Source organism: Eubalaena glacialis, chromosome 8, assembly GCF_028564815.1.
Source record: "Eubalaena glacialis isolate mEubGla1 chromosome 8, mEubGla1.1.hap2.+ XY, whole genome shotgun sequence".
NCBI classification, from domain to species: domain Eukaryota; kingdom Metazoa; phylum Chordata; class Mammalia; order Artiodactyla; family Balaenidae; genus Eubalaena; species Eubalaena glacialis.
This window is the reverse complement of record NC_083723.1, coordinates 12,278,220-12,350,308: the sequence shown is the minus strand read 5'-3', so window position 1 is coordinate 12,350,308 and position 72,089 is coordinate 12,278,220. Positions and strand designations below refer to the sequence as shown.

At 41.3% G+C, this 72,089-nt stretch overlaps 1 protein-coding gene across 1 annotated transcript; it reads right to left on the bottom strand.

Moving 5' to 3' along the window:
- Positions 1 to 42,765: 42,765 nt before the first annotated feature.
- On the bottom strand, positions 42,766 to 54,344 carry INHBA (inhibin subunit beta A). Its single transcript, XM_061197567.1, has 2 exons — positions 53,693 to 54,344; positions 42,766 to 44,479 (listed from the first exon to the last, which is right to left on the bottom strand). Exons 1-2 carry the CDS (start codon positions 54,078 to 54,080, stop codon positions 43,590 to 43,592), a joined length of 1,278 nt encoding a protein of 425 aa, XP_061053550.1. The 5' UTR covers positions 54,081 to 54,344; the 3' UTR covers positions 42,766 to 43,589.
- Between the last annotated feature and the right edge of the window lie 17,745 nt (positions 54,345 to 72,089).

Genomic DNA, 72,089 nt, shown 5'->3' with positions numbered 1-72,089 from the left:
ATTGAGCCAGCTCTTAGCTAACAACTTTCTTTACATTGCTGGTATATGATTGCAATAGGCTGAATGTTTGTGTCCCCCTTGCAAATTCATATGTTAAATCCTAAGCCCTAATGCTGTGGTGGAGATGGAGAATTTGGGAGGTGATCAAGTCATGAGGGTGGAGCCCACATGAATGAGATTAGTGCCCTCATGAATGAGATCCCAGAGAGCTCCCTCTCCATCTTCTGCTCTACAAGGACATAGCTAGAAGACAGCAGTGTATGAACCAGGAAGCGAGCCCTCACCAGACACAGAATCTGCTGGTGACTTGGTCTTGGACTTCCCAACCCAGAACTGTGAGAAATAAATTTCTGTTGTTTGTAAGCCAAGTCCATGGTATTTTTGTTATAGCTGCCTGAATGGACTAAGACAGTGATCCCCACAACATAGCTGAGAACTTATTATTCTATACCCATTGTACAAAGAACAAACCTGTGGCTTAAAGAGTATAAACAACTTTAGCAAGCTCACAGCTGGCTGGTGGCAGAGCCAGTTCTGAAAACAGCAGGCCTGCCTGGCACCAAGGACTCTATCCTAAATCAGTAAGTCACATGGACAGTCTCCCAGTGACCATATTCCAGCATTGTGCTGAGAGCTCACTGTACTTTATCTCATTTAATCCTAATTTTAAAGAATGAGGCAGTTCTTTCGTCACCTTTTACAGATCAGGAAACTAAAGCTGTGAAAGATTAAGTGACTGAGCCATGAAGAACACAGCTGTAAGGGGTGGAGCAATGATTTGGATTTTTCATTTTTTTCTCAAGTACAGAGATTTGGGTTCATCTTACTGCTCAGTTTGTGGTACACTAAATATCAGTTTAGCAAGAGGTCTCTTGTGCTTTACTAGTATTTTCTCAAGATTTACCCATCCCTCCTGTCATTAATTTCTCTCATAAAGTCACCATTTTAATGTATTTCATTGATATAGCTCCTTGGATATATATGTTTCCTAAAAAAAATAGTTTTCTGATGTATGTATTTAATTTGTCTAAGTGCTATTATATGATAGATATAATTTTATTTTGTTCTTTTTCTAAATTTACTTTTTTTAACCCTACACTGTTTCCATGATCTATCCATGAAGCTGTAGTTTATTGCTTCTGTTTGCTGCATAGTATTCCATCATATGTGTCAACTACTTTTTACCAGATTTTCCTAGGTTTCTCCAAATCATTGCTATCACCACAATGGAACAAACAACCCCAAACATCAAATATTATGAACCACAGTTTTTTAAAGCTCTATTTTCAGGAAGAGATTTCTGAATCAGAAGATACACTACTATCAATGTTATTAAGTGCTACCAGAGAGTTTTCCTGAATGGATATAAAAGTATGGACTATCACAAGTCCATACATAAGGATTAACATTGTTGGCATTTCTCAGCAACACTGGATATTGTACAACTGTCTATTTTTTTGCTACTGTATTAGATTTAATCATTGTTTTAACTTGTATTTTGCTAATTATTACAGATGTTGAGCATATCTTCATCTACCTGCTAGCCATTTGGATTTCTCTTTCTTTGCCTTGCCCGTATTTAAATTGCATCCATTTCTCTGTGGAATTTTCTTTTTCTTGTTGACTTCCAAGTGTTACTTTCACTTTTATATGTGATGAGATCTATTTTTCCCCATAGAGTGAGCCAGTTCCCTAAGACTTTCCACTAAGCAGTCCATTCTTTATTCATGGACTTGTATTGTCAATTTTATACCCGTTCTCATATACACCAGATCCTCTGTTTTACTGGATGGGTTCTGTTTACTCTTGCACATTACTTTTTAATCATTTTGATTTTGCAATATTTCTTAATAACTTGTAGAACAATTATACTGCCCACCCCATCACCAAACTCTGGGACTATTTTGCTTTTCTTTTTCAAAATTTGGCACATTTATTTTTACATATCAATTTTGAAATCACTTTTACAAATTCCTGTAAAAAATCTGCTTGAATTTTGCCCAGAATTGCATGGAATATATAGATTAATTTGGGAAGAATTGATATCAAAACATGTTAACTTGTACCATCGAGGGACATGGTCTGCAGTTCTTTATTTATTCAGGCCTTCTTTTAGGTTTTTAAATAGGAGTTTACTTGTTTCTCCATTAAAATTATTTTCTCCTGTGCTTTTTTTAATAGGTTAATTTCTGGGTATTTTATAAGTGCTATTGTTTTTGTGGAGCAAGTCTTCTTTTCTGTTAAGTTTTCTACCCAATTATTTTTAGTATGAAAAGGAGCTATTGATTTTCATGTGTTGATCTTATATTTGGCAACTTGATTTACACTCATAATATCCAATAAATGTGTTAATTTTGCCAAGGTTTCTCTATGAATAATTTTAGTATCTGAAATTAATAAAATACTTATGTCCCTTCTCAATCTTTAATCTTTTTATTTATTTATCATGTCTTGTTGCTTAGGCCAGGACTTTTGGGGTCTATAGTAAGGGTAGGTGTGAGAGCAGACATATTTGTCTTGCTCCCTATGTAAAAAGAACATATCTAATATTTATTAATTAAAATTGGTATTTATTATAGCTTTTTAAATAAATAGATTTCATCAGGTTTGGAAAATATCCTTCTAATCCTTTTTTGGAGAATCTTATCATAGCCATTGAACTTGAACAATTTCTTTTCTATAACTATTGAAATAATAATGTGATTTTTTTTCCCCATTGGCCCATTTTTCTGCCTTTGATAAGGTGAGTTAAACTGATAGATTTTCTGACATTAAACTGTTTCAAATTATTGTGATAAACCCTTCTTTTTAAATTAATAAGTTTTATTTTTTTATAGCAGCTTTAGGTTCACAGAAAAATTGAGTAGGAAGTACAAGTTCCCACAAATTCTCATCTCTACACCCCAAAACCTCCTCCATCATGGACATCCTGCACCACAGTGGTACGTTTGTTGCAATCAATGAACCTACACTGGCACATCATTATCACCCAAAGTCCATAGTTTACATTAGGGTCCACACTTGATGTATATTCTATGGGTTTTGACAAAAGAGTATGTATTCCCCATTGCAGTATCATACAGAGTAATCTCACCATAGGGGTGTAGTTCAAGTGGGAAACTTATAGCATTTCCAACCTGGCCCCATCCTCTCCCCATTTCCCTAATCCCCAAGGAACCTCCCTTTACATTTTCCTGAGAAAGATCAGCCTTTCCCTGTAACAGGAACCTTCTCCAGGGTGCAAGGGGTGGCACCCAGAGACTGACCTCATTATTTTCTGCTCACCCCAGCACCCAGAGCTGCTGTTCTGCACCCCTTAGAAGTAGAGTTCCTGCTCATTTTCCTCCCCTCGGGTACTTGGTCCACTTCTGCTCCTGCCTGCTGTTTCTTTTCCCTTCCATATTTGTCTCTCCAAGAGTTTTTCACAGTTCTTAAGATCTGAGAGCAGTCAACTCCTGTCTTGTTTTTGTTTCATCTCCAGAGTTGGTTTTGGCATCAAGAGCCAGCATCTTATATTAGTTGTTTTCTTGTCAGCCAAAGTAGAGATTTAAACCTGAGTTTGTTTGACTCTAAAACCCATGCTCTATAATGTCATAAATAGAGAGAGGACTTGGGGCATTAGAACAACTAGAATTCCAGATGCTATCTTGAAGTGAGAAGCAAATAAGCTTCTGAGCAAATGACTCTTCTAGAGAAATTCAAGGGCACATATTTTTATTCTCTGACCCAGATGTAATAAAACTTCATTGCAGAAAATTTTGAAAACATGATCTTATAAACTACAGATAACCATGATTTTATGGTATATTTCCTTCCAGTTTATTTGTATCAAACTTTTAAGGCAGAAGGAAAATCAGTTTACATTTTTTTCTCTTAAAAAAAGAGAACATCATAAAGAGAAAAGAAAAATCTGAGGACAGTTCAAAGGGAATCTCACTTCAACCTCAAATACAGAGTGATATCCCACTTAGATCTTGGCAAGAATAGCATCCAGCTCCTCCGAAAAGTCCTTCCTCATGCCAGTGATTAAAATAGTCATTCAAAATCCATGTCCTATGACAGTCTAAAATAAGTTTAAAAGAACCCCAAAAGTTTGTATACTGTTAGGATGGCCTTCTAATTTTCCCCCCAGGTACTTAGACCACGCCAATTTTATATCTATATATCTATAGTCTGTTGCCTCATGTTTTGGAATGGATCTCCTCCATCAGAACCTAATTTCTTAGTACAGATGCACCTCTCATCATTATACTTAGTTGCTTAATAGATAAATCCTACCTTAAAAAAAAAAAAAAACTAAACAGTGATTTGAGAAACTTTTTCTACTTTAGAAGAATCCTGATTCAATATGTAATTAAAATATAGAAAAAGCCGCTAATGCTTGTTGGCCTTAACTTGTCTGGCAGTCACTCACTGAACAAAACCCAAAGGGAAATTCAAGCCTCGGTTGTATGCTAGAAGATTCACTGACAACTAAGGCTGTTGAACATCTTCTGAAAGTGTAGATGATTGTACCTTGTGCGTACCTTTACACATTTTAAAATTATGTGACTCCACCTTAATCTCCCCTGTGGCTATGATATAAGCACATAATGAGGGAGAGACATGCAAGACACACAAGGCCAATGATTTTATGTTAGGCTGACCTGGTTTTTTTCGCAGCTAAAATGACATGCAATAAACTGAGTTGAATGACGTAAAATTTGATTAACTCTATTCTCATTTTTCTATAGGAAAATGAGTTTCCAGGGAACCCAAGGCAGAGGAAACCAACTCCTGCTACTTTTTCCACATGCTTCAACCAATGGACTCTGTGTCATTAATGAATCTCCCAGAGTTGCTCCCTTTTCTCTTTTTTTTTTTTAAATATAATAGCCTTATTGAGATTCACATACCATACAATTCACCCACTCAAAATGTTGAATTCAATGGTTTTTAGTGTATTCACAGTGTTGTGCAAGCTATCATCATGGTCAATTTGGGGACATTTTCATGACCTCCAAAAGAAACCGTGTATCCTTTATTAGTCACCCCATTTCCCCCCAGCCTCCTCACCCCAAGCCCAGACAAGCTTTCTATCCTTACAGATTTGTCTATTCTGGACATTTAATATAAAAGGAACTGTACGATATGGCCTTTTGTGTCTGTCTTCTATCACTTAGCATAGTGTTGTCAAGATTCATCCATATCCAAGCACATGTCAATACTTCATTACTTTTTATTGCCTAGTAATATTCCATCATATCATAGCATATGATTTATGTATCCATTCATCAGTTGATGTGCATCTGAATTATTTCCACTTTTTGGCTATTATGAATAACACTGCTATGAACATTTGGGTATAAGATTTTGTGTGGATAAATGCTTTCATTTCTCTTGGGTACATGCCTAGTTGTGGAATTGCTGTGTCACACAGTAATCTGTTTAAACTTTGGAGGAGCTGCCAGAGTTCCTACTTTTTTCATCTAGTTAATTCCTCATCCTTCAAAAGACACTCAGATATGTCCCTGCCCCCCCCCATTTACTTTAGTTCTCCTGTACTTTAGTTCTACCTTGACACAGCACACAATACTTCATAGCCATTGTGAAATTTGTGATTCTATAGTTACTTGGACGCGAGCTCCATAAGGGCAGGGATAATATCTGTTTAGTTCACCACTGGCTACCCAGCCTGTGACTCAGTGCTCACAGGTATTTATTGATAGGCACTCAATACATATCTATTTAATGAATGAATGAATGAAATGAGAGTTACTATTTTCTCTAAGCTTAAGGAGCTGATACACCAAGACATTTTATTTCTTAACACATCTGATTTTTTTAGCCTGAAATTTCCCAATAATGACATTTTCTAATTAAACTTGCCCAATAATTTTGAGGCACATCATCCAGGAATCATCAGCTATACTGCCTTAGAAAATCAGGATGTGTAAGGATATCACAGAACTGAAGAGTGGACCTCATGGAAGATAGAAGGATCAGCCCCAGCCCACACCAGCATTTAAAAAAAAAAAAAAACTCTAAAAAAAAATTTACTGAAGTATACTTGATTTTGCATTTACAACCTTTGACCCCACCATGCTATGTGCCTACTTCAAGGACACAAGAGAATACAGAAAACCCTATGCCATTAAGTTCTAAAGTGGTAAATCAAGATAACTAGACACATTGCCTTTTATGTTGCATTTGCACGTGGTAGACAGTAATTAAATATTATTTAGTCTAAGTATAATTTATTCACGTAACTATTTCTCACATTTAAAAAATTGGAGCTTATTTGTTATTGTTTGTATAGATTGGTACAATACATAATCCTGGAGGGTGCTTTGACTAAATAGCTATTCTTAAATGTGCATGTCTTTTGATCTGACATATCCACTTCTAGGATTTGGTTTTGGGGAGGTAAACCAAGAGTTAAGTGTGTGTGTAAGTATGTATATATATAAAGATTTTTGTTGCAATATTATTTTAATAAGGGAAAATTAGAAATAAGCTCTCATTCCAATAACACATGAATAAAATAAGTACTAATTCACCTCTCTAATTGAATATCTGTAGCTTCTGTGACTGATGCTCTAGAAGTATGTGTATTGACATGGAAACAGTCACCATATTGGGTTTTTTTGTTGTTGTTTTTTTTAACATGTTTATTGGAGTATAATTGCTTTACATTGTTGTGTTAGTTGCTGCTGTATAACAAAGTGAAAGAGCTATACATATACATATATTCCCATATCTCCGCCCTCTTGCATCTACCTCCCACCCTCCCTATCCCAACCCTCTAGGTGGTCACAAAGCACCGAGCTGATCTCCCTGTGCTATGCGGCTGCTTCCCACTAGCTATCTATTTTACATTTGATAGTGTATATATGTCAATGCCACTCTCTCACTTTGTCCCAGCTCACCCTTCCCCCTCCCCTTGTCCTCAAGTCCATTCTCTACGTCTTTGTCTTTATTCCTGTCCTGCCCCTGGGTTCTTCAGAACCTTTCTTCTTTAGATTCCATATATATGTGTTAGCTTACGGTATTTGTTTTTCTCTTTCTGACTTACTTCACTCTGTATGACAGACTCTAGGTCCATCCACCTCACTACAAATAACTCAATTTCGTTTCTTTTTATGGCTGAGTAATATTCCATTGTATATATTGCCACATCTTCTTTATCCATTCATCTGTCGCTGGACACTTAGGTTGCTTCCATGTCCTGGCTATTGTAAATAGAGCTGCAATGAACATTGTGGTACATGACTCTTTTTGAATTATTGTTTTCTCAGGGTATATGCCCAGTAGTGGGATTGCTGGGTCATATGGTAGTTCTATTTTTACTTTTTTAGGGAACCTCCATACTGTTCTCCATAGTGGCTGTATCAATTTACATCCCCACCAACAGTGCAAGAGTGTTCCCTTTTCTCCAGCATTTATTGTTTGTGGATTTTTTGATGATGGCCATTCTGACCGGTTTCATTAGGTTCCATTTGTTTATTTTTGTTTTTATTTCCATTTCTCTAGGAGGTGGGTCAAAAAGGATCTTGCTGTTATTTATGTCATAGAGTGTTCTGCCTATGTTTTCCTCTAAGAGTTTGATAGTGTCCGGCCTTACATTTAGGTCTTTAATCCATTTTTAGTTTCTTTTTGTGTATGGTGTTAGGGAGTGTTCTAATTTCATTCTTTTACATGTTACTGTCCAGTTTTCCCAGCACCACTTATTGAAGAAGATTTCTTTTCTCCATTGTATATTCTTGCCTCCTTTATCAAAGATAAGGTGACCATATGCACGTGGGTTTATCTCTGGGCTTTCTATCCTGTTCCATTGATCTATATTTCTGTTTTTGGGCCAGTACCATACTGTCATGATTACTGTAGCTTTGTAGTATAGTCTGAAGTCCAGGAGCCTGATTCCTCCAGCTCTGTTTTTCTTTCTCAAGATTGCTTTGGCTCTTTGGGGCCTTTTGTGTTTCCACACAAATTGTGAAATTTTTTGTTCCAGTTCTGTGAAAAATGCCAGTGGTAGTTTGATAGGGATTGCATTGAATCTGTAGATAGCTTTGGGTAGTATAGTCATTTTCACAATGTTGATTCTTCCAATCCAAGAACATGGTATATCTCTCCATCTATTTGTATCATCTTTAATTTCTTTCATCAGTGTCTTATAGTTTTGTGTATACAGGTCTCTTATCTCCTTAGGTAGGGTTATTCCTAGGTATTTTATTCTTTTTGTTGCAATGGTAAATGGGAGTGTTTCCTTAATTTCTCTTTCAGGTTTTTCATCATTAGTGTATAGGAATGCAAGAGAGTTCTGTGAATTAATTTTGTATCCTGCTACTTTACCAAATTCATTGATTAGCTCTAGCAGTTTTCTGGTAGCATCTTTAGGATTCGCTGTATTAGTATCATGTCATCTGAAAACAGTGACAGTTTTACTTCTTTTCCAATTTGGATTCCTTTTATTTCTTTTTCTTCTCTGAGTGCCATGGCTAAAACTCCCAAAACTATGTTGAATAATAGTGGTGAGAGTGGGCAGCCTTGTCTTGTTCCTGATCTTAGTGGAAATGGTTTCAGTTTTTCACCATTGAGAACGATGTTGGCTGTGGGTTTGTCATGTATGGCCTTTATTATGTTGAGGTAAGTTCCCTCTATGCCTACTTTCTGGAGAGTTTTTATCATAAATGGGTGTTGAATTTTGTCAAAAGCTTTTCCTGCATCTATTGAGATTATCGTATGGTTTTTATCCTTCAGTTTGTTAATATGGTGTATCACATTGATTGATTTGTGTATATTGAAGAATCCTTGCACTCCTGGGATAAACCCCACTTGATCATGGTGTATGATCCTTTTAATGTGTTGCTGGATTCTGTTTGCCAGTATTTTGTTGAGGATTTTTGCATCTATGTTCATCCGTGATATTGGCCTGTAGTTTTCTTTTTTTTTTTAACATCTTGTCTGGTTATGGTATCAGGGTGATGGTGGCCTCGTAGAATGAGTCTGGGAGTGTTCCTCCCTCTGCTATGTTTTGGAAGAGCTCTTCTCTAAATGTTTGATAGAATTCACCTGAGTCACCATATTTTTAATTGAAAAACATAAGTTACAATGAAGTACACACACATTTATGTACATAGTCTATAACAATTTTAATTTTTAAAAATCCCATATGAATTTTACTATGAAAACTGACATCACAACATTCTTTTACTCCTATGACTTTTGGAATTTCATGGTTTTATTAGTAAAATGAATCATGTGAAAAAATGAGCATGAAACTTAAAATGCAACAGCATGCTGTTATATAGGCAGAATACAGCATTTGGTTCTCAAAGCATTGCTCCTTCCTGATTATATCAGCAAGGTTTTGGACGCTTCTGAAGACGCTTCCCTGGCTGCTTAGAAAATTATCTTTAATTCTGGTATTTTGCTTTCTGAAAAAAAAAAATGTGTTTTTATTGAAGACGTTTTACTATTAAGAGTAGAATAAGGAATTTGTGTACTTTGATGATTTTTAAGTCTTCGAATCTTGAAGGGGAAGAATCTAACAATGTTTTATTAAGAACTCAGTTGAGATTTTCTGGTTGGAGAGATAACTATGAGTTGTGATGATGGAACAGGGATCAAAGATCTTGTTATGGCTCCAACTGCCCCGCCACCCTAATTTCGCCCTTCAGGGAAGAGTGAGGACATGGCTGAGGCTGCCTACAAGGGATTCATGGCAATCTGACTCTCTGACTGTCCGGTTGGTTGGGCTGTAGGGAGCAACGGGAACACACATGCCCTCAAATTATCAGTTGAAACGAGGCAATGCACCTTAATATTATTTAAACGAACCGGAAAAATAGAGTATTTGCAGAATTAGGACCGGTCTGAGTCCTCACATAACCTGGAATCTACGGAGGCCATCTGAATGCCTCTGACGTAGATTCGGTTGGAAAATGGAAACATACACTTCAACAACAGCGAATAATATTTGGGGACTCGCTGATTTGAGATTAAGTTGCCACTTAGATGGACCCTTACCCCAAAGCTATCAGAATGGTGCAGCCAACAGATTTGTCTGTGAGAGGGAAGCAGAGGAAATGCATTGGGTCATTTGAAATTAAATCCCTTGCAGCTGACCCATGAGAGGTGCTGATGGTTTCCAGATGGAATTTTGTCCAGTTCCCATTGGCCAGATGTCTGGGTCTGTCCGGCAGGATTGTTTTGTATGTCGAGTTGGGGAACCATGGAAATAGCATCAAGATTGACCAAAGTTTTACCCTTGACATAAGAGCATTCCAGTCAGAGGTGTGGTCTATAGCTTGAAGCTTATTCAATGCACTGACTGGCTTCAAACTCTGGCTCTATCTCATCAGAGCTCTGTGCCTTTGGGCAAATTATTTACACTCTGAGGATTAGTTACCTCATCTGTAAGACGGAGGTAATGAGAACACTGCTTCACAGCAGCATTGTGAGGAGCACAGAGATGATCTATGTTACGAGCTGACTCAGTAGGACTTAAGAAATGCTAGCCACTTCTAATTATGAATATCATCATCATCTTTCTACAAACATTGATTGAGCACCTTTTTGTACCCATAACTGAGTTAGGTGTTAAACATACAAAAATGCGTAGAGCATCATTTTGACCTTCTGGTTTGTTAGTCAATTATGGAAGACAGGTGAATAAAAAAAGTAATTGCCCAAAGCAAGTGAGCGCTGATAGGAATCCAAACCCAGTGCTGCAGGAGAGGGGAGAGGAACGGGGCTTTTATGCACACCCACCATTGCCACTCCCTGGCATCATACTAGACAATGCCATCTTATTAGGTTTAATGCAGCCCCATAAGACAGCCAAGATTTCCCCCACTTAACAGGGAAGAAGCAGGCGAAAGTAATTTACCCACATTCACATAGCTGGTAAATGGCGAAGTTTTGTTTGTCTTACTTTGTCCCCTCTCTGCTCCACAAGGCTGCCTTCTGAGTACCAAGAATGCCCGGATGACAGGAAGTGACAAAGAAGGGTCAGAAAATGTTTCATAAGCGAAGTGAACATTTTTATTCTTGATGAATAAATGAGTTCTCTAAATGGGTAAAGGGCAGAAAAACACAAAGCAGTGGGAATAATATGTTTAAAAGTATGCAAGTATGAAATAACAACCTATCCAGAGAACTACAGTACCATTAGGTCTAGAAAACAAGCTTTGGTGTGAAGGTGGAGGTCTGTGAAGAGCCAGAAAAAAATGAGTGTGATACTGTGACTATCAGTGGGAAGTAGATCACAAAAGGATACTGTTGGGTGCTCAGAAAGTATGTGCTTCTTTGCTATGATTTGTGCCTTTCATCTAGTTATCGCCTGGGCTTAGCATAAGCCATGGGGCAGCCATTCAGTGAATCTACAGCAGAAGGGAGGGATGAGCTGGAGCTGGTGTGAATTATGCCAAGATCTTGACACCTCCAGTGGCCCCAGAGACAAAGAAAAGTGGGTTATGGATTTGAATGCAGTTCTTTTATAAATGCAATCAATTCCAAAGATAGTTATTGAGCGTTTACTACGTGGCATGCCTGGTTTTAAGTGCCAGAGGTGTATATGCATGACCAGAACTACTTTCTGTCTTCATGGACTGCACATCTTAGTCAAGAGAGACAGAGACTAAAAGCCCCAAACAAGTAACTCATGCAGGATGGTGACAAGTGCCATAGAAAAAATAGAGCAGAGTAAGTGGGGTACATAGGGCCAGATGGGGAGGCAGCTTTTGCAATTTTAAAGGGGGTGGGTGGGGGAGGCCTCATGGAGAAGGAGATACGGGAGCAAAATTTAAAGGATGCAAGAGAATGAGGTGTAACTGGGAAAAGGCAATTCTAGGCAGAGAGAATTCCTGAGCTGGGAATTCCTGAGGCAAGAACATGCCTGGTGTGTTTGAGGAACAGAAAGGAAGCGAGTGAGGGAATGTGAATATCAAGGGGTCGGAGGTGCCTCTGAGGTAAATGGGGAAGGCATTGGAGGGATCTGAGCAAATGAGTGATGGGGTCTGGTTTAGGTCTGGAACCGTCCCACTCTGACTGCTGTGGTGAGAATAAACGTAAATAACAATTTAAACCAGGAGTAGCTGGAGGTCTCAAAGTTCGTACTTGAATGTCTAAATCAATGACTCTCAAACTTTTTGACTGTGATCCATGGGAAGAAGTACATTCGATATGATGACCAGTATAAACGCACACACCTATGTAACTGACACAAAATTACATACTTAACACTGGTTTCTCATGCTATGTAAGTTGGAGTGTGATGTTTCCTCTCCTAGTTAAGTTTATTCTGATTCATCTTTGAATTTTCTGCTTGTCACTCAATAAATTGATTTTATGAGTGTATCTGTTACAACCTGTAGACTTAAAAAATACTTGAAGAAGAATCTTTGCACAAAATGTAACGTCATGTATCTCAAGGTGGTTAATAGTAATCAGTCTTGTTGCCTAACACCCTGGGTAAGGCTGGGTAATATTAACACATTAATTTTAATGTAATTGAAATAATATTAAAGTTAAGGGCAATATTCCTCTGGTGGAGGCAACTGATGACAATATTTATGTTAGGTAATTCACAAAGCCACAACCTATAGATTAAACTATCAGATTAGACAAATTGATGTTGCATATTAAGTGGAAAATGAAATAATACAATACTGCTGCTCATTAGAAATCATGTGTGAATACAGTGGGTTAAAAGTTGCAATAAAGAATTAAATTTTAGGACTTCCCTGGTGGCACAGTGGTTAAGAATCCTCCTGCCAATGCAGGGGACACGGGTTCGAGCCCTGGTCCGGGAAGATCTCACATGCCGCAGAGCAACTAAGCCCGTGCACCGCAACTACCGAGCTGGTGCTCTAGAGCCTGCGAGTCACAACTACTGAGGCCCGCGCGCCTAGAGCCCGTGCTCCGCAACAAGAAAAGCCACCGCAAAGAGAAGCCCGCGCACCGCAACGAAGAGCAGCCCCTGCTCACCGCAACTAGAGAAAGCCGGTGCCCAGCAACAAAGTCCCAACGCAGCCAACAATAAATAAATTAATTTTAAAAAAATTATTAAAAAACAATGAAATTTTAGCTTTTCCTATAACCATGCCTGGCTAGATATATATTTGTACTCAACCAAGTTACTGGATGCTGTTTTTCTTTTTCTTTTGTCATGGAAGGAACATTGTCAGTTACAACTGACATGTTTTGTAGCCTTGGAGTATCATGCCTATTGAACCAAACCGCACACCCAATGCCATGCTACTGGGGACAGCCAGGCAATAGGAAAAGTCAATGCTCACATGGCTGGACCCGTAATCAGTCACTTTTTAATTTATCCTAGGAGCACATTATTTATGTAATGTTGAGTGACCCTTTTTCAGGCTCTTAGCCACCCTTTGAACCTTTGCCCATGTATATTATCAACCTTCGGTTGATATGCTGAAATATTTGGATGCAGAGTTTATAGCAGAGACTAAAGCTGGGGGTGTCAAAACACGACAAGAAAGGCTTTTTCTTGTTTGATTTCTGGCAGGGATCAGAGTGGAAGTGATGGAAGGCTTGGGAAAGAGCCCAATCCTGTCAGTGATTCTAGCCAACTTGGCCGACTCCATAGGTTTAGAGGGTTCATATGAGCTTTGTGTCCATAAACCTTTGAATACTTGCAGAGGAACTAATCTTACTGTCTGAACTTTTCTGAGGTTCAACACATCTAATTGCTCTAGAGCCAAACTCCTAGCTCCAACCAGACTCTCTACCACCACCCTCACCCCCCTTCCCCCCACAAAGGCATTGAACTCTAATCAACTGAGCCAAACCTAAACTCACATAAAATGGCAAGGAAGTTGACAGAGTATAAGTCTGGACCTCACCTGCATTGAGATTGTTAATTACCTGCTCTGCTTTGCAGCATACATACCTTAAAAAATATCTGGAGGCATTGTTTGTCTGTTTTTGTTTTGTTTTCATGTTTTTACAGGTAGTAGAGCTAGGCAAACTAAAAATGGCCTCTATGCCACATATCCTTTAAATACAGAAATTTCTACATTTCCCCTAGAAGAGTTAGGCTGATTTTTATTATTATTTCTAGCAGATGAGGTTATCAATTCATATTTTATAAGTGAAGTACGTGGGTATAAAATTACTTGTGATCGACATACACCCTACATAGTAAAATAACTTGTGATCTACATATACTCCACATACTCAAAAATTTCATGATTCAATTTTTGATAACTGTATTATAATTCGTCCTAGGCAAACCCTTAGTAAAAACAAGATTTTCCAAAGAAACCATGCTATCTGGCAGCGTGTCATGCTGAGAAAAGAAGGAGACGGTGTCGGAAGGAAGATGAGCTTTTTTTTTCTAAATTTACTGTTTTACATTACGCAGATCTCAGATATTCATCTTAGGGCTTTGCAGAGGTCTGTGCAAGTCTCCACTTAGATCTAAGTTATCTCCAATGCACACATTTCCTTGAGAGCGTTCTTATTGAAACCACATTTCCACCTTTTACGTCCCTGGCATTACTGTGCCCACGAAGCTGGCTCAGGATCAGGAATATGTCTCACACATCCCTGCCACATTTCCTGAGTGAATTCAGGGTTCCAGTTGCAGCTGCAGTTTCTCTAAATTGTAGACACATTCAAGAAAGACCATGTCCGATGGTCGGAGAATAACCACCAATAATGTCCTCTTCTTCTGGCAGGGACTTCTTAAGCCATGTCTTATATGCCCAGTACTGCCAAAGAGTCCTCTGGATTTGTGTATCTTCCAGCTTTGGTCAGCAGGGTGGTTGGCCTTCATTTCCTAACACATCCCAAATGTAGAAGTAGGTCACCGGAAGTGGCCCCTCCTGGCTAAAAGCACAAAACATTTACTAGAGAAGAAAAGTACGCAGCGTAGACAGATGACTGGTGCTTCCTCATCTCCCGTATCCAGGATCTCTGGCCAATATTTCAAACACAGTATCAATAATGTGAAGAGTTTATTGGAACTTCCAGCAGATAGGTAATAAGCTTCAAATACTTAAGACAAACCGAGCCAAAGAATAAGCATAAGATAAACATTGTATTTATTTCTGCAAAGCTAGTTCGTTTTTTTTTAACCACTCTATCATTGATTCAACAAGAGGAATCCTCCGTTTTACTGCAATCATTTAGCATTAGTGTTTGTTTCCTTCTGTTCCTGCTCTGAGATAGCTTTCTAATGTGTTTATGGATTTTGACCATATATGGGACCACATCCATGGAGCTCACACACTTTAATTTTAATTTGAAATTAGATTTACCATATGAAACAAAATTGCCGATATAATTTTTTAAATCAGAAGAACTTCTGTACTTTTGAATGAATTTTAGTGTACTCCAGGCATAGGTAATTATTAGAAGGTATTTACAGCCTTTTCATAAAACTTTACATCTCTAGGGTTCCAAGAGTCACTTATAGTTACATAGTGTCTTGTGAACATTCTTATTATGGCCACTGTACAAATAAAAGAAATAAACACCCTGCCTTATAGAAGATAACATTTTAAAATTCATACTTAACTAGATAAACTCAGAATATTTACTAAAAAAAAAGTAAAAAAACACTGACTCATCCGTAACTTAGGAAACCTAAATTTCATTTCTATTGGTCTTTGCTTTCACTGAACTGACCAATCTCAAGAGAATCGACATATCTACATTCTATTGTGGGAAGAAGGTAATACAGAGTCTTTGCAGATTAAAGGCTTCTGGACCCAAAGGAATTAATTTCTAACAGTGCCATTTCTGAAACTGGGGCTGGCAGTTGGGCGGAGCTGCTGGCAGCTGGTACATCAGCCCAGTGGAAAGGTCAGCCATGTGTGTTCCTTGGCAGAGAGAACTATGGCTTTTCCCCTGCCCCAGCCCATTCCACGGAACCAGAGCCAGTTCCTAGGAGCATACCAGACAATTAATGAACAATTTCTCTCTTATTCTTTCAGGAGGGCACTAGCCACCAACCTAAGAAGTTTGGAGAGGAATTTTCCTTGGATATATTTTAGACCTTCCAGACTCAAATGTAGATAGACAAGAGGGTCCCAATTCATCTAGAGCATGTGTATCAAACCACAGAAGAGCATCAGTGTTGCATTCTTTCCTACAGGGGAATGCAGGTCGGGGAGAGAGTCATAGGGGCAGAGACCATCTTGCCTGAGGGAGGCCTGACTGCCCTCCCTACTACTGGTACTCACTCAGCAGATAACCAACTCAGGTTATGTGATGAAGAAAAAGAATCACTAGGGCGGTTTTAATCTATGGATTTGCCCAGGTGAAATGAAGACGATAAGGCTGTCCAGAAGGAAAACGATACTGAGGTCCTCTGCAAGTAGCACGGGTGTGTTTGCCCCATCTGTACAGACTATAACCCAGGGCTCAGCTTCCAGCCAGAGCCTGGTGGGGATCTGGCTCAACACACACGTTCATTCAATCAGACTGAACATTATGCACTTAGGCGTATATAGTAGAATATGCTAATGAAACCTTCCTACACTCCCTGCTCTCAAGAAACAAGTTTTCTGCGGAGACATCACGAGCAAACTTCTGTGATCTACCATTTGTAATTTCACTTCCTGTTGAAAGTAAATAGTGACTGAGAGCAAAAGAGGTCATGCAAGCTACCTGTTAATATTTTACATTTATTTGGGCTTAGATTTCTCAACCACTCCTCAGCTTATTTTATTTTGTAAGAATTTTGCTTTTGAAAGCATTAAGTAGTTAGTAATAACTAGTAGGTTCTGCATCAGATTCTACATCAACCATTGGAGAAAGAGAGAGAGAGAGATCTTTAGAAAACTCATAGGAAACAGAGAGCGATCTCCTCAATCAAAATTCTCTTCCCACAATGAATGTCCTCCCCACCACGATGTTACGGACAAGTCGGGGCGCACAGATGTGTGGACAATTCTTTTTTGGGCTCACCCCCTATGTGGACAATCTTGATGTCCACTTTATCAAAGGTCAGCTTTCATTTAGCCAGTCTGGTGGGCCAGGCAGGTGGTTTTGCCATTTCAGAGTGGAGGGGTGCATGAGGACTACCTTGCTTGAGAGAGAGAGGTCCCCTCCTTAGAAAAGGGGTCCAGGCGGCCAAGAGGAGGTTGAACCCAAGAGTCCGAGCAGGGAAACAAAGGGTTTTAATTCCAGTAAGACAGAGACGGAAGACGATCTTCCATGAATGAGCTAGGATGTCTTCATGGTCAAGACAACGGAAAATGGTTTTACAGTGGGAAAAAAATGAGATGAAGAGGTGATAATAGGATATGGAGCAAGCTCTCTGATGACGTAAATTGTGGGTGGGTACACAACAGAAACACGTAACTGTTTCTCCCAAGGGTGAGACTGAGCTAACCTTAATAGTAGAATCATTAAGATTATGTAATTTAGGGAAAAATGACACACCAAACCTGTAAAATTAAAGTGAAGAAAAAAAAAAAAAAGGAAAGAAAGAAGGGAAAGAAAAAGAAAGAGTGACAGCAGAAGAGAAGAAAAATATGATATGGAATCATTTCCTGGGCCTAAAGCAGCATTTCCCTGATCTTCATGGTAGATGAGTGATTTTTTTAAACAATGTTTCAAACAATTGTTTCATGTAGTCTTAAAATTCTGCCTCAGGGGACCCCAAGGGAGGTGGAGCTGGGGTGGAGGGTAAGAGGAATGAGTTTCCAGGTCCAGGGCTCAACTACCTCTCAAAAAACAGTTCCCACTGTAAATATAAATGGTTCCCATAAAACATTTGGCTTCTGGGGCATGAAATAGTTTGAAAACAAACTTCTAAATGGTCATAACTTATGGTGGCCATTTAACCTTATCCCTGAGATAACATCCATGATGGGGCTTCCTTGGCATTCCTTCAGGTCAAGTGAAAAAAAAATTGGAAGGCTTAATTCACCCATCAATTTCTCTCTCATCCCCCATAACTCCCAGTTACAAGAGTGTATTAACCCAGGCAACCAGCATGGTGTCAATTTCCTTGCCTCTCTTGGAGTGGCATAACTGTCAGTGGAAATTATTTTAGTTATTTTAGTAACTTTGCAGGGAAAAGTATAAGAACCAATGAATCCAAACCCCTGGAGTTCTACCCTTGCCTCAGTCTTCAACTTGCTTTATTAAGAGATGGTCTGTGGGTTGTTTTTATATGTCTGGTTCCTGAAAGAACCCCGCCACCATCACCAAATTCCCATCTTTGCATTCTCTTTAGAAGCTGTGCCCAGCCCCATAAAGCAACCACTTGTTGTCTAAATTCTAAACAAAAGGAAAAATGGTTGGCAGCTTTCTATTGCACTTACATGGGAAATTTCAGGCAATGCCACAAGGATTTAGTTACTAAGTGAGGTTTAAATGAAAACATTTTTCATTGTAACTCAGACCTAAATCAGTGCGACTGAACACAGTCAAAAATATTGGTCAGAATTAATTCACATGGATGGGAGGGGAGTACTCCAAATCTCATTTCTTGAACTAGATAGGTTTCTAGTCCCTTGTAGAACATCCCTAATCCACTATGTTTAAGTGTCATTGAGACATCTCAAAATCCTACCCATTCTGCCATTTCTAATTCTTAATAGATTTATAAGTTGTTTCTGCACTATAATTAGAGTATTATACTTCTAAATCAAAAACAGTCATCAATTTTCCATCCTTGTACCAGAATGTCTACCTATAATAGAATTGCTTAGAAACTCCTAGATCTTTGCTAATCACATTAGTGAATTCTTCCTTGGTACCCTATCTTATTATGGCAACAACATGTGCTTCAAATTTTGGCCACTCAAAAGTTATTTCTTACAGAAGAAGGAGTGCATTGCACATGGCTAAATGATGAGCATATGTTAGCACACAGACACACACATGAACATATTTTGAGTCAATGTCTGTTATTGGGACCATAACCCATCTGGCCAATGAAAGTTATAGATGTGCATTTGAGGGCTGCCTGTACTAATTCACATAATTAATAAAGCTTATTCAAAATGGCAATCTCATATTGTTATATTTACTTACAGTATCTCTATCTTAACTAATAGATTCATTTGCTGTTCCTCAATTCAAGCTGTGGCTTTCTGTTCCTTGGAAGTTTTCAGTCTGAATCAATTTCAGTTTATGGTCACCATGCCCTTGTATTCTATAGCCATCGTGTGCCCAGTTGCAATCCTTCTTTGAAGTATTGAAGACATCCAACCAGAAAATATTTACTTTCAAAGCAGTTTCACATTCCCTTGGACACCTGCTAAATCTGACCACCTGTTGTACAATGTTGAAATTTCAAGTGTTTTCTGCTCTTATAAAATAGGCAATGTAAAAAGGGGAGTCTACTCAGGAGTTGGTATCACTCTTAAGTGAACTATTTAGCACACTGTATGCCGATGGTCTCTAATTTTACAATGAAAGAATATTTGTGTTTGGCCTAAGATGGTTTAAATACTTAGTGAAGAATGGACTCATACCACAACTGCTCGTCCTGGAACCCAATGAAGTCTGTTTCTTGATGAAATTCACATTGGCAACATCACTTTTGATAACCAACAACCACTGTGGTAACAAAGACCTCTGAGTAGAGAACAGTCCCCCATGACCAAGTGTAGTGAGTTGAATTGTGGCCTTTGAAGAGATATGTCCATGTCCTAATCCCTGAAATGTATGAACGTGACCTTATTTGAAAAAAGGATCTTTGTAAATCTAATTAATGGCCTTGAGATGAGTTCATCCTGGATTATCAGGGTGGGTCCTAAGTCCAGTGACAAGTGCTCTTTTAAGAGAAGGGCAGAGGGAGATTTAAGATAGATGACACAGACACAGAGCAAAAGGCCCTGGGAAGATGGGCTCAAAGATTGGAATCATGCACCACAAACTAAGAAATGCCTGAAGCTGCCAGAGACTAGAAGGTTTCTACTCTTGAGTGTTCAGGGGGAGCTCAGCCCTGTTGACACCTTGATTTTGGACATCTGGTCTCCAGAACTGTGACAGAATACATTTCTCTTAAGTCACCAAGTTTGTGATAAATTGTTACAGCAGCCCTAGGAAACGAATATGCTGTGATCTGCTATCCCTCTGAAACAGCAGATAAAAATATAGGATCATTTAAGTGTCCATAAATGTTACCTTTCCTTTTAGGAGGGAAAAAGCAAAGCCTGGGTATAGGTGTGAGGCTGGAAAGAGGAGAATTTTGTTGAATGATATATAGAATTGATGGTATGATAAGCTGTCCCATTTCAAAATCAAAATGACATATTGACACCTGGAGAGGAAAGATAACTGATGTGGAAGGAAGTTTAACAGAATAAGTTAGACATATTCAATCATCAGGTCAGAATAATTTTGAATAGATTTTGGGTTGTGATTTAAAAAAAAAAAAAAACACTGCAAGGAGAAAAATCATAATAATCTCCAGATATAAGACTGAATAAATAGCACATCTCCAAGAAAGTATGAGAAGGAGCTGAGGGTCTCCCAGTGTGTCTTGATTTTGTCCTCAGACAGGGTTTCCTTAGATGGACATACACTTTCCCTGTCACCTGACCCCCTTTGCACCTCCTCACAGACTGCGCTCTGGGTCGTCTACCAAAGTTGGCACAAAACTCCAAAGCTCACCATGTATTTTATTGTTTGTATTGTTCCCGTTAATTTTTAGAAATATTGAGATTTTTAATTCAAGTCGTTTTATTTTGGGTTGCATACTGTTATTTCTCACTAGTTGTGAAATAGGTCAGGTGTCGTCTTGACTGTACTAGTCTGTGAGAACTCACCACTCGAGGTATAAAAGCACCAGCTTCCCTTCAAAAGGACCGTGGGATTTCCAGGCTCTACCCGGGGCTTCCCTCTCCAAGAACGAGCTGTGGTTCCATCTTGCTGCCATTTTCATCTTGAGGAGACATCTTGCTTCAAATCAATGGTCTGGTCTTCTCATGAGAAGGTCATGGCAGGGCACCTCTTGTTGCCTGGAGCCTGGATTCCTTCAAGATGGTGTTATTATTTTCTGTGTGGTTTGGTCTAGAGTTTGAGCACAGGCTCTGCCTCAATTTCCCAGAGTAATAGTGAAGACTGGGCTCCAACCTCTCAGACACTGCTGGAATTTGGGGAATAATTGAAAGGAAGAAAGACTCAGCAAACAACTTATGACTATGGCCAGGGGCTCCTGGACCAATAAGGGTGACATCACTGCCTCACTTGCAGGTTTCCATCATCTTGAATAGGCTTGTTGCCTCCCCCCAAGAATTTCTCTTGAACTCTGGTCTCAAAAACCAGGCTCCAAAGAATTAGGAATACCTCAATCAAGTCTTCCTAGTCCTCTCTGCCACAGCCTCTTGAGAAAGATGGCAAAAAATACGTTGAAAGAAAAACAAAATTTAGTTCAAGTTAATCTCATTCTGTGGCAACTCCTCCTTCTTTCCAGGTTATCAGGCCAGAAGTCTGGAGTCTTCTCTCAACTATTCCTTTCTCTCAGAACCCATATCCAATGCATTCATAAATCTTGTTAGTTCTACTTTCAGTATATATCCAGAATCTGGACTCTTCTCACAACCTCCACCATTCTCACTTGCTCCAAACACCCATTATCTTTTTCCTGGGTTAACGAAGGAGGCTCCTACCTCACCACCATTTTTATACCTTGCTTCTCCCATCCCTGACAGCATATTCTCCACTCAATAGTTTAAAGGGACTCTGTTACCATTTAGGTCCTATTATTTCACATCTCTGCTCAGAACCCTCCAAGCCTTTTCCAGTAACCAGTCTTAGAGCTTGTGCCCTGGTCCCCACATGTTCAAGCTCCCCTCCACCCACCAGTTCTGGTTGACAGCTATTTTCAAGGGCCCAAAAAAGGTAACCACACAGAGCCTCTCCTCTCCCCTCCCCTCCCCCACCCCCATAATCACTGCAATCTGAGTACCCTGAACAGGAATCCTCCGACCAAATAGCACCGGACTACTACTCTGTCTATCATCTCTAGGATAAAGTATGCAGGACCCACGCACACCTCTTAAGCTTGAGGGATGGCCAAGAGGTGGGGTCGAGGGTGTGACTGTGGACTTTCATTTGTCCTCTTTCCCTGGCCCCAGAACTGTGAGAGGTTGGCCTGCTCTTCTCATGTCACTCAGAGAAAAGCCAAAATCTTTTGAAGTCCTCCAAGGTTATACGACACCTGCCTCCCCCGCTACCTCTCCAAGTTCATCTGGTCCAGGCCCTTGAGTGGTTCCTGGGACACTTAGAGGGGTTTGCCTTTCTGGGCCTTTGCACTGGTGGTTCCCTGTGCCTGGAATTCTCCTCCCTCCATCTCTTTTCCTGGATTACTTTTCTTCATAGCACAGATCACCTTATCATATTCCACATTATATACTACCATAATATTTTATATAACTGTATATACAGATTATGCTAATGTATAATTTTTAAAAAGGTAAAATCATAATTCTCATACAAATATAAGATGAAAACAAATCAAAGATTTTATTTAGTTCTAGTGACTGAATCAGTAAGACTTTAAAACTGGTTCACTGAGAATTCATCTTGCAGATTTATATCCTTTACTTACCAAAATTCATTTGCATTGCCATGCACAGGAAGCATTTTCATTGCTATAGGTAGGAAACTTATAATTGTATCAGTTTCTACAACTTAAATTCTATCCCTACAGAGTTGTAAGATAGTCTAGTCTATCAGAGACAATCCAGGTGCACACCTTATAGATTCATATCATCCCCTGAGGATCTCTTAGACAAGATTTTCCACTGAAAGGACACTCAGTGATCTCTTTTGCACATTTTCAACTTGAAGATATTCAATCCTGCCAATAATTATATACTCATATTCTATATTAATATACTAACTAGTAAATACTATGTCTTCATATATGACTATTTTCCATGGTAGAGTATAATTTCCTTGAGGGCAAAGATTTTTAGACTTTCTTTCATGGCTGTATCTCTTGTGTCTAGAATAGTAGTGAATACATAGTAAGCATTTAATGAATTTTTTTGAGTGAGTGAATACACAACTCCACCAGGACATGTAATAACTACATAGGCATAGAGGAGTCTAAATCTACATAGAGAAAAATAATGGTTATCCCATAAAAGTAGTATTATTCTATGAGGATGTCATTCACATGACACTTGCTCTCAGTTTAAATTGTTAAGTAGAATGCTTAACTGCCGATCTTCAGCCTTCTTCAGGGCCACAGTCAATCCCCAAAATAAATATACCCTAGTGTTGTTTAAAAAAAAACCTATACACCCCAAAGGTAAACTGAAATTTTTACTGATTGGAAGCAAGAACTGCTGGCTTGTTTTCTTTCCCATCTTCAAAATTCTTGGGCTCTAGAAGGCTAGGGTGCCTTCTACATATGTGTTTTTTTATAAACTTCAGTGGATATTTAGGAACATGAAATATTTTCCATAAAAGTACTTTTTATTTTGATTTTCAGCTGTCCCCATCTTACTAAATTGTTGGCTATTCCAGAGATAGGACACATTATTTCCCCTCTAATAGAGCATGAAAAAATAACCATTGTAGTTCTCAACACATTTGATTTCTTACCAGAAGGCCTCTTTAGTTCGGCTCCTTGGATTTCAGGTCAGGCTTTCAGTGGATCTGTTTTTCCCATTCTTGGGTTGTCTCTAGGATAGCCTAGCTGTCTTTACAGATCTCATTAATAAGATTGTTTTAAAAAGAAAGCAACAAACTAACTAAGCCCTCTTCCAAAAGCTCGTCAATGCTCTAAAAACCTCAAAAATGTTAGACATTCTTATAAGGAATGGTCACAGCAAATTCTTCACTCAGCTAAGTGGCTTGTGCATTCATTGAATGCTAGACTCAAACAGGTCAGTCTAGTTAAAATCCTACTTCATAAGGAGGAAACCCATGCTTCCTAAGATTCCACCAAAACTGAGATTCGGTATATTGATTTCAGCCCAAGAAAGATGTACTGAAGACAATGTGTGGGAGGAAAGGAAATAAACAAACAATGTTTATTGAGTGTTTATTATGCCTCTGACAGTGGGCTAGCAATTTTCAAACACTATTTCCTTTAATTTTCTCAATATTACTAGGAAGTAGTTATCATCTCCTCAATCTATCACCATCTTTATATATTAGGAAATTGAGGCTCATGAGGTCGATAACCAGACCAAGGTCACAGAGCTGGGGAGTGACAAAGGCAGAATTCAGAACTACATGTCATGTGCTCCCAAGTCCCTTTTTTTTTTCACTATGGCAGGCAAGCTACAGCCCCAGTTATGTAACTCCTGCTTTAATCTGTGCATTTGTAAATTGGTAATGATGCTTAAAGTACAGCAGGAAGGAAAAAGGCAGTAAAAACAGATTTTAATCATATTCATACTTAATATCTACGTTTTCAAGGATTTTACGATGATCCACTGTAGATGTGCAGAAATGGTACCCAGTGAACTTCAGATGAGGGCTATGAAGGGTTCATGGGTTCCATAGTCAAAAGTTTCTTTCCTGGGAATTTCTTAATTCCTCTTGTTCAATTGAAAAGGGCTTTGCCAATAGAATTTGTGATTCTATAGAACTTAACCACTATATATACAGTATAAGGAAGGTTCTTGACTTGGCTATAAACAAAATAGCAGTATGGATTTGGGCATCTCTTTTCTGTATATATAATATTTTGCTTCAGTCACAGGGGACTGATCATAATACTTTTACCTGACCTCACCGGGCAGTTGAAAGGATACAGTGAGGTGGGAGATGAGAAAATTTTTTCAAAAACCTGATAATAACTTTATTGAATAACATCATAGTAGGAAGTGATAGAACACAAAAATCAGTGTTTCGAACTTGTCCTTCTCTTCAGTGGACTAGCTTGGTCAGTTAGTCCCCTGTTGCTCTTGCTGTTCCTACCTGCAATAACAACAGTCATCATAAGTGTGCAGAGAGCCTCCTCAATTAATCCTTACAAAACCAGGGAACCTGACATCATTCCCATGTTCTAGGTGAGAGAACTCAAGGCCAGAAATCTCAAATAAATGGTTCAAGATCACGTAGGTGAGACTCAATCTTGTATCACCTAGCTCTAAACTATATGCTTGTTTTCCACACCGTAACACTGGAGATTATAGTGGTTTATTCCACACATCGATGAGTAGAAATCCTCATTTAAGTGATAGGGTTTAGGCAGTGCCTCAGACTGGGAGATCACCCTCCACCACAGTCAGGCCTCAGCGTTGGAGACCTTGAAGGTCTCAGAAAAAGAATTCCTTTCATTTGGAACAGACAGCACATCATTAAACCTCTTAGCTACTTTAGCTATTCTTTAGCTGCTTCGTTTAAATGGTTTGTCTCATCAGTTGGTTACTTCCTACTGTCTCAAAGGAAAGAAAATGAGACATTTAGTTGTTAATCAGTAAAAAGTTCAAAAAGGCCAGAATTTTGAATAAGTTCTGAACTTCACCCAACCCCTTCTGTTAAACAAGAGCCTACGTTCGCTCCTAAAGCTTATTATTTCATGGTTGTGATAGATGAATTTATAGGAAGATCAGTGGAGAAAGAAGACTCTACGTTAGACACTTAGCTGGGAATCACTTAGCACAGCTTTGAAGAAAGTCTGAAAATTTGGTTTGGATGAAATCAGCCTCAAGTTCTTCTTTCCTTTATTTTAACAAATGAATCTCATGACTTGACAAGGCAAGAATGTCCTAGTCATAATGGATATGATGAAGTGTGATAAGACAAAAGAAAAGATACTATGAATTGAGAGAAAATGTTTTCCGTTCATAAAAATATAGTAAAAACAAAGGGAAATGAATGAAAAACAGTGCGGCCATTTGAAAATCTGGTTTTGTCTATAATGCCTGTGTGCGTAGATCCATATTTTAAAATAAACCTGAATATTTACCCAAGCCTAAATTTAGGTCCTCTATTATTTGTTCTGCCTGTCTTTATCATGATTCAAGCTTCATATTTCATTGTGTGAAAGAAGTATGTGGCAGGCTAATGGTCTAAATACCTAAGTCTCATTTTATAAATATTTATTGCCAACTGATGTGTTCCTATCTTTGAAGTCATATGCATGGCTCACTGTGAGCCTATACTTTCCTCCTCTTCTTGTGAAGAATAACTACACAGCACTCTTGTTTACATGAAGATCGCTTCAACACAGAGCTGATTTTTTTTATCCACATCTTCTCACATCACTCATCTTTGCTTTGTTATATTTTCTTCCCCCTTTCACCTCACATTTCATGTAGCAAAGGCCAGAAGTAATAAACCAAACAACATGATATGTGCTGCTGTTGAATTAAAGCAGTGGTACAGCTAAGCTGATCATTCATAACCTGCCTGGAGTTGCTGCAGGGGACTTACCAGGTCCACGGGAGAGAAATAAACAAAACCCAGAGAAGAAACTTAGAATAAAAGAAGTGAGCGTGGAGGATCCTGAACATCAAACCAAAACCCCTGGACATGATTCAATAGAGAGTCATTGGAGGTCTTGAAGCAAGAGGATCAAGTTAAGAAACAGAGCTTCAGGAAAATTAACCTACCTGAATTGTACCTGAAGGATTGCCATAGACTGCAGGAGACACCAGTTAGGAGGCAACTGCAATAATATAGATGAGATGGGATGTAGAACTGGACATAAACATAGTTCCACTAAAATTTAGGCATTGGATGATGACAGTGGAAATATATAGGAAGGTGCCAATGGGAGAGGTATCAGCACCATAGAATTGACAAAATTTGGAAATATTGGATACAGGGCAAACTTGAGTAGAAAATGCAGTAAAATTTTTAACTATAGGGAATAGGAAAGTGAGGGAGGCATTAATTAAAATTCAACAAGGAAGAGAAGCATGATTAGAACAGAAGATGATGTGAATTGATCATTTTTGGACATTATAAATTTTAAGTTTTACTGGAGCCTGAATAAAGAGACATCCACAGAAGTAATGGGTGAGAAAGGCAGGCGTGAGCTAAATATTTGGTTGGATAAGACATGGCAGATGAGGAAAAGAAAGGCATGTAGGAATGATTTCTGGTTTCTGGCTTGGATGGCCATATGGTGATAATAACCAGGATGAATTATTAAGAAGGAGAAGCGTTGAGCAACCACGGGGGAGCCCATATAGTCATGTTGAATTTAGGTATAGGGATATACAGGTGAAAACATTCAGAAAGGTCAACTCACCTGCCTGGAGCTCAGTGGATGGGTCTAGTTGAGCAATCTAGATTTGGGAATAGCAGCAAGAATTTAAAACACTGTTAAGGGGAGCAGAGTTCTACTTCTGGGAAGATGAAGTAGACATACCTTTCCTTATTCCTACACTAAGTAGAGCTAAAAACCCTGTACATTATTTATAAAACAAACTTAGGAAGATTCTTAGAGGTAGAAAGAAGAAGGCAGATCTATCAGGACGTTAGAATGAGAGGAGAAATACGTTGGGAAGTTTCCAGGGTTTCCTTTGTTCTCATATATCTCAGACTTGGGGCTGAAGAAGTTGGCCACCTGGAAACAACAATAGACACAGACAAAAGAGCCCAACAAACCCTGCTCTTTCCAATCAAAGGACCAGGAAAGGGGAAGCCTATCAAGTCAGAAAATTTTAGACAATGACTGGTCTACTGCATCTAGTAAAGTACCACAGAAAAAACTGTAGCCCCTCCCCAGCTCACGCTAGCTAAAGCCAAGTGGGAAGCCTAGACTTTTACTTTCATGAAGTTGTAACAAGGTGCCTCAATACCTTTGACAGGGTGGGATCAGAGAAGGCCAAGTAGGGAGCTAGGACTTTCATCCCCACCAACCAACAATGAGCTCCATCCAGTCCTGTTGTATCAGTGGACACCACATGGGGATCCTGGACATCCAACCCCACTGGGCAGTAAGGAGGCACGTCTCCCCTTCCCTGATATAGGGTGGTGTCATAGGAAGCCTAGTAGAGAGTGAGGACTGTCACTGTCACCCAACAGTAATAAGGCCACCAGGCAGTGGAGTCTCAGTGGAGACTACATGCAGAGATGGAGCTGTCACCCCACCTAGGAATAACAAGGAATTTCCACCTCGGGTATCAGGCTGACTGGAGAACCTGGACTCACACATCCACCTGGCAGTAACAAGGTAGCTCCCCTTCCTCTCCTGCAGAATGAGTGTCAGTGGAAGCCAGCAAAAGCAGAAGGTTTAATATCCAGAGTCTTATAAGACGATATAAAAATGTCCACATTTCAATTGAAACCACTCATCAAACCAAGAACCAGGAAAAGCTCAAACTCAATGAAAAAAAGGCAATCCACATATGCCAACATCAAGATGGCAGACATGTTAAAATTATCTGACAAAGATTTTAAAGAAGCTATGTCAGATAAGCATCTGACAAAATTCGATACTCATTCAGAAGGATATTTGCAGAAGGAAAGACACATAGACCAATGGAACATAACAGAGAACCCAGAATAGACCCACAAAAATATGCCCAACTGATTTTTGACAAAGATGCAAAAGTAATTCAATGGAAGATGGTTAACCTTTTCAATAAATGGTGCTGGGGCACGAACACAGGCACTACTCAACCTAAGTATTGTGTGTTATACAATAATTAATTTCAAATGGATAGTGAACTTAAGTATACAATGCAAAATTAGAAAATTTTTAGAAAAAAATATAAGAGGAAGTCTTCAGGATCTAGGGCTAAAGAATTCTTAGACTTGACGCTAAAACCATGATCCATAAAAGGAAAATTTGATATCTTGGGCTTTATCAAAATTAAAAGCTTTTGTTCTGTGAAAGAACCCATTAAGAGGATGGAAAGACAAGCTACAAAGTGGGAGAAAATATTTGCAAACCATGTATCTGGCAAAGGGCCCTCAAAACTCAGAAGTGAAAAAGCTAATAATACAATCAAAAGACATGAAGAGACATTTCATCAAAGCAGGTATATCCATGGTAAATAAGCACATTGAAAGATATTCAACATCATTAGCTATCAAGAAAAAGCAAATTAAAGCTACAATGAGATACCACTACCAATCTATCAGAATGGCTAAAATAAAAAAATGACAACACCAAATGCTAGCGGGGATGCAGGGAACCTGGATCACTCATATACTTCTGGTAGGAATGCAAAATGGTACAGTTTGGCATTTTCTTATAAAATTAAACAAGCAAATACTATATGACCCAGCAATTGCTCTCTTGGGCATTTATTTCAGGGGAATGAAGGTTTATCTTCCTACAAAATGAACATTTATTGCAACTTTATTCGTAATAGCCAAAAATCTAGCAACAGTTCAGATGTGCTTCACTGGGTGAATGACTAAACAAATTGTGGTACATTTATGCAATGAAATAGTCCTCAGCAATAAAAAAAAGGATGAACTATTGATACCCAGAAGAACCTGAATGAAACTTCAGAGAATAATGCTGAGGGAACAAAAGCCAACCTCAAAATGTTACATCCCGTGTGATTCCATTCATATAACATTCTTGAAATGAAAAAACTACAGAAATGGGGAATGGGCTAATGGTTGCCAGAGGTTAAGGAGGGACAGGAATGGAAGGGAAGTGGGTGGCACTATAAAAGAGCAACAGAAGGGACCTTTTTGTGAGAGAATTGTTCTGTATCTTGACTGTATCCATGTCCATATCCTGATTGTGCTATTGTCCAGAGTTGTGCATACCCTTGGGAGAACATGGGTAAAAGGTACATGAGATCTCTGTACGATTTCTTACAACAGCATGTGAATCTATGAATATCTCAAATTTAAAACTTTAATTTAAAAAATACTGTGCAGGTCAAGAAAAATGTTGTATTACCTGGATATGATCTACCTGGTGATGGTTTACAAGTCTCTGGTAAGGAGCATAAAACAGAAGGCAAACAAACATGGCCAACTGAGAAGAACCATTATTTATTTATTTATTTTTAAACATCTTTATTGAAGTATAATTGCTTTACAATGGTGTGTTAGTTTCTGCTTTATAACAAAGTGAATCAGTTATACATATACATATGTTCCCATATCTCTTCCCTCTTGCATCTCCCTCCCTCCCACCCTCCCTATCCCACCCCTCTAGGTGGTCACAAAGCACCGAGCTGATCTCCCTGTGCTATGAGGCTGCTTCCCACTAGCTATCTATTTTACATTTGGTAGTGTATATATGTCCACGACACTCTCTCACCCTGTCACATCTCACCCCTCCCCCTCCCCATATCCTCAAGTCCATTCTCTAGTAGGTCTGTGTCTTTATTCCCGTCTTGCCACTAGGTTGAGAAGAACCATTATTCAAGGGGCTATTGGAAGAGGAGGCTCTTATGTTCATAATATTAATAATTATAATAATAAGGTCATGTATGATCAAACCCAAAGATGACTGAGCAAGGACTTTTCTGTAACGCGTAGAGCCAAGAAGTAGCTAAAGAAAGAAAGAGACTCTTAGAAAGTAGAACTTAAGCTTATTTTGGAAGTAAAAAATGGATAATAGCTTACATTCAGCAATACCCCTTAAATGCCCCCAAATTGCCAACTTGTATAGATTTTAACGAACTTGAAGAGGGGCTAAGTTTCCAGTCTGGTCAATTCAGTGATGACTGAGGAAGCTAAGAAAAAAATGAGGTCAGACCATAAGAAAATAAGCAATCAATAATCCCCACCCCAAGCAGTAACCACAAAAACTACTTGAGGATGGACTTCAAGTCAATCTTGTTTTGATCACAAGAGTCAGGGGGGAAAAAAGAGAGTCAGGGAAGTCCAATTTGAAATTTGGGTTAAAATTTCGAACAGGCTGAAATCTTTCATTTAAAAAGCTATCTCTCATTTTCTGCTCCTCTCTTAGGGCTGTCTGGTGGCTTTCCTTCCCTTTACAGTTAAGCTCATTAAAACAATACTTTCACTGTATTCACTTCTTCATTTTCCGTTGCCTTCTTAAGTCAGAATAATCTGATTTCTGCTTCCGTTACTCCAATGAAATGGCTCTCGCCAAAGTTACAGATGACCTCCCTGTTGCTAAATCCAACAGATATTTTTCAGTCAGTATCTTCCTTGGTCTTTTTATTGTTGGGGCATTTGTCCCTTTTGAGCACTCCTTTCTTCTACACGTGATTTCTCCACCATTCTTTCCTAGCACTATTCCTGCTTCTACAGCCACACCCTTAGACCCTTCATGTCCTCTCCTTTTCTGCTCACTCCTTGAATTTTGATGCCCTGTAGGTTCCTGTCTCTCAGTCGGTCCTTGGAATTGTGTTCAAAGCCTTGATTTAATTACTCCCATGTCTACACTGAACCAAGATCTCTTTCTCTTGTGATCAGACATACGTATCCAACTCCATATTGGACAGATTCATAAAATGTGCTATTCGTTCATTCATTCATTCATTCAAGTATTTATTGGGCTTTTTGTGTCAGACACTCTTCGATGTTAGGGCCAGGTGGACAGAGTTCCTGTCATCAGGAAGCTCATACTCTGGAGTGGATACAGCATTTATTGCATGTCATTTCTGCTTCTCAGTTGGGCTTATGAAAATCTTTGCACTCTCTCTTCTTCTTCAATATCTCATCAAAGTGTCTCCCTGTTACCTATCCTGCCAGGTCCTCCCAGAGAGGACCATCCCCACCAGGTACAGCTGTCTTCCCCTGTGAGCTGTCTTCTAACCCTCAGGACACCAGAGTGAACTGTGGTTGCTGACCAAGTACAGGGGAGGAAAAAACTGGACCTCTCCCAGATTCTGTACCACTTTTTTTGAGTAGTTATTCTAAGGTGATAAGGGGAGAAAGAAACATGGTTATTGAAGTTAAATAACTTGCCCAGCGTCACAGTACCACTAAATAGCTGACCTAAAATTTCAGTTACCTAACCTAGAAGTTATTCTCTTCACCACTATGTTATATGTTTAATTGAATTCATTTCTTTAACTCAAAAGCTAAAAAAAGAAAGAAAAAAAAAAAACTTGGAAGCCAAGTATTACAGGGCATGCATAACTATAATTATTAGAAATAGCTTCCAACACTTTCCTTTACTGACAGTTAACTCAGCTTCCTTTGTACACTCTCAATGGGCCAAAGGGGTCCTTCTGCCTTTTCAAATAAAAGAGCTTTCTGTTGTGGGTTTCTGGAAAGTGGTACAATAAATGCGTTTCCAGTGACTTTACCTTGGAGTGAGATGGTAAATGTATAGCACATCAATCTAAAGAGCTTCTGAGACTGGTTCTACTATTTTATGGAGAAATAGCTTTTCAAGTTTAGAAAAAAACTACTATCAAAAATCCAGCTTGATGAAGGTTAGTCACTATCATTCTTTAAAAACTATATTCAAACAGATTGTGCTTTTTCATCCACTCATCTCACAGTGGTGTGCTAAGTGGTTTAGTTATGACATTAAGTTATTGAACGAAAAAAAATAAAGGTTAGAAAAAAATGGATGCCTTGGGAGATTGTATTTATTGACCAAAGAAAATGGAAAGAGCACTTTGACATAAGCTCACTCTTATAGCACCTCAGGAACATAAGCGGACTAGGTATCATCAGCTCCCACATACAGAAGAATCTAGAATCTAGAATCCGAACATCTGGTCACATCACCAAGTCCAAGGACAGCCTGGACCAAATACATTTAGTGTTCACTTCATGATCCACTGATCTTCCATTTCTCCATGCATACACAATTTCCAGCAAGGTGAATGCAGTGTGAAACCAGGTTGAATTTTTTCAGATATGAATTTATATGATTATTAAAATTGCCTTCATATTAAATCTAAAGGGAGAACAAGGAGGTAGGAATATATCACTAAGCCCTATATATACAGTTTAAAACCTTATCCATCTCTAATTAGATAACAACTACTAATAATCTTTTGAAGAAAGTGTCTACTTCCTCAGTCATTACACCATGGGCTCGCATTTCCTACCCATATTTCTGGAAAAGACTGTTGGAACAGAGAAAAAAACCCAGACAGGGCAGGTATAATTTTTAGCCACACCACCTACTACTTGCTTCCAGAGAGGAATTCAGGGTTACCAATACAGTATGGCAGGTCCCAACTTTTCTAATTTGGCTACCTCCATTCACTTGGAAAAACACCAAAACCAAAACCAAAACCAAACCAATCAAACTTCATCCTCACTGAGCCCTTCCCCTGTATTGACTTGCTGAATAATTTTAAAAGTGGAAAGCAGCAAGCTACTGCTCCAGAACTTTTATAAAATAGATTCCTGGGTCCTATTCTAGACCCACGGTCTCAAAAATCTTGGTGAGTGGAGCATGGAAATATGTATTTTTAAGAAGGTTTCCGGGTGATTGTGTACATTAAAGTTGGAGAATTTCTGGCCTTGGGCATGAAGCCCCATTTGAAACTTTCTCTGCCTCAATGTTTTACTCTTAATGACCTTACCTTGGCTTTCAGAAAAAGCCAGAAGAATACTCTAAAGAAATAAAGAATGATTGAAAATAAAAACACAGAAGCAAAAACTTACACTCTCTTTATAGTGAAAGAGAAAAGAGGTAGAAATCCAGTGATGTGCAGAGTGAAACACAGTCCAGAAATACATAAATGCATTCAAGAAACAGCCAGATAGGCTAAAAAGAACATTAAGTTGTACATAAATACATCTGCCGTGTAGCCAAACTTCATCTCTTTGCTTTGACCTCTTCTTTCAAAGCAACATGAGTAATTCTGAAGCAACTCTTCTAGCCAATTTGGTTGAGTGTTTTTGACAATTATTTTTTCCACAAGAAGTAATTAAGCCAAATGTTTCACTGTTGTTCCTGTTATAACAAAAGCACTGAATGGGACATCAAAAACAGAATGACAATCAATTTAAAAGTATATCTCATAATTAGGTAGGTCCTTGGGGGTAATATCTGTTACAAAGGGAGAAGCAGGTCCTTTGGCCAAAAGATATGTGTCTAACCCAGACCTGGACAGTTTGGACGTTAGAATCTTGAGGTCAAAATGCACTTGGGGAGATTCTAACTCAGTTCTTTTTATAGACAGGGACAATGAAACCCAAAGATGTAAATGGGACTGAACAAGACAGAGTTATTTCATGACAGAGGCTGTCTAAAGCTTGGATTTCCTGACTCATGCTCCAGCATTTTATTTCTCCTCACTAAAATGTCTCTGCTCCGCAGGTTACCAACGGAAGAAGTAGTTGGTTGTATCAGCTGTAAATACACAATCCACAGGCAGAAGTAGAGTAAGGCAGTTGTGTGTAATCAGCAGAATCATAGGGTAAGAGCAATCATGCTCTTGGTGGAAAGGCAATAAAGCATATGGCTGAGGGTGCAATGGTGAGTTCGAGGTTTCCCTGGGTTGAAACCCTACTTCTTGTCAGATGCTAGGTGTTTCACCTTGAATGGGTTATTTAACTATTCTGTGCCACAGTTTTCTCACCTGCAAAATGGTGCCTATGGTCCATCTTTGAAAAGGAAGTCCCACCTCCTAGAGTTCTTTTTTTTTTTTTTTTTAATTTATTTATTTTTATTTTATGGCTGTGTTGGGTCTTCGTTTCTGTGTGAGGGCTTTCTCCAGTTGCGGCAAGCGGGGGCCACCCTTCATCGCGGTGCGCGGGCCTCTCACTATCGCGGCCTCTCTTGCTGCGGAGCACAGGCTCCAGACGTGCAGGCTCAGTAATTGTGGCTCACGGACCCAGTTGCTCTACGGCACGTGGGATCTTCCCAGACCAGGGCTCGAACCCGTGTCCCCTGCATTGGCAGGCAGATTCTCAACCACTGCACCACCAGGGAAGGGAAGGGAAGGGAAGGGAAGCCCCCTAGAGTTCTTATAAGGAGCTGCTTTTAAAGACTTTCATTAATAAGACAAATACCTTTGTGATTTGCTTGAATTTGGGTTCAAAAATATTTCCTGAGGACCTACCACACTTTTCTGTGTCACCATATACAATGCCAATGTAAACCCAGTTTCCTCCACCCTTACAAATGTGTAGAATCAGAGATGGTAGCATTGAATAAAACAGGCTGAATTTCATCAGCTCTCGCCCCACCTTTTCAACGATGGAACTGAGTCAAGTCCATAGCCCATGCCTAAATTTTATCCAGTTCTGCCTGGGAAACCTCAGGTGTTTCACATGTGCCCGTAAACCACCCAGTCAGCTTCAGTTCCTACAAGGTCTCTCTCAGGTTCTTCCATACCTCCAGTGGGGATCCATCATAATGCCACTGCTTCCAGAGGCCACCTTGACAATGCCAAAATCTGGTGAAGGTCCTATCTCTCACGGCTCCCAAAGCTGTTGGACCATTTTCTATGCATCACCCATAGTGCTATTTTCAATGCATAATTTGGGAATATGGTCCTCTTTTCCATAGAGTATCACAATTTGTCTCTTGGGTACCAAAGGAATGGCCCCTTTACACGGAGTCATTGATGTAAAGGTTTCTTCCTTTTCTGCCTGCAGCCTCTTCTCTCCACTGGTCTAGACCCAAGTCCTGGAAGTCTGACAGGTGGAGGGTGCAGCTTTCCCCACTCTACTTTCCCCTGGGCACCTACTCCTCCTTCAGGGAAACGACAAAAAGAAACCTCAAGCAATCTGATTCCTAGGGGTCAGCACATGTACTGATCAGATCACTTCCTGGTGAGGCTAAGTCACAGCTGACCTCATGCTTACCAGCCCTGGGTTTCATCTTCTTCCCCCCCCCCCGCCTCCCCGCCATTTTTTGATCATCTGAAAGGTGTTTTTTTACAGGGATTTCCATAGAATGTACTTCCAGTGCTTAATTCATGTTCTCCCAGTTCTGGGATGACTACTTTGAACATCAGTTTTCCAAATGATGGATGGATCGAATCAGAAGCATAATTGGGTACTTGTTCCTTATCAAATGGGTTCACATTACATTTCCTGTCTTGTGAAGTGGTTAAAGCCCAAAGATAAAAGCCGCTCACCTTCACCCTATGATGCCTGGTTGCGGGAGTGATCTGGAGGGGCCCCAGGTACAGGCGTGAGAACAAGCTCTCTTAGGAAAAGGAAGCCATGCTTATCCTGATTCTCTGTACCCTGTTGACACTTGGCTTGCTGGGACATTGATGGGGCCATCGAGCATTTGCTTTCGAGGAGTCACAGGGCCATCCTACCTACTGGGCAACATTTAACTTGGAGAAAACTCTTTTGAGTCCTCTGCCCAGACTGCTTTTGTAAAGCAGCTAAACGAATGATTAAATCAACCAAATTAGCTAGAATCTTCAATGTAATTCAAATCTTATCCCAAGTCCAAAAGGAAGAGGCTGTATTTGCTCCCTCCATGTTTTTAAACTGAGGCCATTAGTAGTAACTTCCTGGCAACATGGGCCTGTCCACGATCGTATGGAGGCTGGTGATTTAGTTAGTTGATTTCATAAGGGTTAGTTGATTTCAGGATTGTGAACCCCCATAATAATTTGGCATAAAAATAGCTACTAAGTGTACTATTGCGATACCATTTCAAGCCATTTCATCTAGTTGGCAATTTGATCATATTTGGGATATGATTACTCAGATGGAAAATTAGTTTTATCTTCTAAAATAGCCTATTTAATGACAATTTTACTTAGAGTCTTTGAAGGATTAAAAAAATTGACCATGAAACACAAATATTTGTTATTGAGATCAATGGTGAGAAGCCTCCCTGGTTCCATTTAGAAGGGTTTGATGATTGTCTTCAAAGTGCTTGGCAACTCTAGGACAATAAACACTTTGAAGCCCAATGCTTTGTCATTCCCCTGCCTCAGGCCTGCCCTTTCTGGCATAGATTAGCGGTGTTTGCTATTTCTTTCTTTCTCTCTTTCACAATGGAAGAGTTTCCCCATAATGAATGTCTTTCTCCCATGTGAGTACCAAGCTCTTCAAACAGCTTAGGCTATGGTCCTGAACTTTGTGCACAACTTCATTAATGAAAGGCGTACTCCCTGGGATCTTTGTTGCCTCGTTATTGTATTTGTCTTAAAACACTGTATCCCCCACGTGACAATGATGCGGGCACCACCACCACCATGACAGTCAGAATGACAGCAGCAAAGTAACTCTTGCCCTGGGTGGCTCTTTCGATGCTCCTTTCTGACAGTGACTAGACCTTCTCTCCACACTTCCTCTAACTGCTTCCCGAGCAGAAATCAGTTTCTTAAAAAGACGATCCTTCATCGTTTTTACGCAATCAGTTGTCCTAATATTTCCCAAAACTGCTTTCAGATTTTATCTGCCAAGTCTTCTGCAAGAAAAGTACTTCTCTGGTATCCCTCTAGTGAATTGAAGGCGTGGTAGGATTCCTAGGATGACAGGCTCTTCTCAAAAGTGGACACGGTCAAGTGGGGCAATCGTCTGTAACTAAGAAGTCTTGAAACAGCTCTGTGAGCCTTGCTCGTGGATAAACAATTTGTCTTCCTTATTTTTTCTTACTGTAGGCACTGGTGACATGACAATTAAAGAAACCCTGAAAGGGAGTTATGGAGAATTTCTATGGATCCTGCCTTTTCATGGACCAAAGAGAAGAAAACATCAGGTCATAGAAGAAACACCAAAATTCTTTTAAGGGAGCAGACACTTGATTTGATGCAGGAAGGAATTACTGCACTGCTCTCTTCCCTTTTGTTTGAACACATCCTCAGGCAACTGATTTCTGAGAAAGGATCAAACCTCTAAATGAAATGGATTTAGGTGGTTCCTTTAAATGATGACAAATTCTCTCTCTCTCTCTCTGCCCCATGTATATGTATATATACATCACATATGTTGGATGTGTAATATATGTATTACATGTACATATATGTGTTTTTACAAGTACACATATTTATGTAATTTTCTATAACTGACTTTTGTTTTCTTTTAGTTATTTTTTCTTACTTATGATAACATCTGTATAAATTTCATAATATGTTACTCATTTGTAATTCAGTGGGGTTTTTACTTAGTTCCTAATATACATTCATTATTAAACTTGGCAGGAAATGAAGGCTAATGCATGTGCTAATGTGTGCACATACACACAATTACACACACACACACATCACTGAGCCCATAAAGTAAAATACTTCGGATGAAAGGTTTCCTCTAGCAAAATATAAGCATAGAAAAGACAAATTAATAAATATAAAGCAAAACTATAACCATTCTCTTTTTCTAATTTTAAAAAATTGTAACTTTCCTACCTAAAACAGATAAGAAGGGTTTGGTATGAATCTACATAAACTGGGCATTTCACTTGGAGATAAGTAAGCTGTCTGGTGAGTATAAATAAAGTACCTGTGTTAAAAAGTTAGAAGTGTGTTCAACACTCAACCCTCACCTCCACCACCACCTTTTTTTCCTTGGAACATAAGGAAACTAACAAAAGAAGTGGAAGTATGGAACAGCGAAAAAAAAAAAAAAAAATTAACTTGAGACTTGAATACAGACCTGGCTTGGAATCCTAGTTCCAATTAATGTTACTTAACCGTGCCTCAGATTCATCTGTAAAAGCAGGGTTGTCAATATCTACTGTTCTGGTTGGCTGAAACAACAATGTGGGAACAGCAAATAAGATGATGAATGGAGACATGCCTGTTCATATGGGCATTTATGGAAGTTAGTTTCTCCATATAACCTCTGGGATGGGCACAGATAATAAAGAAAAACCTATAGAAGAAAAGGGTGTACAATCAATTCATTCTGGACTGTACTTGTGTGATTCCAAATTGGTCTGGTTGGTCCCAGTACTTTTCTTTCCTATGTATGCAGTTCATGAGCCCTGGTTGTTCCATGCAATTCCAGTTTTTTATCCAGAAAGAGAAGGAGGAAGAAAAAAGAGAGGGAAGAAAGAAGGAGGGATGGAGGGAAGGAGGAAAGTGGGAGGGACGGAGGGAAAGAGGGAATGTCTCTTTATTTCATGTTCCTTGCCACTACAAGAATTTTCCCATTGAGAAATGGGAAACTTAAAAAAATGAATCGAATATAAATATTGCTGGTCCAAGTACCTGCAGCCCATTACAAACCTCTGCCACAGCAATATATATTCTTTTTCTATATGCGCTCTCTCAATTCAGCTTTTGTTCTCTCTCTCCCATTTGATCTATTTTTCTCATACTCTTCCAGATAATTACAGTAGAAATGAAATTATCACCCAGCAAACGACGTGGCAATATGTGTGCAAGGTTGATCTTGGGAAACCAATAAGACAAAAAAATAAAAATAATAAATCCCAAACAGGTCTTTTTATTTAACATAAGGCCAAAGAAGCTATCAGGCGTTGCTGAATACTGTCCACTAACTGTACAAAATATTGACTGCATGCCTCGCAAACACCAAAATATCCGCTGGAATGCCATAGAAATAAATAACTTCTGCTATAAACACATGAAAACATATCAAACTGTTATCTCTTTAAACATATTGTAAATAAAAAAATTACCAGTACTTCTACACAATAAATATTAAGAAACCATTGACATAGTTGAAATGCACTCATATAAATTAACAACTTTAATTACATTAGCCAAACAGACATTGGTTAAAGAACTGCATGTAGTATGCCAAAAAAAAAAACCAAAAAAAAAAAAAACCAAAATAAAAATCAAAATAAAACAAACAAACAAACAAACAACATAAACCACAGAACATAAAAGGTTTTAAAACAAAACAGACTTCAGATTATCTTGGCTTTCATAATTATATTTTTCTTTTAAAGAAAAATATCAACCCATTGTCAATGCACTGTTTTTCAAAGCATTTAAATAGAGGGTAAACCCCATCGGAAATTAATACAGAAGAAATGATTCACTTTATGCATAAAAAATAAATAATAATGTAGCTGAGACATGTGGTTTGCTTCTGCTCTTGAAGACGTGAACAGCTTCTAAGCATTCATTTTTCTCTGACCCATACAACAGCTTCTCAGTGATAAAGGGTTTAATTTAAACACACACAATGTCCACCCCCAAGACTTCTGCCCACTTCTACAAGTTCCATTTATTGTGTACGTTTTCAGGGTGACTAAGTTTTCTCTACATTGAAAAGGGAAGTCGCCAAAAGGCCCACAGGAAATCATTTTATCAAGTGAACATGATAATTTGAATCTAAGCTTAATACCTTCTCTGATTTTTAGAGTCATCTTGATGTCCAATCCCACGAGGGTGACAAAAAATTCACTTGCTCTATCTAAGAGGAGAAGGCAGGTACTTTCCTTAAAATCAGAGTGTGGAATCAATCTTAAATAAGTATGAAATTGGTTGATCTTCAGGGACAAGAAAATCCCAACTCAGTGTGCCAGAATTCACCTTACTTTTTGGAAAAGAAAAGAAAAGAAAATGTTAATCCAATCTACAACATATTTATCATTCTTAAAAAAATATTTGGTAATAAAGGCTTTTCAGAGCTTTGAAGATTGGTGTGGGTAGATTTTTTAAAGCCTAGAGATGGCCCTACAGAAAGAGTAGAGAGATGCAAAGATCAGATGAAGCCACACTTGTTTTAGGAAAACAGACAAGGAAGACCCAATCTGGTAGAATTCTTTTAAATTCTTTTTCTTTTGACCTCATGCTGTTCCACGAAAAGTGTGGCTGTTCGCAGAGCTGCATAACTTCAAAGATTATTAAAGATCGTAGTAGTTTATCATTTTATTTCAAGGCCGTATACACTTAATAAAATATTTTGGTTAAAGTTCAAAGATGTGTAATTTAATGTAAATGAAATCTTCCCATTAAAATATTGTCATATGGAATATCATTTAGTTCTGCTTCTAATTACTGTGGCCACTCATCAAACCCCATCGTACCTTCACTACGTCCAGGACTTAAAGGCTTTAGTAGATGGCATACGTATTTGAGATGAATGGAAGCCACAAAGGGGGATCAGCTGTTTTTTTAACCTCTTTTTGCTTTGGCCATTGCCTGGGCCAGTTCTGTTATCACACAGTGAACTACGACTTGGTTTCCCAGGCTATTTACAGGTTCCCATTAGTTCCAGTGCCAAAAAAAGAGGCAGTTCAAAAAGCCCTCCAACCTCTAGACTTTAGTAAATATAGCCAGGTAACGACATTAAATCTGCCTCCATACAGCCTAGTGTGATAGCAGACTGATCTGGTCTATTTCTCAAGAAGAGCTAAACCACCTTGAGTAATATTTGGTTTCTCACTGATATTTTATTTTCCTACTATTAATATTTTTAAAAAATCTATGAATTGACATAGGGCTGAAAGCTTCAATATTTTGCAAAGCGCTAATAACGTAATTTTCTGAATTAGACTTCGTTTTTCCAATTTTTGCAAACTTCAAACAAGTCAGTACAAATAAGGTTCTGTATTTTAAAAAGCACATAAATGAATAACTTCCGATCTAGGCAAGCTAAATACTGTAGAATAAATTAGTAACAATTTAGCTTTAAGCATGTACTTTGATATTTATAAAACAAAGTGGTTTTTGTTTTTTGTTTTTTTTCCTTCTTGCATCCGAATCAACGCATACCAATCTATACATCAAGAGTTTTGGCTGTAAATTAAAATATTCGCAATTTTTACTACTGCCCCCCATCCCTGCTCCCCATTCTTTTCCTTACTCCTACTCTCTTAAACACCTTCCCCCGAATTATTTATCGTTTTACTAGTGACAACATGATTATTGAGTCCAGCTGTGCCGGTAGTATTTTTCACAACCAGGCCTTAATCATAAAAAAAAAATTTTTTAAAAACCAAACAAACACAACCACCTCTTTTATCCTGGCCTAAAGGTTAATTTTTGTCTGCAAAAGCTTCTGATTTAAGATTGATTCCAACAGATAATACATATGTTATCCAAAAATAATCGGCCTAGATTGAACATGAGTTTCCTGTTTTGTTTTCCCAGCAGGGAGTAAATAACTTGTAGAATGGGGGTGGGGGACAAGAAAGAGGAGGGAATTGGATCCCTGTACATTGAAAGAGGGTCTTGTTGAATATTCACTGGAATTCCCAGGCTTTTTCCCATCCGAATTTCTGAAATGTGCCCACCTAGTTCAGAGTAAAAGCAAAAACGATAGCCTATCCTTCTTAAAAATACTGTGTTTTGCACACAAACATTCATTGCTTTAAGAACATTAAAAAATGACAGCCTGAAGTGCTTAAAATGTGTATGGACACGATGCGCCACATGTATACATACACACAGACATGCATGTGCCCAAGCACTGTATATATACACATACAAGCATGGAGCGTTCCATGAATCTGATTGAACTTGATAGCCAACAGTGTACAACTACTGTACATCCAGTATGAAATGTCCTGTTTCATGGATGTAAAAGGAGTCAAAAAACCAAACTTCTCAGGTCTTTCAAGCCTGAACACAATCCACCTTACTCAACCTTGGATCCCAACCCCTGACTCATCGACGGTGAATGATACCAACCACAGACAGACTGTTTAAAGGCTCACACAAATGTCTTTGGTGTATGTGTCTATTTTTTAAGGTACAAAATAATAATAATAATTAGAATTATAATAATAAAAATAGCTATTTTGTGTGCTGTAGCAGTTCTTTTATAGCTCACATTAAGTGCAGCTCAGAACCCGCCCCGCCCCACCCAAAGAAAATACTTGTTAAATAAGGATTAGACAGGTCGAACACCATTGTAGTGCAAATAGTAAACGATTAAAAAAAAAACACAACATTTACAAAATATAGAAATGTTTGGATCCAACAGATGGACAAACATATTCCTTTCAAGTATCTCTCCTTGAAGAAAATAAAAATTAATCAGGTTACTTCCAATACAAAAAAGTCTCTCTTTTTTGTTCTCTCTCAGGTAAACAGTTTCAAACCTATTAGGTTGCATAGTTCTAAGATCATAAGCACCTTAACGAAATGTAACTTGGTATTCTTTTTTCCTTGATCTTTCATGCTTCCCATTCTTGTTCTCAATTTTTTTTCATTTTGGTTTTTGTTTTGTTGTGGAAGTGGTGCAGAAAAAGAAGGTGTGACCACCTGCACACTAGTGTTCTTTTACCAGAATGTGTGTGTGTGTGTGTGTGTGTGTGTGTGTGTGTGGTGTGGAAATGCCTCTGTGTGTGTGGTGTCTGTACAGTGTGTGTGTCTGTGTCCGTGTGTGTGTGTGGGGGGGGTTGTGCATGTCTTTGTGCAGCGTGTGTGTGTCTGTGTGTGTGTGTCCGTGTGTGTGGTGGGTTGTGTGTGTTTGTGTGCGGTTGTGTCTTTGTGTGTGTGCATGGGCTGATATACACAGAGAGAGGGTCACACAGACATACCTTACGACCTGGGTTACTGGGTGGGAAAGTGCCTATAACTGGCCCTTTCAAACTCATGGCTTTCTAGATGCTATTTGGGTTGTGTCAGCCCACATTACTGCAGACCGGACAAGTTGACTTCGAGGCTCATACCGAAAGGGAACCGAAAAGGAGAGGACAATATTCCCATTTGAGCAACTGCTGTCACCCCTTGAATGCTGGAGGGAGAAGTGAAGGGTACCCCATTTTCCCTCTCCCCCCAAATTCCCACCTCCTTCACTGTTTCATCTCTGAGCCCTGGCTAAGGAATTTCTCCACATCTTCCTTCATCTGCTTCAGGTTTTCTTTTTAGTTTATTATTATTTTTTTAATTTCTATTCTTCTGGTTGTTTCAGTCAGAAACCTTAAACATGTCTTCATGTCACCACTGTCTTCTCTGGACCATCTTGCTCCCATCCCCCCCAGGCTGGGTGCTCTACGAGCACCCACACTCCTCCACAATCATGTTCTGGATGTCCTTTTTGATGATGTTCTGCCCATCATCATAGTACAACATGGACATGGGTCTCAGCTTGGTGGGCACACAGCACGACTTGAGGTTGGCAAAGGGGCTGTGACCCCGCATGCGGTAGTGGTTGATGACCGTCGAGTGAAAGGAGAGGGATGAACCCGACGTTCCTGCTATGTGGCTGGGGCACTCACCCTCACAGTAGTTGGCGTGATAGCCAGAGGGAGCGATGATCCAGTCATTCCAGCCAATGTCCTTGAAACTAACAAAGAACTGTTTCTTACAGCAGATGTTGACCTTGCCGTCACACTCCAAGCCCCGCCGCCGGCGCCGGTGAGGGTGGTCTTCAGCCTGGCGGGCCTGCAGCATGAGGAAGGGTCTGTGCGACTGCTCCTTCTCCTCGTCCCCTCCCGCCCCTCCTTCTCCGTCCCTCTTCTTCCCTTCCCCCTCCTCTTCTCGCTTCTTCTTCTTGCCCAGGAGCACCAGGCTGGCGCCGGTCTCGTGGCACTGATCACAGGCAATCCGAATGTCCAGGGAGTTCTTGCCCTGGTCCAGCAACCGCTGGATGCAGCTGGAGACGGGGAAGATGTGCCAGGTGCTCTTCCGAGCATCCACCACCTTCTCTGATATCAACACTTCATTCCTCTCCCCCATTAAGCCCACTTCCTCGGCCTCCTCCCCTGCGTCCCAGCTGCCCTGCGGGTGCTTCTGTTGTTGAAAAAGATGGATGGTGACTTTGGTCCGGGTCCTGTTGGCCTTGGGGACTTTCAGGAAGAGCCAGATTTCTGCACGCTCCACCACGGACAGGTCACTGCCTTCTTTGGAAATCTCAAAGTGCAGCGTCTTCCTGGCTGTGCCTGAGGACGAAACAGCACAAGAGAGAGCAGGGATACGGTTAGTTCTGGGGTTCATGGCCATTCCCTAATTTCAGGCAAGCTCTGTTACAGACCATCTCCAACCGGGCTCCTCAAATGAAGGCCCACAGATCTTAAGGACGGTTTTGACATTTTTAAATGGTTGAAGAAAAATAGGATGCTGTGACATGTGAAAATTATATGAAATTTAAATTTCAGTGCCCATAAAGTTTTACTGGACCACAGCTAGGCTCATTTCTTTATAGGTTGTCTACAGCTGCTTTTGCACTAGAACTAGGATTTGAGGAGCCGTGACAGACAGAGTCCGTCTGGCCCACAAAGCTTAAGTGATTTACTCTCTGGCCCTTTCCAGAGAAAGTTTGTCAACTCTTGCTCTAGAAAGAAGAGAGTCTGGATCTGAGTGTGTCTGGGAGACTGGGTCTGTTGACTAACTGACTTAACCTCAGTTTCATCTTTTATAAAATGGGAATGACATAGTGACATTTGACCCATTATCCCATAGGTTTGGAAGGACCCAATGGGATAACACAGATGAAGACACACTATAAACTCTAGCAAGCTGTGGAAATACTATTATCCCCAACACAAGTATGCACACACCCCCGCTGTGTAAGTCTGCATGGCGTGGACCCACAGAGCTAGCCTCCTCTTCCTCCACGGCCACAACCCACTTCACTCCCCATCATTCCTTTCCCGGGTCACTGCGACAGCCTTTTCTTTTATGTGCAAGCCGCCAGGCCAGCATGGAGTCAGGCCCCCTCTCCCATCATTTCTCCATTAAGCAGGTAAAGGGATCTTCCCCACAGGTGTATCTGTTTGCATCACTTGTTCCTTCCAATCCTTCACTGAGTTCCCGTTGCCCTCACTATAAAACAGAAACTGCACGGAGCTCTGGGCTCTGCCTGAGCTGCTCCCACCTTCCAGCTCAGCTGTCTCCCACTGCCCCATCCTCACGGTCCAGCCATGCAGCCTGAGCGTCTCATACCATCTGTCACCTCCAGGCAGGGACACTTGCTGTTCCTTCTGCCGAGAAGACTCCCACTCCCGAAACACCAGCCTCGGCGGCTGCCCTTGATAAGGTTTCAGTTTTCAGACGGGACGACCCTCTTCCTAAGCCACCTCTGACATCTCCACCCACACCGTCCTGCCAGTCTAGCTTAGGACGCCCCAGGTCTGAGGTCCTGTCTGTCTCATTCACTGTCACAGCCCAGAATTTAGCAGAAAGTAGGCAATTACTTGCTTCCTTATTAACACACGGAGGCGCCCTTAGCATTGAGCTAGATTAAGAGATCCATCTCCTACCCCCTACATCCCCCAGACCACTGCCTGCATGTACCTGGTTCCCGCTCTGAGTACACGTTTCCTGAGTCCAAATCTGACAACCATCTGAAAGTTCATCTTAGAACTCGCAACTCCCTGGGGAGTGGGCGGGGGGGGGAGGGGGGTGGTCTCCCTGCCTGGATTTCTATAGCTAACGGAAATCCAGCCATACTTATCACTCTCAGCCCTGAGATGTTTACGGTACTATAAATTTTAGGCCCGGTTTCAAGTTCTCTGCGGCAGAATGCAGGCTCTTCTGTGCATGGCGAGCTGTAGATTCTGTTCTTAATTTAACACGCTCTACACAGTGTGATCGTGCTAGTGGTAAATTCACGGAGGCCGGGGCCCAGAAGGTTTGCATAGGAAAGGTGCTCCGGCATCTCTGTAGAAACTTGGGAGGACACTGGCCCTGAGGGCGGTGGTGGTGGCGAGGGGCAGACCTCGCATCTCTGGCGGGAGTTGAAATGAATCATGAAGTTAGGTTTATGATTAGATCACCAGAGCGGGGAGCAGTCAGAGGAGGAAACTGTCTTTTTTTAGGAAGCATGATGACTTTTTTTTTCCAAAATGGGAATCCAGTACTCTCCTTTGCTAAAAAAAACGGCGGGGTGCTGGGGGGTTGGGGGGAGGGGGATGGTAGTGATTGTTGGTCTTTTAAGAAAGCAAAAGAGGAGAGTCCAGGAGGCCGAGCTTCATCGTTTAAATCTAAAAAAAAAGGTCGGCTGTAGACTCAACGGGGTAGGGTCCTGCCGCGACCAGAGGAAAAAGCTGCCGGAAGCTGCCCTAGGCTCTGCGAACCGGCCCGGAGGAGAGTGTGGTCCCCTCCAGCTCCCGCACATCCGCCCTGCTCCGTAGAGGATGTTAGACAAGCCCCCCCGCTCTTCTCCCTTCTGCTTGCGCCCCCGGCCGGCTTCTGAAACCCTAAAGCGCACAGGGTGCCACTCTAAAGACAAAGAGGTAGTAGCTGCAAAATTAGAGAAGCCAGAGGCCACAAGGTTCTGTTTTGTTTTTCTAGGAAAGAGTGTGAAACGGGAGAGTCTGTCCGTCCCCGGGCTGGGAGAGCCCTCTGGGTTTGACGTAACTCATTCCCACAGGCTCTGCTCTGCTGTAACCCATGTTTGCCAGCGGGGCGCTGAGGGTGAAGGGAGATGGTCCCCGGGTAAAGAGAGGGTCCAGGCGGCAGTGTGGACCCACCCACACTGGACTTTCCTTGAATAAAATCCAGAGAAGTCTACACATGCTGGGAGGGGGTGGTGAGATGCTCACTGGCCGACCTGTACAAGCGAGAGCGCGTGCAAATTGCCTTCGGAGGGTCAGCGAGGCCGAGGCCCCTTGCTTCCAGCAACAGCCTACAGGGCGGCCCCTCATTTCACAAGAGCTGGTTTCTAATGCAAGATATGGCTCCACCCCTTCTTCACAGGCAGCCGTACTTGGAAGCAAATGATTTAGTGTTCTTGAGAGAGGATTGTACAAAGAGAGTACTCATTAGAGGGGGCTCAATCTGTCAGGTGCTGTTATATTAGGATCAGAGAGTCATCATAAAATGACTTTCATCCTGGTCCTGGCTGGTAATTAACTGCATGGCATGGCCTGCGTACTGGGAAGAGGCACCGTGCTGAAATATGCATCGGTTTAATGATCTGAGCAGAAAGACTCGGTTCCCTGTATTTGCCTCCACTGCCTGCGGACGGATCTCTCCCCCATATTTCTGACATTTGGATTTTCCCCCTACTAATTGACATGCCTGTCGCCTCCTTCTCCTGGTGTCCATTTCTGGAACTGCTATTTGTATATTGCATGAGGTTTTATCAGGGAAAAAAATAAAACTGAGATCCAATTTCATGAAAATGCTGTTGCCATAATGCTCAGGAGAACGGGGGGAAGAGAGAGATTCAAGGCTTCCTAATGTCTACCTTACATGCAGGTACATTTTCAAAGTTCTATTGTATTCTGACTTATTAAGCAGTGCATATTTTTTTTCTTTTACATCTAGCTTTCATTGCAGAAGTGGGTGGGGAGAATGAGACAGCTAGACGCTGGATGGAATTCATATATACCAGGGCTGTAGGTCTCAGAAAGATATTACAACCCTCAAATTTCTTAGGCATGAAAAATATAAGTAGTCAGTCACTTGATTATATTCGCTTTATCTGTGTTTTACCTGAGACAGATGGCTATACTGCAGTGATGCTTTCAGGATGCTCCAATCCTCAAATCTCTACGCACAGCAACTCGAAAAATGGAAGGAGGTTGCCTAAGGCTGAGGTGTTTAGGATCAATTGCTAGTCAGTTTCAGGTTTGACTTAAATATCTCCTGCTATAAAATCTCGGGATGGAAGTCTTCCCATAGTGCTTTGTGGTACAGCATCAGTTTATACAGGTGTGCACTGGGTTCCTACACTGTTACCTACCTATCTAGATAGAGCTGGAGGCTTTGCTAACCTTTCATTACCTACTCTCTGATAATATTCTTTTCATCCTCTGTGCTATTTTTTTCTCTCCCGAGGCTTGTGAGCAAGGCTTGTATCACAGCCTGCTCTGCCTAAGTAATTCACTAAGAAAGTCCCACACAAACCCATGTGGGTGATAATATTTCATCACTTAAACCTCTCTTGAGCTCGGTGGACACATACCAAAGGGAGAGAAAAAAAGGGCCTAAAAATGGGTAGGAGGGATGACTACTGCACCTTATAGGGAACACCTCAGAAATGTTGCCGGACGGGAGGAAAGACTTTGGGAGGCTGGAAGGGAAAACACCTGAAAGCACATTTTCCTTTGCTTTTGTGCTTTCAGAATTTTTCAAGTGTTTTTAAGAACTCACTCACTGAACCGGCATGCCAAGGGTTAAGCAGCCAGGCTCCTGGTTGTTCCCCTCCGCCCACATCAGGATACAAAACGCTGCTCATCCACCCCACACCTCCCCCCCCAGCATCTCAGGTTCATGGGCGCCTGAACAACTCCAATGCAATAAGCAATACTAACAAGCAGGGTTTCATTTTTGATATGGTTTCTTCCTCACCGGGGTCCTGCTCAAAGTATGCTGCCCTTCTCCATGTGGGTAATGATTAAATCCCTAATGTTAATGTAAAGAGCCTTGTTGTTTATGGAGAAGTTAAAGTCACCATGGGGGGTGGAGGGAAACCTCGGTGTAAAACGCGGCTATGACTTCAATTTTCCGTCCTTCACCAAGGTTTCCCTGTGCCTAGATGTGGTATAGTCATGGGTGGGAGAAGACAGAGCTACCTTTGAAGGCATGTGTGTTCCCTGAAGCACTAATTTTGCATTTGGACTGTTTCCAGGGGTTTCTGCAAAAAGCAGCAAGTGAGGCCTTAAAGGTTATGCCTCCTTTAACCTACAGGAGAGGGTCTTGCCTGTAGCAGAACTACAAGTTTGGTTATAAATTATCTCTTGATTTTTTTAGCCTGAAATATCTTTTCTTAGGATGTGCTATTGAATTGTAAATGCTCAGCCACATTCCTGCATCTTTCATTTAAAGGGTGATGAAAAAGTTTAAATATTTAGAGAGAAAGGGATTTTAGTTTCCTAAAAGAAGTAGAAAAAAATCCTGAAGGTTCAACCCACAGTCTTTCAGAGACTTCTTCCAAAGTTCCTGAGAACTCTTACACTATGGATTTTTGGAGCTAGGAATCAGTTGGGTAGGAAGCATTCTGAACTACAGCTAAGAGATCGTGCCTGAGTATATTTTAGCAGAAGAGGGGGCAAGACGAAAAGTCCTGGGAAGGTACGATTCCTGGCTCTCCAAATATGAAAACTGCATTTCTACCCTGACGCTCTACCCGCACCCCGACTCCAGTGCACCTCCTCCACTGGCCCAAACCACTAACACATCTCTTTTCACATCTATTCCCCACCATTTCTCTCTACGCTCTCGGTTCAGAAACAAACGCATCCTCCAAAGCCGTAAGCTCTGTTCCCACAAGGTGTTAAATAAATAGACTTTCTCCTCCCTGTTCGAAGTCACTTGTCATTTGTCGCTGGTGAAAACCGTTGATAAGACAGGGCAACTAGGCAACAACATCAGGGGAGACGGAAGAGGTTTTTTTGTAAAAGCCCAGGCGGCCGTATTAGGGAGAGACGTGTGAGCAAAGCAGTATTGTTGATGATTCATGGTCACATTTCTCCCCGCTCTGCTTTGTTTGCTTCTGAAATTTATCATTCCTCTGTCTTCCGTAGAGCTCCGGAATGTTCACATGTATCACTAGAATTCCCATTTCCTTTCCTTCTGTCTCATTTAAAATGTTACAGGTAGTAGTCATGTCCCTCCCAACCCATAAAATCCTAACTTTTCCTGCAGAATGATAGGAAGGAGGGGGTAGCTGATAATCACCAAGATTAGGGCTATTCAGGCTAGGGCTTCCAGTAGGTGAAATTGTGTTTCCCTAAAAGATTAACTGGTTAAGGAGCAAAAGTCTTTGGAATGCGCCCTCTTGTGGCCGATCATTTCCCATTATTCAGCGAAGAGAGTGTGTAACCCCCAAAGACACCCTCCAGTGAGGGTGAATTCATTCCCAGGCAAGTTCAGAAGACTGGCGTGGGGTGATGGGAGTCAACTCCACCTTGAGACGGCTTTCTTGGGGTGGAGGAAAATAGTCATCCCAGCAAGCTGCCTTCGACCCCTGTTTGGGAACATTTGTGTACATTTCTAACTCAAATCTTCTGTACCTAGTATCTTCCAAGGGAGGAGCTTTATGTGTTGCTTTCAAACCCACATGGCTGGGCTATGTGAGCATTTTCTATTTCTTGGTGCTTGATTTGTCTTTCTTCCCCTATCCTTTCTTCAACAAGTGCTATCAATTGCTAACTTCATTACCAGAATCAGAGTATAAATTTGGCCTCATAGGAGGACTCAAGGATACAGTGTTATTGTACTTTGACCAGCTATTGTCACAAATGAAAAAAAAAAAAAGAGAAATTAAGATAGAGCGGTCAAGAAGACCACTGATTTTGACTTCAATGACAATTATGGTGATAGTTGGCTTGGCCCTACCCATCCCTTCCTATTTTCCTTTAAGGTGTTAAAGTAGACAACAGAGGATTCTGTTGCCAGCCTTGCAAAGAATACAGTCACCTCGGTGAGCAATCTGGGGTGACAGACTTGAAAATCATTTTTGTTTGTGGGAATACATTTCAGAGAGCCTGAGGGCAAGACTTCGCTGATTAGTCAATAACAACTCATATCAGCTTTACCAAGATGGGGTGCTTTCCACCTGAGCACTAGGGGACAGACTCAGTTCAACAAGTTCCTGGCACTTGAGTTTTTGGAGTTCCTCAACTGCGGTGGCCATGTCTTGGCCTTATTCAACCATCCTGATGAGCAGAGGCCACAATTAAACAAGAATCCCCAAATGAGGAATCTTGAGACTGAAGGATGCATCTAGGGGTGAACATCTGTGACATGCATGCAGGTGACAGATGACTTACTGACCGGATTCTATGCTGTACAGAACAGTTTCTAAAGAAAAGAAAAATGAATGCCCTTTGCTACCTCCCAGAGCCTTGATGTTTGACGTCGTTTGAGCATTGCTAAGGTTGAATTGTTCCAAAAGTAACAAGACATTTTCGTATATGCACTACAATCATCCCGAAGATAAATCTCTTTCCTGGGTCGGCAAAAGAACAGCAGAATACTCATATGGTACTTACTCTACTTGGAGAGTAGATTGTCCACAGAGCAATCGTTTTTGTGAAATCATACAAAATCGACTTAAAGTTGAGGCGTGAAACTTCTCAAACGAGAAGAACAAGCAAGCGCGTCATAAACCTTTTCTAAGAATCCAGCGGCTCACCCAAAGTCAAGTTGTAAACTCAACCAGGAGGACTTTTGCATTACAGACCTTAAACTTTAGTCAACATGTGAGTCAAATGAATCCACCTTTTCAAAAAGTAGCTCAATTTCTTTCAAACTAAACACCTACCAGAAAAGATCTTTTTAAAAATGACGAGAATTTCATATAACTGAGAAAAAGATTGGCACTCAGATGAGGGCCATAAGTGAGAAAGAAGGTAAAGAGTCAAATTCTTTTACTGCAAAATCTCTCAGTGCCAAGAGAGTAATTTGCTACACAAGTCAGAGAAGTCAGAAAGTGGGCATATTGCTAGCATCAGGCGTAGAGTTAAAAGTGGCCAAAGGCAGAGGTCTACCTAGTCATATGATGTGGGAAAAGCCAATTGAGGAAGAGCTGCAATTAAGGCCATTCTGTGTGGCAATTGGTATATAGAAACATATATAGGGTCCCTCTGTGGCCGAAGGAGCAGTCCCTAGACCACTGGAATCCATTCCCTGCTCAGGACCCCAGGAATGGTTGAGAAAAACTGGGTGGCAACTCAAAAACTCCAACCTGCCTTTTTTCACTCAATAAGCTTCACAAGATAAAGTCAAAAGTATCATGTCCAAAAAAAAAAAAAAAAAAAAAGTATCATGTCCTTTGCAGCTGCATTAAAAAAAAAAAAAAAAAAAAAGCTTTAAGCGAAGGAAGTCAGACGTTCTTAAAAAGAAAGAAGCTTCTGGTGAGACAGCTAAACTGCCCGCAGGACACCAGGGCTTTTCCTACGAGGGGAAGCCAGCAAGCCAGCAGGCTATCTCCCCCAGAAGGATGCCCAGGTCTCTCATGGTTTTCTTGGAAATATAACATCTGAGTCAACAGGTTTTCAGGACTGGAAATTCTGAGTGTCGCCTTAATTGTTTATACTACTGCGGCAAACTTTTAAACAGCAATGCTGGGAGTCCCGGCACATACTTTACTGGCCATATGCTCCACCAAACAAAACAATGGCATTCCTTTCAAATGGATTTGGCAAGGGAGACAGTTCTTTAGCCTGGCATTACCATGAAAGTAACATGAAATTAACACATCTGTGAGCCTGGGCTGCATGCAGGGGCTTGTAGGCTGGCAAAAGGATCTGGGTCACCTAACTGTAAAAATAACCTGGCCCCCAGGGTCTCCAGCCCGCCCTTTTGACAGGTAATTTTTTTCTTCAGCAACAGGTTAGCTCGGTCCTGAGCCAACGATGAGAATCTATTTATTAAAGTTCTTCCTCTTAAGGATTGAGGGAGCGCTCAGCGTAGTATCTGAGAGCACTTTGTCAAGGTTGCATTCCTTGGCCGAGAGCTCTTAGTAACTTTACAGAGAACAAAACTCTTTTTTTCTTTTTTTCTTTTTTTTGGTTCAGAGAGCAAAAGTCAGTGCTCCGAAAGGGACTACTGGTTCAATGTCATCTGTTCCCTAACCCCCCAGCCCCCAAAGTTGCTCTTCGCTGCCTAGAATGTGATGTCTGTGCTCTTACAGGCAGAATTTCTAAAGGTCAAAATGACTGTCACTAATATGCCCTGCTTCTCGGATGTGGCCCCTGATTGGATTTTTTAAAGGAAAGGGGTTGCTTTTAAGACAATGACTTCATCTGTGCCATGCCGCCCCGATCCCGCGCTCGCCGCCCCTCCCCTCCCCCCAGTAAAAACTTGGGATGGGGTCCGGAAGCCTCCAGGCTCCCCCCCGACCCCCCCTCCTCCCGGCCAGCACCCGAAAATGCCCCGGCTTTTCCTCCGGGCTGCTCTGATCTGGTTTCCCCGGCAGGCCGAGGGAGCCTCTCTCAGAGCGGCTTCCTGCTCCAGATCGGGCCGAGAGCTTCCTCCGGGGCGACGGGCTGAGATACGCAAGTGTGACCTAGCCACCTCCTGCCGGGGCTCAGCCCAGGAGCCCAGCTCTGTGCGGTCCTCTCCCCCTCCCCTGCGTCCCCTAATAACTCCTGACCTTGCCCGGCAGGGTACCCCTGGAGGGCAAGAAGTTCCTCCCAGGACTGTCAGACCAACGTGACCCCCCACCCCCCCCGCCCCATCCCCCCAGGGCCGGCACCCACCTGACTCCGCGAACGTGATGATCTCCGAGGTCTGCTCCATAAGTTCATTCATTTCTGCCCTCCTGCCGATGTCATCCTCTATCTCCACGTACCCGTTCTCCCCGACTTTGCCCACATGAAGCTTTCTGATCGCGTTCAGAAGCGCCGCCTTGGGTACCGGCTGGGTGACATCGGGTCTCTTCTTCAAGTGCAGCATGTTTAAAATGTGCTTCTTAACGGCCTCCACCATCTCCGGCTGCGAGTTGGGTACGTCCTTTGGGAGGGTGGCCAGCGCACAGGACGGGCAGTCGGGGGTTGCACTGTGCCCCTCGGATCCCGGGGTGGGGGAACTCCTCACTATAATCCAGCAACTCGCCAACAAAAATCCTCGCAGCCAAAGCAAGGGCATCCTGGCAGCAAAAGTTGTTGTGATTGCCCTTTTAAAAGGCTCTGCTTTTCCTCCCCCCCACTCACGCACAGGTTTTTTTTTTTTTTTTTTTTTTTTTTTTTTTTCCTTTTTGGGTTTTTTTTTTTTTTCTTTCTCCTCTTCAGTCAATTCTCTGGAACAAGAACAAAAAGTTTTCTGTGAAGTTTTGTTTGCAGGTTCCCTCTCTGAATGCAGTCAGTGCTGTAGGTTTGTGGCTGTCAGGGAGGAGAGTTCTGACTGTCTCCCAGTAAAAGAGAAGGAGGGAGGGAGGGAGGGAGGGAGGGATGGAGGGAGGGAGGGAGGGAGAGACAGGGTGGGGGGGGAGACAGACAGAGACAGAGAATGGATGGGAGGGAAAGAGAGACTGGGAAAGAGGAGAGAGGGGGAGAGAAGAGAGAGGGAGAGAAGGGGGAGAGGGAGAGGGAGAGAGGGAGGGAGGGAGGGAAGGAGGGAAAGAGAGAGAGGGAGAGAGAGGGAGAGGGAGAGGGAGAGAGAGAGAGAGAGAGAGAGAGGGAGAGGGAGAGAGAGGGAGTGATTGGCCCTAAGTGAGTGAGTGAATGGGAGAGGGAGGGAGTTTGTCTGTGAGTAAAGGCTGTGATTAGGAAGGGGAGGGACAGCTCTTTCTGACAGGCTGCCTGCCTTCTGCTGACTGCTCCCTCACACACACCTCTCTTCAAATATCACCGATCTCCTCTGGAGTTCTACTTTCCCTTCTGAAAGAAATTCTCCTGATTTGCTGCTGCTGCTTTCCCCTTTCTTTCTCTGCCCAGTCCCCTTGCTTCACCTTCTTCCTCTTTTGCAGGGGAAAGCAAAGCCCCAATCAATGGCCTGTCTCCATCGACAGGGAGGACCAGACGGAAACAGCCTGCCCCCAGCACCCCTCCATCCTGCCCGGCCACAGCCTGGAAGGTGGGGCTCGGAAAGAGGGGTCACTGGGGCCAGCCTGATCGTGCTGGCCAGAGGGAATCCTGCAGACCCTCCTTTCCCCCCATTCATTCATATTTCAATGTTCAGGGCCGTCAACAGTGGCAGGCTATCAGAGGGGAGCCCAGTAGAACTTTTGTTTGGGGTCATATAATACACTCTACTTTTCCCAACTGCAGAATGCAGCCGGGCATTGAAAGATCCACAGGCAGGCAGGCAGCACGGTACATGCTCTCGTCATGTGAAGCTCTGTCCCCTCTCTTTAGCCGCCGCCCCTCCTGCCCGGCACACACACTCCGGGATGACAGCCCACCACCGCTGGCCCTGACTTCACAGGCAAAATGCAAAATTCCGTTGGCCTTTCCCACATTATTTTATACAAATAATGCACTCCTGTGACTTGAATAACTGGTCCTAGGGGGAAAGAATCTCTAAAATATATTGGCAAATTATTTTCTCTGTCATGTGGTAGTTTGTTCAGCCTGCCCCCTACCCCCATCCCGGACCAGTCTGGCCTCTTGATGGCTTCTTTTTCTCTCAAAGGAACAGCACAGATGAAATCATCATGGATTTCAGTGTTCACGGAAAAAGAAAAATGTGAATTTTTAAACAATGCCTCTCTGAGTTTTTTTAATTCTCCTCCCCCCTGCCCCCCCCTTTTTTTTCATTTTCTGTCTTATTGCTTTTATCTTGCAGAAGTATCTTTAAGAGGTCCATCTGTTAAAGCTTTCTTTCCCTCTCGGGTTTTTTTTTTTTTTTCCCCACACATAAGCCCTCTGAGTTTCTGTAGATACAGTCAGCTTATATCTGACACCTAGTGTGTTCAGAGCATTAGAATCAAGCAATGCACTTTGGGTGGGAAAAGTTAATAAACAGCATTACTTGCAAGCATAAGAGCTGAGGGCAAGGGGAGGAGGGTGAGGCCAGCGTGATACTAAGTTACAATTACAGTTTGCACAGGTAACAATGCTTTTCTGAATTGGATACCCTGCCCCCCTTTGCTGAAGCATCTGCCTGCGAGACTTTCTCTGTTACCATGAATTACACTCTGTTACTATTTTTAAGATTTTGTTGACCTTCCCTAAAGAGTCTAATTTTTTTTTTTTAATTGGGGGATGGTGAAAGAGAATGGGGAAAGAGGGGGAGCATTTGTGTCAATCATCGCTTAAAAATACCCTGGAAATAGAAGACTTATAATCTACCTATTTGGCGTCACATATGCAATACCCAAACATTTCGTAGCCCAATTAAGTTTTACAAGAGAGGCTGAACTAGAACTCAAAGTTTCACGACCTCAAACAACTTGAGAGTCCCAATAGCTGCATTTAGATAAGAGCAACCCATCATTTGTACTCTCTCTGTATGTGAGTTTGTGTGTGTTCCCTGAATTCACTGTTTGTGAATGTAACTTAAAAATCAGCTTTCTCTTTGGCACAGGTCCTTGTATAGAGGTGCTGAACTGGGTTGTAGAAACACATAATCTATTTGCATGCTCTACTATTAAAAGCTCTACTAACTTGCTTGAATACGTAAAAAGGTACAGATCACAATCTGCATGGAAGTGCCAGTAAGTTGTAAAAGTCCTGCTCACCATCTGACTATGAACGTGGAAAGAGCTCAGAAGTAAGAGTGAAAAAGCATTACCTTTCCGGTCCTCTCACCAGCAGACTCTTGTCTCATGTGGTAAGAGCTGTCCAAGTTCCTCTTCATGGTATTGGCACTGAGCAGTTTTATACTGTACTACTTATTTGTACAGTCACACACGGGTACCAGTCAAGCAGAAGAGGGCTGGGGCTTTGTTTGGGATTGGTTAGGATCAGCATGACATCAGCAGATGACTGGTTTTTCCAGTGTGAGACATATTTCATAACTCATTATCTAATGGAAAGCCTTTCTTGGCTGCTGTGACACTACTGGGTGATCACTGAGGCAGTGAAAAACCTCTGACTGACTGGACTCCCTTTTAGAAAAATCCCGGAATCCAACAGCTCTATCTCACTGAGGTTCCAACTTTCAACTTTTCTTTGACCAATCATGCACACACTTCTCATTATATTCAGGCTTGGTTTTATATCTTCACATAAAACATCTGTTACTTCATGAAGTTGCCTCTATTTACAAAGTATTTTATTGTTTCTAACAGGGAAGAAGAATTCACAGCACTCTTCAGAGAGACTCTGAGTTTACTTTTTAAAATAAGATAGTTCAGGAAGGGAAAAAAAATAGGAAAATACGTATACCTATATGGGATGATCTCCCCTCCCCTGACTTACACTATTATTTTCCATCTTGAATAACTGAATTTTTAAAAATAAGATATTGTATTGAGAAAAAGAAAAGGAAAATATGTATACTTACAGGCTGATAGTCTCCCCTCTGCCGACTTACACTATTATTTTACATCTTGAAATTGAATGCCTGCTTTATAAATCATTTATCACCAAGAACTTTGGAAATAGTCATTCTCTGCTAGTGAACTTTATGTGTATCCTTCCCAGTCTTTAGAATCCCAGTCTAACTGGCAAAAAAAAAAAAAAAAAAAAAATACTACATCATTCTTCCTTACCAGAACGTCAAGTCCTATGATTTCTAAATTGTTACAAATCTAACATGAGATTAATGAAAAGAAGTGAACGTTTCTTGAAACAGGACTTAAGTTGGTCAGGGTGTCTTGGGGGAGGGAAGAGGCAGTGTTAGCCAGCCAGGGAAATAACACAGGAGAAAGGACTCCTCAGACAAGAATGCTGGGGAATGGTTGTTTGAAGGAGTATAGCTGAAGCCTAAGCCGGGTACTCATGACAAGTTGAATAAAATGTGCAAAATTGGGAGCTAATGAAAGCCATATGACCAGATATGCTGTTTTGTATGCAGGATTTAACATGCATAAAATAAACTTTTCACTGTGCCCACAAGCAAAATATAGAGGCTCTGGCCTCCTGATGTTTAAGCAGGTTCCTTTAGGACACCAGAAGTCTGTCTCAGGGGGTCTGTCTTGGCTAAACACAGAGAAAGTGTGGGTGCTGAGCTGTGTGTTGGGGTGGGGGGAGTATTCTAAGAATTGCATATGCAGAAATGAAGTAGGAAATAAAATCGTTAGGTTGTACAGGAACAGAGGGAATCTGAGAAGGAAAGATAGAAACTGGATCAGTGTTGGTTAACTCCAAAGCTGCCCATCAGTTTCAAACTGGACGGACCCAGCCCCTCTATAAGAAAGGAATTTCCCCATCCTTTTTGCATGAGCAGTCCGGGACAGCAGTGTCCGGCCGGGCATCTAAACGCACCCCTCCCCCCAACATGAACGTTGGCGTCCTGGAAATACCACCATGTTTATGAGTCTGGGGGCACAAACCAACCCGGATGAGACCCTGGTTCCACTGCTTACTAACCAGATAACATCAGGCCTCAGTGTCCTGATCTATAAAGTGGATCCACAATACTTCACTGCAGGGTCAAGCACGGTGCTCAGAAAATACTAGGTGATATGATTTCTGAGATGCCCCGGTGCCTCTCTCTGAACAATCTGTGTCACGGGAATCTGCGGCACCCCGACCAGAGGAGACACCCTCTCTCGGGTGACTCAGATCGCGTTGGCCACGGATGCCACCGAAGGGCCCACCTGCCTCGGTCAGCCCACCAGCTGTGATGTCATTCTCCACCTGAATCCCCAGCCTCGGAGCTGAGCCACGCTGGAAATGCCTCCTCTCTCAGTGGAAATGAGGTGGGAGTGGGAGGGGAAGTTGGCAGGTTAAAATAACTTCTGTCGACTATTCTGGATGGCGGAATGATCTTTTCCGTCCCGGACTCCAGGGCCCAGGGGCGGGGAGCTGGTTCGCCCAGCTCCTGATCAGCATCTCCCGTTCCTTCCTCGGCTTGGTTTCTCTTTCACTTCCTGCCCCCCTCCCCCCCGCGGCTCCCCGACCCCGGCCCTGCGGTCCCGTTGCTCGGCCTGCTACTGTACCTTGAGCAACACCTGCTGGCAGCTCCCGGGGATCACGCCGGATCGCGGCCGCTGCTCGGGCCCGGCTGCCGGGGCCGGAGTCCGGGCCAAGCAGTGCGCAAGCGGCCGCCTCTATTTTTACCCCGAGCACCAGCAAGGGCAACTTCTTTTTAAGAGCAGCTCTTGATTTTTTCCCCCCTTTTGGCAGCTAGAGAATTCAGAGAGGGAGGGGGAAAAAATCACTGATCAGGGAGGGCAGCTGGGAATCTCTGAACCCAGCCATCAGGGCCAGGGTTGAAAGCACGGCCAGTGTCAGGGACCAGGACCGGGACCTGCGGGCTGGCTCCGGGGCGGACAGACGCGCGCGGGGAGCGCTCCTGCCCCGCCAGCTCTGTCCCCTTTCCGATCGCGGAGCCGGGTCCTCCCAGCCACTGCGCGAGCGCGGTGGCCCGCTGCCACCGCGCTTTTCACCTAGTGCAGGCGGCCTGATTTACTGGCGACTTCACAAAGCTCCCCGACTCCTCGCTGGAGCCTTTTGCAGGGCTCTGTTCTCGCCTGGAGGAGCGGCCCCTGGAGAATCCGGTGGAGCAGCTTGCTTCGAGGAGCCGGGAGGGAAACTGTGGTACCTTATTTTACTGTAATTGCAAAAGGCGCGATGTGCCAGAGATGTATATTTAGAAGTTGTATGTTTCTACTTTTATGTAAATGGAGCAATTAGGGCCTGTCTTGCTGCTGCTAAACTCCAGGGCTTGTGCCTGGCTGGGAAAGCTGGTGTTTTCGATCACAATTAGTGAGCTGGTCAAAAACCAAAGTTCCTTTAAGGATAAGAGCTCAGGGGTGTGAGCGGGGGAGAGACCAGCGTCCCGGTGCCATCCTGGGGCCCGCGGTGACACACACCTTGGGGCACGGCTAACCTATAGTGGCGTTTACTCGTGGCAACAGCTGTCCCCGTACAAAGTTGGCATAGATCAAGGAGCGAGAATGTTCATTTTTTCTTCTCAAGCAAACCGTCTGTCCTTCGGCTTCCATCCATGCTATTAATTGGTCTCTTTACTCACTACTCCTGGAACAAGGAGACAGGCCTAGAAAAGGGGCCCGTTTTTCATGGCTCTGTGGTTTTAGCTGCTGCTCACGCTTTGCTGTTATTCTGTTTAAAAAATAATAATAAAACACCAGGAGGCGTGAACGCCCCAAGCAGGTGACTGGGAAATTGTCATCTGATTCAATTGAAATGGCACGAGGCTGGGGGGTTCAGGGCACTGACTAGGCTGCTGACGACTCAGGGTGTTTTAGTTCCTTCCTGTGAAAAATCTGTTCCCCCAAAAGCATGATTTCTGGTTCATCCCGTCTGGGAAACGGAACATAAAACGTGACTAGAGGGAGAAATCAAAAGGTCTCGAGGTGTTCTCAGCAGCTGACGTGTTATTCTGGGCTCAAGGCAGGAAAACCTTGCCCCCGGTGGGGAGTGGACTCCCTCGAGAGGCAGCTCGAGATCCAGAAAACGTGGGCGGGATCCAGAGTGATATTTGCTGCAGCGAGATTTCTGGAGTCTCATCAAATGGTTTGGGTTGAATACAGGATTGGCAACCCCTGCCTGTTTCCTGGACAGCTGGAGCCTGCCCATTGCCTGGGCTCTAGGTTAGGTAGAGAGATTTGGGACAAAGAAGGATGAGCATTTCACATTCCAAACTGAGCTAGGAAGCTGTTTGCTTTTACGTCAAATCAATGAATGAATACAGCTAAACAGAGAGAGAGAGAGGGAAACATTAAAATTCCTCCAAGGGCTGGAGTGGGAGTTTGGGATTAGCAGATGTCTGGCAGACTATTATATATAGGATGGATAAACAACAAGGTCCTACTGTAGAGCACAGGGAACCATATACTTCAATATCCTATGATCAACTCTAATGGAAAGAATATGAAAAACGAATGTATATATACGTGTAACTGAATCACTGTGCTGTACAGCAGAAACTGTCAATCAACTATACCTCAGTAAAATAAGATTTTTAAAAATCCTCCACAATTCATTAGAAGACAACAGGGTCAGAAATAGTTAATCCAAAACTCTTATTCCTAAGCCTCCCACTTCTCTGAGAACCACCAGAATATCCCACAAGGCTTTGTGCTATGCGCAACTGCTCTGTTTTAAGAGTGTTTGGAAGTGCCTTATCTGAACCAAGGGAACCCAGATGCTAGAACTAAAATGACTAGGGAAAGAAAAGCAAAAACAAAACCAAAACCAAAAAACCCCAGTAAACAAACTGCTATCTCTCCATCTACAGCAGTGGTTCTCAACTGGGATGATTTTGCTCCCCAGGAGACATTTGGCCATGTCTGAAGACATTTTTGCTTGGCCTAACTGGGAAGGGAGGTGCTACTGGCCTCTACTGGGTAGAAGCCAGGGATGCTGCTAAACATCCTAACAATGCACAAGACAGCCCTCACAAGACAGAAATTACCGGCCCCAAATGTTAATTGCTTTGCAGTTGAGACACCCTTGTTTAGAGTTATCATTTAAAAGTTTCACCTACTTTCCTTCCCATCCATGACCCAAGGGGCCTTAGCAACCAGGCAAGAGACTAATAATTCAAGGGATTCTGCTTCCTCATGTGTCTCGTGCTTCCTGATTGATGGAGGCCCACACCACACAGCAGATACTGACACAGTGACGGTACCTCTCAGGCGTCCCCACCAGCTTCCCAGTGTGGCCTCCATGTATTCCCTGATGGCTTTGTGTTCTAGTCAAAAGCAGAATCTGGGTGACCAGCAACAAAATGAGATGAGCTGGCCCCCACCCAAGTCGTTAGGAGGCAACAGATCATGGAAAACAAAAAGTGAATGAGGAATGAGTTATTCATTTGAGCAATTCAGTATCAGAGAAATCCACGCACTAGTGAATTCCCTGAAGTAAAATTCGCAAAAGTGAGATTACCATGCCTTGCTCCCAGAGCAAACAAATATGATGTGGCTGATTTTATTTGTTTAATACCTCAGGGGAATGACACACAATCAATATTCACAGAGAGAAAACAGAATGCTTTGCTAAATCCTAATGCATGTTCCAAGCAAGATTATATTCTCCAGACTTCCTTAGGAAGGCCATGGCCCTTCAGGTGTTGCTGTCTTGTGAGAGTTGGGGGAAGTGTTGTGAAGGATCCCACATCAAGGAAAATAATCATCATCATCAACAAATGTTGGTGAAACCCACAAAAGGGAATTTGCCCGGATCTAACTAGCTTAGATGTGAAATGCTGTTGTCCGTACGATGAGGCCAACTTCCCAGGCTTACCGTTTAGTCCCTGAGTGACCTGGATCATCTAGAGAGGAGAGGGTCAGTCAGAGATTGTGCTGAGATGAACGAAGCACGAGGGGAATGTCTTAGACACTCGGAAGCCATCTCATCAGCTCCAACACCTGAATCACAGTCTCCTCAGGTAAATGGTTATTTTGGAACCAAAGGCCAAATGCTTCAGAGCCAAATGATTCAGAAAAGCCCGCATTTCTTCCCAAGAAGTAACCATTTAGTACTTGTGAAAAACTCAATCTAGAGAGAGAAATAAGCATTTTTAACCTCTAGAGAAAAATAGATATCGAAAAAGAGGAAAAAAACCCCCAAAAAACCCAACACTAATGCAAATGGAATAAACATGCCCTCAGAGGCCTTCCTGACCAACATATATTTCCAAATTGTTTATCAAAACTCAGTTCTAATCCAATCAGGAAACATCTGGTTCATCTTCCTATTGCCCCAGAAGACTACGGAAAGTACTTACAAGAGAACGGATAACAGATTGTTGTAATCGTGGTTCTCACCTGGATGCCCTTGGGTTAAAAGTTCCATGTTGCTGACTTGAGGACATATAGGCTTAGCCTATAGATGCCATCGAACTGATAAAAGCAGAAATCTTGATCCTAATCCAGTGTCGTCTCTCCACAAAGATGCCCCACTACTTGCTCCCAAGTTGTAGCTTTGGAGGGAAGACGCGGAAAAGGCTGGGGGCAGTCCTGTGTGTATTTCTTTTTATCAGTGAATTGCTGCCTCCCTCGTGTGCTAATAGAAAGAGTCCAAAGGTTCTGCCCCTCTATCAGAGCACCTCCAAGGCCCATCCAGGCCTGCAGAATGGGAGTGCCCTTGTTCTGGGCACGGTGTACTTTCATAGACACTGGCAGTGCCTTGGCTTGGTTAGTAAATATTTACAGGTGCCCCACTCTAATTTTAGGAAGGTCAAGTTTGCAAAGGTGCCTTGGCAGGCAGGACTTCTGTTAGTCTTTATCAGCTTGGAAAAGCAAACTACAATTAAGCACAGTGTTTGGAGAGTTTCACTGAAATCTCTGGAGTCTACAACTAGCCTTAAACTTTCAAAAATTAACTTATGGCCACTGTCCCTTTTTTTTGATATTCATCGAGTTCCTCTTTAAAGACGATATCGAATGATAGAGGAAAGAAGAGCCATTGTATGTGAAGGAAAAAAGCTTCAGAACACCTCTCTCCCAACAGGCCAGGGGTGATTTTGTGATCACTTAATGAATGGGAACACGAAGCCAGTCCTGTACTTTTGCATCATTTGAGTATGAAATGAGGATAAATAAAATGGTGCTCCCTGTAGAAAAGAGTTCACCCAGTAAGTTCCCCAAATTTCAAGGAGCTTTTGTTTTATTAGATGCTGTTAGTTTCATGTTAGTCACAGGGAAAAAAAAATGCCCACATGCACACGCACGACTAAATGTAGTCAGTTTGCTCAGCTGCTGCTGAAGTCACTACTGCCCACTAGGAGTGAGTTACTGTAATAATCCCCCTTTTATTAATCATAGGCTGGAGGAAGCAGAAAGTGGGTGACATCATTAGGCAAAGGGCCGGCTAACTCATGTTCCAATTTACTCAGCTTTATTATAACATCTCTCAAGTGTCATATGAAAGCGATTACCATTTCACACTTTCCTCCTCTGAGCCATCCTCCCTAACCTTCAAATCCAAACTCCCATAGAAAAGCTAAGCTCTCAGGTGGAGGCACATAGAGGCCAGATCTCACCAAGGGTCCTTGTCCCAAGGAGGAAGGTCCTGCTCAAAAGAGCTCTTCCTGGTCTTAAGATGCAGATGAAGGTGGTCTCTAGAACCACAGCATCCCAATAACTCTTGGCTTACTCCAGCCTCTGACGGCAGAGGACAGCTCATTCTGAAGGGGACCAGAAGGATCTGGGTGGATGCAGCTCCCCATGGCCTCGTGGTAACCAAGGGCATAGGCTCTGCGCCCCGAGGATCTGAAACGTGAAAAGCACCATTGGAAGCTGTGCTCAAAGGTCGTGGTTAAGTGTGTGGGCCCTGCAGCTAGACAGACTGGGTTCAAATTCAGCGTTCGACACTTTCGAGCCGTGGGATGCTAGACAAATTACCTATCGCTAGCTCAGTTCCCAATGAATGCTGATAATACTAGTATCTCCTTCATAGGATCCTTGTGAGGAATCAATGAGTTAATGCCTGCAAGGCATGGAGAACGTGCCTGGCAGAGAGTAAGTGCTACTTAGTGTTACTTCTCCTTTCTCTAAAAGGCTTTGCTGACTGAACTGACCTTTCTGGATCCTGCCTTGTAGACCACTGGAAAGATGGTCAAATGTGCTATGAGAAGGCATTGGGCAGACTGGTCCTGGTGAGCCCCGACTGCACATTTTGGCCATATCACTGGCTTGACCATTACCAGTCAGTCCACCTCTCTGTGGCCCGGTTTCCCCACGTCCTATTTGTCCGATAAGGAACTTCTGACAACTGAAAAAGACATGTGACTAAAGTCAAAAGGAGACATTGGTTTGAAGATGCTCAAGAGCTCAGACTCAAGATAATATGGTTTCTTTAAAACGTTTTGAACAGACAAAATTGTCAAGCTGGGAAGTGGTGCCCGCTCTCTCTGCGTAAGTTAAAAAGGAGCATCTCCATAACGTGTATGCATCAGAAAAAAAAAATGTTTTTATCAGGGCCGAGTTATACTTCATCCTCTTAAACTTGGGCCTTTGCAGAAGCATTTTATAAATGTCTCCACTCCTCCCTTTACTTGCAGTCCCATCCTGAGGGTATTTTAAGGAGTCAAAATAAAGCTTACTTAGGTGTGTGTGACAGACAGAATGATAGACCGAAAGAGAAGGCTGGGGCTCTGTAATATTTAGAGAGTGATGAAACTGACTCGATGAAGCAGAGTGCAGTAATTACACTTTATTACTTGGGTAGTTTATTACTTGGGTTCACCTTTGCTCAGTGTTGAATTATAAGCACTCTAATAGGTGAGAGGTTTGGCTCCCAAAGATCATCAGCTGATGCAGGAAGGAACTGCCAGACTATATTCCATAAGTAAAATAGTCATACATTACACAGCAACTTTAGGATCTCCAAACTGGAAGCTTCCTTTCGACAGCAAAGGATGCCAGGATATCTGCTGCCCCCTAACTGATACCATGAAGAATAGCAGGTCCTTTTCAAGAAGCAAAGGAGGGTTCAGGTACTGAGTTAAGTCTATTAGGTTGTAGGTGTGAATTTGGCCACTTCCACGAATCTGTTTGTGGCCGGGAAGGCAAAGCCATGGAATAGAGTCATGCTTTGCCTCCATCTTCTCCTAGTGAGGAGGGACTCCTGATTTCTAGCAGCTGCCACCGTGGAACTAGGGCAAAGGGATGACAAGTACAAGTCATCAACACTGGGTTTTGTTTGTAACAAACCAGAAGAAACTTTCACGGGGGCATTCAAATCAACATCTCCTTCTTCTATACAAATTTCTGGGAGACCCAGAAAAGGAATGTGACCTCCAGGGAAAGTGAGACTCCTCAAGTTAGAATCTGGAGCATTCCTGACCTACCAGGTGATGCAGCTGTTATGCAAGTGGGAAGAGGCTGAGGCGCCCTCTTCTGGTGCATCAGGACAGAAAGAAAGCTCATGAAGGTACCAATAAGGGGAACCCAATACCAAAATTGGTGCTTTTTAAATAGCATCGGTCCTGATTTTAAAAGTAACACAGATTCTTTGTATAAAATGTGGAAAAAATAGATGAATATAAGAGATGTAAATCACATATAATCATCCCTACCAGAAATAATCATTATTAAAATGTTGCTATATATACATACATACCTATATATCTATATCTATATGATTACACATACTCATGTATATGTTTATATATGTATATATAATATATATACATATATAAACACAAGAGTATGCACATGAGTATGTGTAAGATAAAATTGAGATCAGATTGTAAATATATATTGTAAATATAATTTTGCATGATGGTGTTTTTCATTTGTTATTTTCAGTGGTCCAATTTGTCCTTGAAAAATATTAATGGCTGGGGAGTAATCTAGCATAGAGATGTGTCTTTATTTTTGAACCAGTCTACTATTATTGTTCATTGAAGTCATTTACAAAATTTTGCAATTATAAATAGTATTACAGACATATTTTTACATTTTTGAATGCATCTCTAATTATTTCCTTCAGATAAATTCCTAGAAGTTGAGTTATTGGATCTAAGAGTACGGATGTATTTCAGATCGTCATATATATTGCCAAATTTCTCCCCTGAAGGCTTTTACTTATTTACAACCAGTAGTGTAAGGTCATAGCTCTTGCCCCATGATCTAGCCTGGAGGTTATTGTAGTCTTTCCCCCAGCCCAGATATGGTATATGGTTTGTTTTAACTTGAATTTTTTAAATTATTAGTTAAAATAAAACATTTTATTGTCCATTCTCACAGTTTTCTTTTGAATAGTTGTTCATGTCCTTTGCCCATTGTTTATATTTTTTACCTATAAGAACCCATATAGCAATCGTTTTATATTTTAAATAAAATTAATTGTATTAAATTTATATATATATGTATGTATTTAAAATATTTTTATTATTAATGAGAACTCAATATTAAGGACCCTAACCCATTGTCTGCTACATATTATTTTAATTTTTCCCTGTTTATTCTTTGCTGTTTAATTTTTTTAATAGTGTTCTGACCAAAAAAGAATTCACATTTTTACATAGACTAATCTAGGAATCTTCTACTTTTTGGTGATGCTTCTTCTCCATCAGGAAATCAAATAGATATTTATCTACACTTTTCTCTAACTTTTGTTTTGCATTTTATTCTTTAATCCAGAATATCTGGAATATATTTTGGCATACATAGAAGGAAGAGCTAGAACTTAAAATTTGTTTTCCAAAGCTTTCACCAGTATCATTTATTCATTTGCCCTTTTGGAATGCCATTTTTATCACGTATTGAATGTGTACAGGTATGAACATTATACTTTATTCCAGTGATCTGTTGCTGAGCTTTCTATTCCATTCATATCTTTATCCAACTTAATGTTGTTCTTTTAACTTTATTTTTATTTTCATGCTGTATATTACATCCCCAGAACTTATTTATCTTATAACCAGAAGTGTGTGCCTTTTGACCCCCTTCACTCATTTCACCCATCCCCAACCCCGCCTCTGGCAACCACCAATCTCTTCTCTGTATCTATGAGTTTGGGTGATTTTTTAAGATTTTACAGACAAGTGAGCTCATACAATATTTATCTTTCTCTGACTTATTTCATTTAGCATATTGTCCTCAAGGTCATCCATGTGTTGCAAATGGCAGAATTTCCTTTTTTTACGGCAAAATAATTTTACATTGTTTATATATACCACATTTGCTTTATCCACTCATCTGTTAGTAGACACTTAAGTTGTTTCCATGTCTTGGCTATTGTAAATAATGCTTCAATGAACATGGGGTGCATGTATCTTTTTGAGGTAGTGATTTTGTTTCCTTTGTACATATAAATTCCAGAGGTGGAATTTCTGGATCATATGGTAATTTTATTTTTAATTTTTTCAGGAGTCTCCATACTGTATTCCATAGTGGCTGTACATTCCCACCAACAGTACACAAGGGTTCCCTTTTCTCCACGTCCTCATCAACGCTTGTTATGTCTTGTTTTTTTGTTTTTGTTTTTGATAACAGACACTCTAACAGGTGTGAGGTAATATCTCCTTGTGGTTTTGATTTGCATTTCCCTCATGATTAGTGATGTTGAGTACCTTTTCATGAACCTGTTGGCCATTTGTATGTCTTCTTTGGAAAAATATCTATTCAGTTCTTCTGCCCATGTTAAATCAGATTTTTATTGTTGTTATTGAGTTGTATGGGTTCTTTAAATATTTTGGATATTAACCCCTTATCAGATATATAATTTTCAAATATTTTCTCCCATGTTATAGGTTGCTTTTTCATTTTGTTGACTGCTTCCTTTGTTGTGCAGAAGCTTTTTAGTTTGATGTAGTCCTACTTGTTTATTTTTGCTTATGTTGCCTTTACTTTTGGTGTCATACCAAGAAATCATTGCCAAGAATGATGTCAAGGAGCTTACCACCTATGTTTTCTTCTCAGAGTTTTACGGTTTCAAGTCTAATGTTCAAGTCTTTAACCCATTTTGGATCTATTTTTGTATATAGTGTAAGATAGGGGTCTGGTTTCATTCTTTTGCATGTGACTGTCCAGTTTTCCCAACATCATTTATTGAAGAAACTGTCCTTGCCCTATTGTATATTTTTGGCTCCTTTGTTGTAAATTAATTGACCATATATGTGTGGGTTTATTTCTGGACTCTCTATTCTGTTCCGTTGATCTATGTGTTTGTTTTTATGCCAATACCATACTGTTTTGATTACTATAGCCTTGCAATATAGCTTGATATCAGGACGTGGGATACCTCCACCTTTGTTCTTCTTTCAAGAGTGCTTTGGCTCTTTCGTGGCTTTCATGGTTCCACACAAAACAGTAGGTGAATTTTCACTTATCCTCCTTTCTACTTCCCTGAACACTATTTCAATCTTCATCTTAGACATTTAGTTGGAGCGCTGGGTGCTGATGGTTTCTGGAGCTATGGGCAGGAGCTATCAATGTGACCCTGAGGCCAGGGCCCATTCTGCTAAGCTGGAAGCACATCCCTTTCTGTTTGATGAATGTCCCTTAGGTTTCAGTTTGTTCCCTGGCTTTGGAATTAACTGGGTTAGAAAGATGCTACACAGTGTGCAGCCTTTATCTTTTTTACTGCTACCTGTATTTTACCCTTCTTCATCCCCCACATCCATTACACTTATTCCTTATTTTCTTTTCTCACCTATGACAAGTCCTCCACCTCCTATCTCTAGAGATGAGTCTGTACCACCACTAATAAAACTTAGTGAGAGAAAACTAAACTGGCCTCACGCACTCTGGGCTTGGCAGATATCTAACCCTGACTCATTCCCTTGTGGGAGCTTTCAGGTCATCTTTGAGTCCTTCCATCTGCAGTTATCACGGTGTGGGCCACAGCCCTCTTCCGGCCGCTGCTCCCGCCTTGCTGGTCCCTTCTCCTATAGTAGCCCTGACATAGTCCTTGACTGGCTGCTCCCTCCTCAGGCCCTGCTTCTCTGGAGTCCACTACATATAGACTTTCTCTATTTCCTTAGCCAAAGGAAAGAGCCCTTAGGTCCCCACTGGCTAGTGCTGAGATACCAGTATCTGGGCCACAAGGTCCCAGAAGGACTGAGACTTTGCTGTTCTCTCTCAGCGCACCACCCAGCCTCCTGTGAGTCTCCACTGGTCCTGCAATGTGAATGCCAGCCTCCACCCACCTCTCTTTCTCTGCCCTTGGCCATGTCCTCTCTTCCTTTCCTATTCTGGATACTCATCACTGCCTTTTCCAAATTTAGGAAGTGTCTGCCCTGCAGAAGTACCCAGAGCAAAGATGTACAAAAGACCTGGCTTTCTATCTTTCACGTGGGGAAAAGAGAAGGATAGGAAGAACTAACCCATACCAATGTTAAACCAAACTGTATCCATGCTTATATAACCAGACAAACCCTAATCATATCAATTCACATACTAATAGGAGAGTTCACTCTGACGACAGAATACAAATATTCAGAAGTTAATGTATCACTACTAAGAGGAAAAATGTGATGGATAATACCTAGAAATCATTTTAGAAGGTAGATGCTTCTCCATCCCCCTTGTTATAGGTGAAAGAAAGGACATTCACAGAAACAAAGTGACTGGTCCAAGTTTCCACAACTATACAGTGGCAGAGTAAACTATAAACCCATGTCTATCCAGATCCCAAACTCATGCACTCAATCACTATAACACACTGGTTAAAAAATTAATATATATATATGTATATATGCATATCTCCTGCATTTGTTGAGCATGTACTATGTGCCAGGCACTTTGCTAAATACTCTACAGACATTATCTCTTAGTCCTACAATACCTGCTGGCATAGACCTTATTCACACATGAAGAAGATAAAGAACTTGATGAACTCATTTCTTATTCATTCTTCCGCTTTGATCTGGCTTGTTCCCAGAATGCCATTAAAACTGTTCTGACAAATACTACCTACCAATAATCCTCTACTTCAAAAATTTCTGTGCATGTGTTTCCATCCTTGGACACTCCCTCCCCAGACCTCTCTAATCCCATGGCTATTTGACACTCTGGTCCTAGGATCCCTTTTCACTAAATGTTCCTTCTTAGCCTCTCTCTTGGGCTCCCTTCTCCTTGACCTTTGGCTCTTCTCTGTCTACACTCAGACTCTCTTTGAGTTATTGCACCCACTCTGGTTTTAACTGATATGTGAGTGATTCCTAAATCTCTCTCTGAACCTCAGACTCACATAGTCAACCATCTAGAGATCATACCCATTTGGATATCCTTTAGGTACCTTCAACTCAACGTGTTAAAATTGAACACATCTACTTGGTCCCCAACACCAGCTCCTACTTTTGCATTTCTAATCTCAGTTGTTGCCATCCAATCACCCAAGAGTTACCCCTTGACTATTTTCTCTTCCCCACAACTAAATATAATCAATAACCTCATCATAATAATTTACCTTCTAAATATTTCTCTGGTCTAGCCTCACTGTTCCATTAAAAAATTGGTAAGATAATAAAACAAGACATTGTGGGTTAGGACCTTAGCCCAGGTTCCAGCACAATGAAAACCCTCAACAAATGTTAGCTATTATTTTTTTATTAATACATAAACAATAACAACCACTACCACCACAATAGAAGCAAATGGTGCCACCACAGCCCATGACTGTTAATTAATCCGATGTTGGATCTTTTGGGTGAATGCTCCTATTGTTTCCTTCTTTCTTTTTTCTTTCATATTTTCCATATCTTTGCTCTGTGTTTTTAGAGATTTCTTCAACTTCATCTTCTAGCCCTTCCTTTACTTTTGGTTAACTTATATTTTTAATTTGTAAAAGCTTTTGTATTGTCTCTGTTTCCTTTATGTCTTTGGGTTTAATTTCTATTAAAATTGTCCTAAGGACACTTTTTAAAAGCGCCCTTAGAAAAGGCACTTTCTGTTCTGTGCCCTGAATAATTTGTTTTCTCCATCAGCAGTTTTTCTGTTTGTTCATCTTTCATACCTTTGGTTTTCCTCATGCCTCGTGATCCTGGGTTATACCCTCATACTCAAGTTGAACTATATTAATGATCACAGCTGGCATGTTAATTACCAGACTGGAATGGGTGCCTTGGCTGTAGTCTAGGCAGGTCTGTTTCTCCAACAAGCCTCTCCTCTAACTTGACTGTCAGAGACATGAACTTGTGGTTTTGTTTGGTTTAGTTCTCTGTTTCTTAAGCCCTAGTGCCCAGAACAGTGCCTGGCACATAATTAGGACCTAAAAATAAGAACCCATCATTGTTGAAGGAGTTTCCCTCTTGTAGTTGACAAGATTGTTAATGGAATCTAAAGAAGGCATCTAATGAAACATAGGTACTAACCTAAACTTGGGGAGGAGAAGAGGAACATATTTTAAGCGTGGTCAACCTTTCAAGCCAATTTTCTTTTTTCTCTTGTTTTTATTATAGAAACTTCCTAAAATTAAATCAAAAATAGAAAGAGGTAATGCTACTCTGATTACTAGTACCCTCTGCATCAAGAATCAGAAAATAGGAATCCTGATACCATTTGTATTAGTGAGATTCTAATTGGCATTACTTCATCTAGCTAGATCCTAGTTTCTCTAAATATAGAGGCCGTAAATCTCATCAAATGCTTGTTTCCCAGGGTTTTGTGGGAATTTAAGTAAATGTCTT

Excerpts from the sequence above, each read along its gene's own strand:
- INHBA (XM_061197567.1), bottom strand. The coding sequence starts at position 54,080 with ATGCCCTTGCTTTGGCTGCGAGGATTTTTGTTGGCGAGTTGCTGGATT. Across the intron at positions 44,480-53,692 it reads CATCACGTTCGCGGAGTCAG|GCACAGCCAGGAAGACGCTG; the intron begins GTGGGTGCCGGC and ends TTTCGTCCTCAG.